The sequence below is a fragment of the Amia ocellicauda genome, chromosome 2 (assembly GCF_036373705.1).
Source record: "Amia ocellicauda isolate fAmiCal2 chromosome 2, fAmiCal2.hap1, whole genome shotgun sequence".
In the NCBI taxonomy this organism is placed as follows: Eukaryota; Metazoa; Chordata; class Actinopteri; order Amiiformes; family Amiidae; genus Amia; species Amia ocellicauda.
The window spans coordinates 3,406,812-3,467,759 of NC_089851.1; the positions used below are offsets into that span (position 1 = coordinate 3,406,812).

General features: G+C 41.5%; 2 protein-coding genes across 3 annotated transcripts; one reads left to right on the forward strand and one right to left on the reverse strand.

Annotated features, from left to right (window-relative positions):
* Positions 1 to 26,328: 26,328 nt before the first annotated feature.
* On the reverse strand, positions 26,329 to 42,584 carry snap47 (synaptosome associated protein 47). The gene is made up of 5 exons (XM_066716272.1): positions 41,716 to 42,584; positions 40,762 to 41,293; positions 39,483 to 39,991; positions 37,504 to 37,622; positions 26,329 to 30,463 (listed from the first exon to the last, which is right to left on the reverse strand). The coding sequence occupies exons 2-5, from the start codon at positions 41,259 to 41,261 to the stop codon at positions 30,317 to 30,319; spliced, it is 1,275 nt and encodes a 424-aa protein (XP_066572369.1). The 5' UTR covers positions 41,262 to 41,293; positions 41,716 to 42,584; the 3' UTR covers positions 26,329 to 30,316.
* A 181-nt stretch (positions 42,585 to 42,765) lies between these two features.
* jmjd4 (jumonji domain containing 4) lies at positions 42,766 to 47,967 on the forward strand. 2 transcript variants are annotated; one of them, XM_066716282.1, is made up of 6 exons: positions 42,767 to 43,454; positions 44,070 to 44,235; positions 44,609 to 44,734; positions 45,016 to 45,283; positions 45,358 to 45,504; positions 47,293 to 47,967. In XM_066716282.1, the coding sequence occupies exons 1-6, from the start codon at positions 43,208 to 43,210 to the stop codon at positions 47,602 to 47,604; spliced, it is 1,266 nt and encodes a 421-aa protein (XP_066572379.1). In that variant the 5' UTR covers positions 42,767 to 43,207; the 3' UTR covers positions 47,605 to 47,967. The 2 variants fall into 2 exon arrangements, with proteins under 2 accessions (XP_066572385.1, XP_066572379.1); XM_066716288.1 differs by lacking the exon at positions 45,358 to 45,504 and having other exon boundaries at positions 42,766 to 43,454.
* The last annotated feature ends 12,981 nt before the right edge of the window (positions 47,968 to 60,948 follow it).

Sequence of the window (60,948 nt, forward strand, 5' to 3'; positions counted from 1 at the left end):
CATTACGAAACCTAATGAAATTCTGCTCGAGTCAATGTTGCGTTTCTTTCTTCTCTTGCTGCCACAGTGTGGAAAATCCAACGCGCTGTAAAATGTCTCGTTACACATTTCAAAGTGCCTGACTTTCGCGCTGCAGCAGGGAATTCACGAGTGTTGCGGATGAATGCATTTTTGAAGTATCAATTTTTTTTTTTTTAAGTGCATACTTATAGCTTCAGTACTTAAAATAGATCAATAGTTCCATGTTTACAAGCTTAACCCATAAGGTAGTCCAATGTGTGCTTGTTTGAATGAAGGATTGAGAAGGAGCTTTGAAAATATCTTTGAGAAGGGGGGATATATTATATTTGTATTTATGTATTTAAGATATGGCTTTTAAGCATGAACATAGACATATGTATTTGAGATCCTGTTTTCTGAAAATAAACATCCACTACTATGTTTAATTTATCCATTTGTCTCAATGCTATAGTTTCCCATTTCCCATGAGCTTCTTTGCAAAGACAAAGTCAATCAAATACATTTTAAAAAGTGTAGGTTTCATGCCACAACTCCACAGTACCTGTCTGTATATCCTTAGTGTGTGTGTGTGTGTTGTGTGTATCTCACACTACAGATGGTATACTCCTATAAGCAGCTGTGATTTATGCTATGAGCTCTTTCATGCATCTCCACTGTGTGTCGTGAAACCATTCCTTCATCAATGTCTAAAATGGCTTCAGCAGAAGTTGCAGTCCGTCCCAATAAATCGTATTTCCAGTCAGAACAATAGCTCTACAGATAATATATATCCCATATATAACAAAAAGAGTTTAGCCAAGGTTTTTTTTTTAATTGTTTTTCAAGTGAACTCCTACTAATCTGAACGATTCATTGAATCAAACAGTTTCTTGTCATTACTGCCCCAATCTCTGAGAGACTCATGTCACAGCATAATGAAACAAAATCCAGTCATTTTCTGACAGATATTAAATCTTTCCAAATTGATATTTTCGTCAGACATGTGATAGCAGTGTGTAGGAGTGGTTTAGACTCTGCACTTGTAACTGGAGGGTCATGGGTTCAAATTCTGTGATGTAAGATCACAAATCAATAAACCAAAGTATTTATCTTTAATACGATCATTGTTTTTTCCCCAGTGGTTTGATAAAGTATCTTTGAAACATGATGCAGTTCACTCAAAGAGGTGGCAGAGAAAGGAGATCGATTTACAATTGGGCGGGAACAGTTCTGTCCTGCTATACATGTAAGTGGTTTACTGATCCAAAAATATTCAATATAACACTTTCCTGTAATACAAAAGACACTACATACTAAAGATTAAGGCCTCATCAGTGATTTTCCCACCTAAACACATTGACCAACACAAACAGCCATCAGACAACCTTGCAGTTGAAAAGCTTTATACAGAGTTGGGCTCGCAGCATTCACATTCATCACAAGAGAACTGCAACATTTACAACTGCATGTCAAGGAACTCAAATGCCTCTGCCACCTTAAAAATTCACAACCCATCTGTCCTTTCCTACACTTCATTTCCACCGTGAGTCCTGTCTGCTGCCTGCTTCAGAGGTTTCCCTGTGGGACAGAATGAAGAACCGTTTTAAACAGCTCTGTGCAAAACATCAAGCTGAGAGCTCCAGTCCAGGGCCTTGGAATAGCTCTCTCTCTCTCTCTCTCTCTCTCTCTCTCTATATATATATATATATATATATATATATATATATATATATATATGAGTGTGTGTGTACGTGTCTGTAGGGAAATGAGTGACTGATGTGCTTCACAGTGCCTCACATCTGTTTGCAGTTATAATTTTCCCTTTTCTGTTGCCGAGCTTTCTCCCTTCCTGCTTTCTCATCTCCACGTTCACTGGTTTGGTGAACACTCACCGTGGGCCCAACCTCGATCGGAGCAGCCACTCGATTCATACCACTGCCAGGAATTGTGTCAACCCCCTCTTGAGCTGAGAGACTGGTGTCCCTCACTGCTCTCCTGCTGTATGTCCTTCCTGCACAGTCAGGTGTTGTGATGGAGAACTAAGTATAAAGCACGCTCTCTTCAGTGGGTATCTTCATATATTTGAGAACAGGTTAGAGGCCATTAAACCTCCAACAGAACATCTCCCAGAGTTTCCTCCCACCAAAACGTCCTGCTAATGTCTCCTTTTCAATCATGACGTCCCATGTGAGACATCGTTCACAGTTGTTGTTTTTTAAGAGCATCGGTTTTGAGTTCCTTAAACCACCACCCAAAAAACTGAGTTTTCAGCTGCTTCACGTCTCGAGTGCAAAAAAATGGTTCTTGCTAAACGAGTTCTTATGGTTTGTGTTTGTGTCCATGGGTGGCCATTACAGAAGATGTGTTCCGTATGTGGAAATTTCTGAACAAACAATGAAAAACTCATCATATGGATAAATAAACTCCAAGACAAATATTTCAGAAAAAAAAATACACTACATCAATAAATAGTGAGCTTTTTCTCGTGTTATGAAGACATACGTTATGAAGGGTGACAGTTGAATAAATGCATTTTTGCTGTACATCAAATCGAGCCGCCCCTACTTGTCACTGCGGTGAGAACGCCCTAGAGAACCTGCCGCCAAGACTGAGAGCCATAAAAGCATCTGTCAACCGGAGGGAAAATACGCAGAAAGCTGGCACAACAAACAGCAAGTTGCCCTGACAACGACGGAGTTAGAGCTCTATACAATTTGTGTCCCATCCAATCAGATCAATCAGAAATCAAGACTTTACTGTCAGATTTCTGTTAGATATATGGATACGGATGTAGTCCTATACACATAGAGAATAACATACAGGAATTTGCAGCAGAAAGAAATTAAGACGTATCTGTAATTAATCTTGATTCCATCTGTATTTTGTGGAGAAACCTTCGATGGACGAGCTTTGGTCTGCGTCCATCAGGGTCGGCCTCCTTTGGCCAGTTGAAATACGGCACAGGAGAACTCGCGTAGGGTGGCAAGATGGCCTTTCTAATCTAGATAGAGCTGTGCCCTGTTATTCATTTGCAATAAAGTCTTTATTAAAGGAATTTATCTCTAGTCATGACTTTATTTATAAAAGGGTGTGTCTGCATACAGTTCTGTAATTTTACCATATTTAACTACATGAAATGCAAAGTGTGTGTTGTGTGTGTGTGTGTGCATAGATGAAGCTCTAATAACTATAGCCCGCCACTATGGAAATGAACTTTCATTTGTTTCTCATTTTCCTCCAAAACACTTTGCCAGTGAGCCATTTCCAAATGCCACAACTGTAGTCCAGGAAAGATTAGATTTTGTATTATTTTGTATTATTATTACAGAAGCTTCTGGGGACAGAGGTAAGGATACACAATCTTTATGATCTCAAACTCATCTCTGAAGTATAAGTGAGAGATGCAAATATGCCAGTCTTTACTCATAACTAATGTGTAATTTGGAATTTGTAAAATGTATTTTGAATTGCTATGTTTGAATTTGTAATGATTACCTTGTACTTACTGTATTTTTGCACTTATGTTGTAAGTCGCCCTGGATAAGGGCATCTGCCAAGAAATAATAATAATAATAATAATAATAATAATAATAATAATAATAATAATAATAATAATAATAATAATAATAATAATAACTAAGTGGTCAAAAACACAATCTGGTCTTCGGCTCTAAAGTTAACTTTTTCCCTCTATGGACTGTCCAGGGATCAAGGGATGTTTTAGATAAAACGGGGATTATTCACAGCTGCTCCATGTAAAAGTCTAGTGGTGTATCTTGTTGACCTAGGCATTTCTCACATACAGACACAGACTTCCAATGTATGATCCGGAGCCCTACACACAAGAGCCGGTACACAGATAGAAAAGGAAATCCCACAGCTTGGAAATCTAAGGTATCTGATCTTGAAAGTCCTTACTGAGGAAGAAGGAATTGGCCTCCCACTGCATGTAGGGCCCGGCCGGCACCACAGCCCCCTCTGAGTGAAGTGTGTCTGTCCTCCAGCTGAGGGTGATGCTGTGTTGAGATTGTCATGGAGGCCCTGAGCAAGAAACAGCACCAGCCAGACAGCGTGTTGTCGAGGAGGCATGCGGAGAGTGATTTGGGCTGATCAGCGATTTATGATCTACAATTGGCCACTTTAACTTGCCGGTCAAAATCAGCACTACACAGCAGGCTTATGGCACTAACATGAACTCTTTCAATGCTTTTTGTTCCAATGAAAATGTTTCCCCCTAATGTTTTATGACACCAAATAAACTCCAGCTAATTAAGAAATACTTATATATATATGGTATTCATTAAATTTCTGATCTCTGTATCTCATTTGTTTTTAAATTGCAAGATCTGTACTCATCACTTAAAATAGGCAGAACGTTTTGTTCCAGAGCCAAAGATTTCAAAATCGACCAGCCATATGTAAGTGTTTAAGTCTATTTTAAACCATGAGGTATTTATTTAAAGCAGTAACATAGAGCACACGTAAACAGAAATGATTTCCCCAGACAAAATAATAAGCTGCAGGTGTTTACTTAAAATCTTATCAATGTACTCCAGACGTGTGTACATTATTTGTGACAGGTAACAGATATCAGGCCGTGGGGAAACGCTGTTACTTCAGAGGATTAATAACTGGCTGCAATACAATGGCGAATGCTGAATTCCATCTCCTCCACATAAAAAATCAAGGCCGTCTGGCAGAGGTTTAAAACCATAGCTTTCCCAAGCCTTGCACAATGTGAAATGTTATCGGAGCAGAAGTCGTATACCTGCCACTGGATACCTCCCTTTAGTGCCCAGACATGAAAGGAAGAGATGTGACCAAAAACAACAACGAGGAGGTTACATTTCTGCTACACTGTTGGCACGTTGGAATATATAACTGGAAATACGGATCAAGTCCGGTGAGTTTAAGACATTTAATGTGATGTGAATGCACAACTTGAATCGTACAAATATATTACTGCACCTCGAACCTTCATCATTGGCATCCACTTAAGGTGTACATTGATCTATGTATCGATCTATCTCTATCTATCTATCTATTTATCTAAGAAACATTCTAGTGCACTTAACCTGCGTAAAGAGTATGCCTGCCAATGTAGCACGATATCGGTGTTGGTGGTGTTTTTCTAGAAGACAAGCACTAGAACCACTTGTGAAGCAATCTCTCTTTAAGTCTCATTATATTCCTGTTTCACAAGAAATATGCAGAGCAGGGTGACCGGCTTTGATGAAGTCTGGTCTGAGGAACCTTAGGTTTTATTACTGCTTTCCTATTGTTTGTCAAAGTTGTTGAGCCTGGCCTGAGCTTGAACTTTGACCCACCTAGTTTTATCTAATCAGAGTCCCATACTTTCACAATATCCAAGAGCACCGCAGTGAAAGGGTCCAGATAAGGCCGCAATAAGCAGGAGGTGAAGAGTGAAAGGGGCTTGAAAATCTGAAGACGCTACTGATGTGGAAACTGCATTTTCACTGCTCTGACTGAGAGGGGTGTTTGTGTGTTTTGTCCATGGATCACATGATGAATTGGACAGGCCATAGCCTGATGAAAGTGATCATTGATGTTTAGGGCTGTGCTTGAATGTCTACAGATACCCTGGAGAGACACTTTGGCACATAACAGCAACAAGGTGGGCAATAAGAATGAGGCAGAGCCTGAAACTGCAACATATCAACATTGTGAAGTTCTGCAGATCCACTAGAGAAAAAGGCAACTGGCACGCTTAAGATGTAGTCATGTTCGTGAAAGGCTTCTCCAATTTATACCCCTGAGTGCCACCCCAGTTAGACAATGCTAGACCAGTTTGGCGTCCAAACACTGATTCAACCAGAGGCCCACTGCTGTATTGCATTGCAAATACCTACCCTGCAGTTTTCTAGTTCCTTGGGCAGCCCTTTTAATCGATCAGTCATTTTCAAATGACATGTGGTATCAATATCTGATTTTAGAATCGCATGCACTTTGCTTCACATGTCCAAAGATATTAAAGGCTTATGAAGCATTTCCTCGTTCCCTTGGAGCCGCTTCCGTGGTCGGGCTGCGGTGTGGTGTGCTGAGGCAGCAAGCTGCTGATTTTGTTTCCAGAGGTGGCTGTACTTCATTGTAACAGTTTGGTTCCACTGCAAACTGGGTTGTGAAGCTTACTGGTCACTTGATCAATAGCAATTTAAATTTGAGTTGCTATTCTTTTTTTTTTACTTTTCTGAAAGCTTTCAGAAAGTCAGAGAAGGAAGGCCCAGGCCTCACAGTTTATTCACTGCATTGATCTTTGGTATTATTTTAACATGCAGGTTAATAAAGAACATCGTCAATGAGGAAAAATAGGAGATAAAACACATCCAGAGCTATTGCTAACCCTTGTCATGGTTTATCACATTTGTTATGCAGGTTGTCCATAGCTTTAAATGCATTTACTTTGATTTGCCTTGATTTCCCATGATTACATTTCTAATAAGGTTCTCATCAGTCAAGTCTCAAAGCCTCGCTGTACTGGAGAAACATTGCCGATGACGGCTCTCTGTGCACTTCTCAGCACATTGTCTTTGGATGGCGCTACTATATTACAACATGATGTGAATAAAAAAGAAAACAACTTTTTCCTTGCAGGTATTTCATGTTTCTGCTTTTCAACTAATTGGCCACATTAGAAAGTTTTCCCTTGGATGTTCCTGCACTGTGCCCTTGACAACTTCACTCAATTAACCGCATGGCAGTAAAGATCCAATTCTGGAGTTTCTGGAAGAAAGCAAAAGCACACAATCCAACCACTCAAGCTCTGTCAAAACCTCCTGACCGTCCCTCTCGTCGCGTCTCAAGTTTATACTGGCTTTGGTCGTAGTTTTAAGTGGTGGTGAATTCATGAATAGGTCCTCAAGTTTCACTCTTGAGTGACACCTGACATTGTATTACATCATTGATTATAAGATCATCTCTTCCATTAATTTTCTAAATATGGCACAACTAATTCGGTTGGAAAAGGAGTATTGTTGCCAAAAACATGAATCTCTTAATCACACTCTTCACTTGTCACATTTTCATACACACCTGCCCTGTCTTGAACCTGATTCTCCACCAACTCTCCCTCTCAACTCTCCCTCTGTCTTTCAACAGTTTCAAACCTAAGGAGATATTCAGCGCACTCCTTCCATGGCAACAGCAGCAGGGCTGAGAAAGACTCTGCACATCAGAAGAAAGGTTTCCAGATGTTTTGACAGTCATGCAAAGTCATTAAACTTGTACCTGAGAGCAACAGGCAAGACATAATCTTGGGTCTCCAGACATTCCCACACATATGGGATTTTGCTCTACTCCAGGCTACAGCCCTAACACCTTCTAGTTTGATGAAAACTACATGCTATACTTTTCTATTTTCTGACACATGTTTTGAATGGTTGTCTTGTCTCTTGGGGTTGTAACTTGAAGCTTCCTTTTGTAGAACCATGGCAGCTGAGATAGATGCTCTAAGAGATAAGATCGCTGGGCCAAAGAATTTAAGGACTGTAAATAAATGTGTTGCATCTCAAACTGCTTCCTGGCTGTAATTAGACCCTAAAGAATTGTGCAGTTCTCCAACTGAGGGAACTTCTGTTTGAACTCCACAGCACTGAAACCCATTGATTTGGTTTTCTTTCCCATGAAAATGATCTCAGACAAAGATGCGCGCATGCGTGCACACACACACACACACACGCACGCGCACACGCACACGCACACACACACACACACACACACACACACACGCACGCGCACACGTGCACACACACACACACACACACACACACATCTCCTTACACAGACAAGCAAAACTGGCTACATTTACTTCATATGTGGTAGGGCTATGTAAACATCTTGAGAACTTCTTATCAGGGTTTCAACAGTTCAGAGTGTCAACGTCCCTGTTTGCTCAGAGAAACGCAATGTGCTCTAATTACACTTACTGGCGGGTCTTCTAAGACTCACATAGTGAGACGATTGGGGTTGTGGCCGGGTAAGGCTGGAAACCGTGTGTTTATCTGTGGAGGGGAGTGGAATATTTTCCGGAGAATGTTCCAAAGCTTCAGTGAGGATTCTTAAAAATTGTAAAAAGAGGAATTTCCCTGGGTCATACAAAGGATCATTTTCTTCACATTTCCAAGCCTCCTAGGTATAAAGATTGACAACTAACACACACTTCTAATATTTATTTAGCAAATTGAAATCCCTGGTTTGCTGAATTCAGAGTTAATAGACCCCTGTGAGTTTGTGGAGGGGACACTCCTCAGTGGCGTGCTGCATTGCTTGTATTTCTCCACAGGTGAGTAAGAGGTCTGCTCCAATGCCCCGTCAGTGTAGACAGCCAGTCCTAAGCTTGTTCAGTGGAGACCAGTTTGTCTGTGGAAGCTCGAAACCTGCAGGCTGACAAGAGGGGTTTAGAAATGCCTTGTGATGTCCATTCCCTGACCCAGAGGCAGTCTGCAGATTAAATAATGGATAATGGGTCAGCAATTATGCCATGGCCCTCATCAGTACCCAGGCCCCCTTGGAGAAGCAGATGATCCAACCAGCAGACTGAACTCCAAGAGAAGTACACCGAACTGACCGCCTGGGTGTTAAGCATCTCTCTGGTTTGTTAGCAACAGGGCCTGTGCTCTGTGCTTCTGGCATCCTTCATCCTCTCCAGGTCAGACTACACAAAAGTCAGGCAGTCTGAGCTGTTTACTAATTCAGTCAGAGCGTAGGGGCTCCTGGAGTCTCACCCCTGCAGGTAATCAGGTGCCCATGTCATCTTTACCCCATTGCTATAGCTGACAAAGATTCTTGCACAACTTTTCTAAACATTGTGCAATTCATTTTTGCCCCTAAGGTTTCTGTTTTAAAACCCTATGCTTCAGCACAGGTTTGTGTGAGGGCAGACTTTGTCGTAGATTTATTTTACCCATCACAGTCCCAGTCTTGGGCATAGGAGAGAGACAAGGAAGGATTCTCTTTCAATTATATCACACATTAACTTTGGACATCTCAGTTAATTCTGGAGAGGTCCCTATCTTGTATGAATTTTCAATATGATCAGAACATGATGGTGATCACTCTGTTTATTTTACTGTACTGTACACTTCATCCCCTTTTAGCATAGTGTGTAGAAATAGTGTTTACTGTGAAAAGGTAGTGTATAATTTTGCATACAAATATTCAATGGAGACTTACAGCTTAAATGTAATGAAAGATAGTTATTCTGAGATTTATCTGAGATCTGAGCTTTAGTTTCGATGTGGGCAAACAGTCCATGCATGCAATGTTGTTCACCTAACAGTAGAATCTGCAATCAAATAGGATATACATATTATTAGCCTGATCTTGCCATCTGTAATTGTCATAAAGCACCCAGCACACGATGTAAGAATCTTACTTTGTGTCTCAGTGGAAAGCAAAAATTTGAAGACGTTAGTTATGTTGGGGCTCACCTGACTTTTTAGGGGTGTTTTGTGTTTGTAATGTTAATCCTCACACAATGTATGAACAATGGTAAAACCATCGCTAACACTTGCGTTCCGGGACCCCGGTACAGGTTGCCAAATCAAGCTCCCTTTAGCTATTATACATTGTGCTGTCTTTCACGTATCAGTGTTTTAAAGTGCATCTGGATAATGACTTCACAGGTCGCGTAGTCAAGGCCACTGCTTACCAAGCCGGCCGCCTGCCAGTGTAGCTGCTGGGCGAAATTACTTTCCCAAGTCCCACCCAACCTCTCTCTGCTTTCTCACAGAGCTGAAATGTAAACTGGAGAGCTGCTCGTGTTTATTATGCTTATTCCAGCTATCATGACATCACTGCTGTGCAGGTCCTGCGCACAGTAACCAATACAGCCTAATAACGGACCATTAGAGGTCGGTGTTATTGCTCTGCAAGCGCATAGTAACTGTACATAAAACACAAAGCCTCATCGCAGTTTGAGTGACTGAGGCCGGGCCCTGCTTTGAAACATCTCCAATTCATTGGCCCTCCAAGGCCTGCAGTAGAAATAAATACAGACCTCACAGTGCAGTGACATCTGATACAAACTGGCTGGCAACCTGAAGAGCATTTATATTTATTAATCCAGCTGAAGGATTTGGTATGCGCAGAGTTAAATAATACCTGTTTTCAATGTAGTGCCATTATGCCCTGAAGACGGTGGAGCGAGACGTTTGTGCCAGTCTTATGGCGCCCTCTATGGGAGATGGGACATTTCCAAAGCAGGCCAGACTTCAGGAGTAATGGGAATTATTCTTCTAATATAGTTCTAAAACAGGAATCATTATGCTATGTTCCTGTCTCTTCAGAGCACACACACTTTCTGACCCTTTCTTCTGTCCATGAAGGCGACGAAGATTGACTTTATGATCTCCGAGGGGAGAAGGCATCTGGATTATAAATATATAAACACATACATGCATAGATACACCCACATGCACACATAAATAGTGCCTCTGGTCGTTGCTAACATAACTGGGAGAAAACATCAGCTGTCTTCTACTGTGAGCTGTAAAGAAAAATAAACCATCACTTTTATGACGGTACTTCTGACCTACTAGGTGGAAAAATTCACACATCTATTCACACTCCAGGGCAATTAGCAGGATGTATCTGAGAGATGAAAAGACTCGTTTATGTAACGGACAAAGCACAGTTCTTTAACTGCCTGGCAGTGGGACTGGTACATAATATCAATTTGTGCTTCCCTATGCCCTGTTTTGACACATGATGACATAGAGTCCATCAGATGCCAGGAGGTGCCCTCAGGGAACATAACTACTGCAATCGTTAATGTTTCATGGTTTTGACAGACGAGTAAGCAAAGGACCGGACTGACAATGACCTCATAGGCAATCTTCCAAAGGTTAAGTGGATTGAGACCTCAGGACACGGCTGTGTTTCTTTATCACACAGATCCATTCACAGCACGGCTTTGTGTGTTGCCCACTGCACCTATGGTACAAGTGATGCTTTGTTCGCGTGGGTCCGATCAGTAGAAGTACCACAGCAAATTGAGTTGTTAGTTTAACTTTGTTAAAGCAAGAAAATATATCTACAGCACTTCAGAGCAAATTTCAAACCAAACAGAGAAGAATTTAAACTCAACTGAATCATGCTCCTTTGATATTGTCTGTATACCAGCGAGTGAGCACAGCACCACAAAAAACAGCTTTGTACCTCACATACTTAAATAATAGCCTGTCAAACCACCCTTGTATATATATATATATATATATATATATATATATAGAGATATATAGAGAGAGAGAGATTGTGTGTGTGTTTTATAGATTGTGTGTGCATCAGGACCTGTATTTTAAGTGCTGCTGTGTTTCAATCTCAAAAGGCTGTGCAATTGTGCTGTGTTTGAGGCTTTCACCATCATATATGATTGAGAAATGTCTGTCTTACTGATGTTTACAGTAATTAATCAATTAAGTAATTGTCAATACCTTCTCGATAAAACACCAGTCTTTATGGTGCCCAAAAGTATCTTAACCAACGAGTCCTGCAGCCAAATCCCAATCCTCAGTCGGGTCAGAGAGATTGCAAAGCATGAAAAGTGTCAGTGGGCCTGCTCTCTGTGTGCTTCAGAGTGGGCTGCCACACCTGCACCACCCCACCATACTGCGTCGCGTCATTCGCAGGCCGAGACTGACCCGAACCTCAACCCAGAAATCACTGTGTGCTGTCGTGAGGACGGAGAGGGGAAAGTATGAGCGTATCCGAGATGTCTTCCAGGGCGTGCAGAGAGACCGGACAGCCCTTTCCAATGAGCTTTAGCCCCGTGAGGTATTTTGCAAACGGATGAATGAAATAAATCTCCTCTATTGGGCCGGAGCGCCGCACAGCACTCCACCCAGCCATGCACTCCACTGAGAACCCTGGGCTGAAACCCTATACGCACATAACCGCTGATAACTGCGTCGAAAACACTCCCAAATTATCCTCAAGAATGTCCTTATGACTCACCGAATAGCCGGACGGAGGGCTAGTACAGTATGGCATCACTCCTTGAGTAATTTATTGTGGGAGCTAAGCGTTTCCATTCACTACAAGAGCCACTAAAAACAGTCTCGCTGAAGGTTTCTGGGGGGCCTGGCTATAAAACCCTGATGCAGTGGTTGCTGGCGCGGTGCCTGACAACCTGTTTTGGGAGCTGTATAGATGTGATTTTAATTAATACATAATCCAGTCATCGCAGGAGAAGATATCATACAAGCCAGGAACACATTCATAACCATTGTGTTATTGTTCAGCTAATAGAAAGCCTAGAACTTTTTTTGTTTTGTTTTTGTGAGCTTTTCTCTCTCCAAGCAATTCTCCAGGAACAGTATCCATTACCCAGATCTTGAATTTCCACGTAAACGAGAAGAAAATGCCTCGTTGAATATTCATTTTAATTTTATACACACATATATAAAAGGAATAGATTTGGAGAGAATAATAAAAGTTAGATTTACAAAGGAACTGCACAATAAATAAAATATTGAAGGCTGTGATGTTTTCTTGGACGCCAGCATTGTGGGATTGGATATTTCACCAGACGGATAGCCATCACTTCCAAAGTACACTACAGCATGCATGCACTGAGTCTTACCCCTTGTGCCTCTGTCTTTACGGCACACTTTTTATGCGGAGAAATCTGTAGCAGTGTACTTTGACAATGTACACTGAGATGCTGGCTCCAACAAAGTGAATCAGGACTTCAAAAGGCTTCGCTGAGAAAAAGACAGCTCTGATACGTCTCCAGTAAACGCTTTTGTTTCATTGAAGCTGTAAGCTAACCTGACCTTGGGTTTTGTCACCATTAGCTAGGACAGGTATTTACTGTATATTCATTTGTTTCAATCTATATATCTGTGGTGAAGACAGTAACACCCATTCCCCATGGACAGTGATCTTGTGTCACCCCAGGCATAACTTGATGCTGCACAATCTCAGGACAAATCAAACTAACCTGGCAAATGTAGATCACTACATTGTGTACACAACTGCGATTACGAAGATTATAAACTGACACTAGAAAGCTCATTTTTACAGGGAGTATCGTCAATTGCATTAATGACCTGATCACGTTCTGGGGGCTGATACGATTGGAAACCTTAGAATTCAGCCTAATGTTGTGATTGAATTATTTCAGCTACAGGAAAATAGTGAGCCCTTGATAAAATTGTATTTTTCTGACACCTTTGTCAACTGTACACACATGTTCTACCAAAGTAAAGACCACAACCTACACTTACAATGCATATATCCAATATTTGCATACACCATTTTATAACAAGAATGAAAGTGTAACTGTTTATCAAGGGTAATTTTAAATCACAACTAGCAGATCATGTGTTCTTATACAAGTGCACTGTAACTGAATGTAAGAGTGATCTCATTTTAACGTATAAGGAGAGATATTGGGCAGACTACCAACTCGTCTACTGTATGTAAATGAAGGCGCTTTCCCTCCTGCTCGCGATGCCGAGCTGTGAGGAACACAGAGAGGACCGGCTGTGGTTTATGTTGGCTGTCAGAGTGGTGCACCTCCTTCTGGGAAGAGATTAAACAAATCTTTTCTGAAAAAAATGAAAAGAAATCAAAAAGAGTGGCGGAGACCAAAGCAATGAAAACAATAACAGTACCATGTGCAACAGGGCAAATTATGTCATGATGAACGTTGTCTTTTAGCTCCTGGGAAAGTATTGGACTAACACACTGAAGCCTCTCTCTGCCGTACGGTGGGCTGCTCTTGGGATCAACACGTGGACTGAAACCCGTCTGACGTCCAGTGGATCAGCGCTGTTCTGCTGCAAGTCATGGGAATGGGCTCATCTGGAGCCTTGTCCACAATAACAGGAATAATAACAAATGAGGGGGAAAAAAGGAGCTGCTGTTGTCTTCACTTCACTCCTGTGTTTTGTCACCATTATTATACATCTTTTAAAAACAATCCTGGAAATCACATGGCTATTACAATTATATATTGTCATTATGCATGTCCGAAGACAGAGAAGAAACACGCAAACAAAATGCACACAGATTCACTCGAATCACAAGAAGAACTGGATTATTTCTATTCTCACATTGTATACAGTTCAAATTCTTACAATAAAATACCTTTATGCTGATGATTGATCATTACTGTACTGAGAATTGCAGTACCACTTACAGAAATGCCCCACAAACACACACACTAAGATGTATGAATTTCAGCCCTTCATCTTATTTGAAACCAAATTTTCTGTCCAAGGAATTTTGCTTGACTCCATACAATATTAAATAGACATTCTTAGAAACAATGTATATTAATAAAGTTTGATTCTGGAGTGCCTGAAAAACAACTAAAGCAATAACAGATGACCAATGACAGATGTTTTAACGTTTCTGAGAAAATCAACAGCCCAGGCACTAACAACAGTATAGGAAGTGGCCCTACTGTTTGTTTGTGTTCTTATATCTGTGGTTTTATGGACAAGACTGTTTGGGTTGTGAACATTTCCATTTTGTTTTGTTTCTTGTATAAAGGACGTCAAGCAATTAATTGTTGCTGCCAATTTGGTCCCAGAGAAGGAGGTTTCTGTAATGGACGCCGAGGCAGACTTCCACACCCCCTCATCCATGGGCTAACTTCATGGTCTACAGACATGAAGTCAGAGTGTGTCCACTCACCACTGATGCAGTAACTTTCCATCAGCGCGAGGACAGCTCTCGGTACGCCTGAGGGTTGTGTGGGGGTGCATAAACTGCTGACTACAAAGGGTTCTTGCCATTATAGAATCAGAAAGGGGTGTTTGAGTGATGCTTTTTTAAAGACACACAAAATATTTCCAATACATAGACTAGACTGCTGACCAGTTCTCTGCTCAGTTCTTGTTGTTGTCCATTTGACACAATAAGGAACTTTCTATACTGTGAAACCTCAAGAGCCACAGTCTCCATCACTGTGTTACTATCAGTCTGGTATTATCACAATAAATACAACTATTATGGTACTTTTTATCTCTAGTGGCAAAGAAGCTTGGTTTCAGTTCTCATCTGAAGGCCTGCTACTCCACTGGCCCAGCTATCCAGTACATCACACTGAGATGTTTGTAGCTATAGCGAGTTCATATCAATCTGAACTAAACCTCCAATCTCTCTGGATCCCTTTCCCAAAAGCACCCCCACTATGACTTTTATGGTTTTGATGTTACAGCACTGTATTCCTGTCTTAGTGGATTATTAGTTCAGCTTTATTGGCTCCAGATCCCACACAAACATTATGACAGCTACACGTCTTTATTTAATAAAGGCAGCAGAGCTTGTGCTGTGGTTTCTGAGCTCTGGTCGAAGGATTGAGTTCTGTCAGTGAATCTAATCAAAAATTTTAAAAAAACAAACCACTTTGTATGCAAGGTCTTTGTGCTAATATGTAGAAATATGAACTCAAAGAAATGCAATTCCCATGTAGAATTATGGATCATGTAGAACTTAACAAAAAAATATATTTATAGATAGATAGATAGATAGACATCACAACATTACAGCAAAATCACAACATAAAATTTGATTTGTTAATTTTATTGCACAATTTCTCTGTAAACCAAAGGTGAAGATAGATAACCCTGTCAGGCAACAGTCTCCATGAATGCTCTCTCTCTCTCTCTCTCTCTCTCTCTCTCTCTCTCTCTCTCTCTCTCTCTCTCTCTCTCTCTCTCTCTCTCTCTCTCTCCGAGGAACAGGGTGCTGCTGTCCAGCTATCCTTTGTAAAAGCTAAATCTCTCCCCGTAATCCCTCCAGCACAGCTCTGTCTCTGTAACCCCAGCTTCCCTCAGCTCCCAGTAGAGAAACAACACCTGCACTCAGGGCTTGTCTGCCAGGCCAGGAGCCGAGGATTTAATATAATAATAAAAACATCAAATCAAAAAATAAAGCTTTGAGGCCTACTGTGTGGCAATGGTGTCCTCAGCCAAAACAGCAAGCAGTGAAATAATAACGTACAATACTTCCATGTTATAAATCAGGCCCTTCCAAGCCATTGATCTTGATGATCAAAGGAATCTGAAAAGTGTATAAAAACAAAGCCACCTGAATATACCAGTGTTTGCCTTTCTTGGGAGACCTGCTGTATAGGGATCAGTGTGTGACACAAACAAGAAAGTCCATAGAAAGTCTAAACAAGAAAGTCCATAGACTGTGTACATGTTGGCGTAGCTGCCATATGTTTTTCAATGACACACCTAGACATTCAGCCATTCGAGAACAAAACATACATTTTAATGATTTCATTAAAACTATAGAGAGAGGGGTGAAAACTTTTTTTAAAATATTTTCACTTACCTAGCTCTGATCATATTAGATCAAAAACAAATCAATAAATGATCCTTTCAAGGAGAGGGTGATTCCTAATCCCACCTGCAACTGAATTTTTATGTATTTATGTATTTAGTTGGGTTATGATTGATGAGGATCCCATTTTAATGAAGTGAACCCCTTTTTCATACATGTGTGTTACATGTGCCACAGTATGCTTCCATGACCCAGGGTTTCCATTGTACTTTGCCACCTTGCTGGGAACACAGATGAAAGCATGTCAGCAACCCTGCAGCCGCCACAGTATAACACATCCAAATCTACAAACAGAAACAGTTCTCTTCAGCTTGCAGTACTTAGACGGATAATTGGGACGTGATTTAGCATTTTCTGCAGTTTAAGGACTTAACTGTGGAAAGATTTTTGTTGGCAATCACATTTCCACACGCACCACAATGAACCGTCTTCCTGGATTCTGAGAACTTGAATTCCAATATTATGCATAAAGAAAAAGTAACTGGGAGACACTGGAAATACACTTAAAGAAACGTAAAGTCTTTGGTTTTAAAATAGAGTTAAGTTACTTAAAATTATGCCAATTAAGAGCGGCTTTCTGAGAGGTTGAGAACATATTCCTTTGTGTGTGCATTCTCCTTACGTCTTCAAAGAAATCATGGGAATTAGAACAATTTTTATTTTTATTTTTTTTAATTATCCAAATCTTATTTATGTGAACTAAAGATTTGACAAATAAAGAATGAAGAATGATTTACTGCACAGATAAAACACGAAAGTCAGTTACATTCAAACCAGGTGGTTTGTGGTGTACCCCAGGGGTCAGTTCTGGGTCCATTGATTGTTTTCTGTACACATTTACCGGACAACAATGATGAATTAAAGCTTGGAGGATAACTGACAGTTAGGTCCCTGTCAATAAAATGCTAAATACCAAAGATAAAGGTAAGATGACAGGTGTCAGGCAATGAAAAAATAATTAAACAAACTTAATTCAAATAAAATGGTTGTCTGGAAGAAAGTATTCACATTGTGATGTCAACAAAACAAACAGACAAAAACGGAATATATTCAATTATAAGATAACATTCTGAGGGACGGGACCAAGTGTTGTTTTAAACTCATCCGCCTTTTCATGTCCTGTTTAAAGAACCAACGTAAAAGAGAGGCACAATAGTAATCTCCCGGTGGTTATCCAGACTCAGCATAACTACCAACGGTCATTTCGTCAAAGATAGCTGTCTCCTGTGATAACACATAATGAAGTGATTGATGAGGAAGTCAATGAAAAGTATAAGTGTAATCCAACACACTTTTGTTATTGTCAGTGAAGCATTACAACTAGTTATTTCCTGATTACAGTATTAAGATGCCGTGTCTCCTGTATCAAATCGCAAAGCCTGTAATGAGCAGTGGGCCTTATCACAAAACCACTCTCAGTGATGTTTTCACAGTGAACGAGTTTTCAGACCGAGACACACAAGCTGGAAAGCGTCCCAGTGTTTCAGTCATCATGTTAAACATACAACTCCTTTTTATCTTACGCGTTTCCAAACGCAAACCCAGACACATTCTCACACCATCCCACAATACCAGCACATTTTCCCAAACATGTTCATAAAAGGGACTCGGTATTATCTTTCTCGGTCATATTTTTAGACTGCGAGCTCAGACTGATTGGTTAATTGTAAATGAAAACGAGCTTCATGTCAGAGCACTTACATATAATTGACCACAGGCCTGGAGCTTTATAAAGGGACTTGCACAACTGAACCAAGTCAAGGCCAGCTAATTTCAGGTTACCCCGCATCATCCATAGAAAGATGTTGCCGGATTTGGATTATCTGTAGTCAGTACAGTACTTCACCGCTTCCCGTCATTGCAAGTCTGCTTCAAACCAGTCTCATATGTGATCATTGCTTTTTTCATTTGCTGGAATCCACACAAACATATGTTATTCCACTGGAACTTATTGTAAATGAGCCTCTCAGAACATCAGTTTACAAGTCGACCATAAGACTGACAAGCTGCACATCATTTTATGAAGATATTGTTTTGATTTTCTCTTTCCTTCTTTAATTTGTTAAAAACAAAATAATTGAGTAATCAGTAGGTTGCTATATAGCTTTGCTATGGCCCCTTACAGTCACAGCAACAAAACCAGAGTGGCCAATCTTAATCTATAAGAGCAGCGCATTATGAAAGAAAGCCAAGGTAGCAAATGAAACTGACCATCATCAAACGCAGTGTGCATATTAGATTTTGTCTAATTGTGTTTAAGTTTGTCACACTTTGCAAGTTATGAAACACTCTGGTCAATAAAAACATAACATGTAATTCAATAACAATACATACACTACAAGACCATATTGTTTGTGGAATAAAAATAGCTTGGTATTCATTATTTAATTGGTTTTGAATGTGCTGGTATTAAATAATAATAATAATAATAATAATAATAATAATAATAATAATAATAATGATATCTAATGCTGACTATTTAAATCTTAAGGGATACAAAATGAACACCACTGTTATTTCTCAGGAAGAATCATGAGGTTGCAAGTGGATAGTTAAATAATACAGATATAGAATTAGGTGCTGGGAAAAACAACATGTTTCTTGTTAACAACTGGATGACATTTAGAAAAGGCCAACTGATCGTGGCAGCCAACGCTGAAGTCTTGGGATCCTGCAGGAAGAGGCTGGATGGTGTTTGGGGATCCGTCTGGCTGGTTTGCAGAGGGAACGTCGTGCTTGGCGGGGGACCAGCTGTCCTTATAGCCTGTGCTGGTGTGAAGTCTGAGCTCTCAGCTGGAGCTCCGTCACGAGCCCAGAGCAGCCGTTATGAGCGGATGCCCGTGAGGGGTCAGTTTATAGTGCGCTTGAACGTCTGAGGAAGGTCCATCAGTCCAGTGATTCCCTGTCTGCTATTCAGAGTGGTGTCTAGATGGGCCAGAAGGATTCCCACTACTGCTGATGCTACTTAATCATGACTAGACCTTCTCACACACAACTGGCCCTGCTACGCATACTGACATTATATATATATTTCAGAATATCCATTTCAGACCCAAAGAAAAACAACACACAGCTCTGGCCGTGCAACGTCCTGCGTCAGTGTGTGTATGTCAGTAAGTCGAGTCCAGGGCTCTGGTCAAGGCCACGGCAATCTGCGGTTCCCCACCTGCCCTGCGGCTGTGAAACTCTCTCCCTGGTTTTTCACAAGCCGTCATTTCTGTGGGCTGCAGGGCGTCAGAGGCGCTTGAAACAGAAATGGAGCTGTGGTTTGGTCAGGCATTCCTGCTTTATAGCACATCTCAGGCAGTCCCCCCCCACCCCCTTCCCTCCCCTATCTCAACCAGTAGTAGACCACTAAAATAGCCCTGATGGAGCCGCTGGTCAGGATGTGAGCAATAAAATGATCCTGTGAAGAAAACACATCTAGCTTTTCCCAATATATATATATATATATATATATATATATATTCCCCTCCTAAACGCTCTGTGACCCCCTCTCTGCAGAGCGTGTTAATACTGTAATTAAGATGATGTTACCACCGAAGAAATACATATTTAAAAAAGTTGGAGCAATGGGAACTGTACTCACTAGCCGACATAAGATACTATGGCTGATCCTTATTGGAAGCAGATCTTCCTGGTTTCTCTTGAACATAATCGAAAGCTTATTCCAGGCTGCCAAGTAAAATTAATCTTCACACTTGCTCACGGTGGTCTTTCTTGTGAAAGTGGCGAGGGTGGTAAGCAGATGCTGTCGTGCTGGTGCCAATGGCGCAGTTTAATAACAGGGTTACCCTGCAAGTATGTGTGCCTGTTTACAAAGGGGCCCTGTTTTTATTCTCAAGGACTGGTAGCAATTTCACCAGTAAATAGCTTCCGATGTCATTCCCGCTCTGTTTTGACAGTCTCCACGCCTGTTCATAATGTTTGAAATAGTTATGGGTGGTTCTCTAGCGCCTTTCTTTAAATATTGAGTTGTTCGTTTCTTTGTTTCACTTTGATTCAGTTTGTAAATCAATCAGTTACATTTTCTAACGACAACATCCTGTCAGACAATGTTTTTATCAGATCTGTTTAATGTGGGAACAATGTAAATGAGATTAAAATCAATCCTTTCACTTTATTACTATTGTTTAAATGTTATCTTATGCACTATGTTATTTATAGGGGAGAATAAAAGCTACACTTGTGGACAGACGTTTGAACACACCACACACAATACTTTTAATCATGCCATTACCATCACTTAGGAAGGGGTATGATGTGTGCAAACATGTCATTTCAAATTTCACTTCTCAAACATGTCCTTCATCAAACAAATGCTGTGCAAAAATAACTGCACTGTGAATGTGTTCCTTCTATAAAACATAACAGCTGATGTTAGCTGACTGCAAGAAACACTACATACACACAGATTCCTGTTTTGCTTTTCCTGATATCTTCTGACACAGAAAAATGTATAAAAAACCCAATAAGAAAGTGCAAGGTCACCTTTACGCAGCTGCATTCATTTCCATATCTGTCTGCCACTTCTACACACTCGGGGGTTCCACACATTGGGTCAAACCTCTAAAATTGCTCTTTCAATATTTATGAAAGTGGGTTTCTAAAAAATAATTAAAAATTAAGGAAAAGTAACCACCTTCTGGTACTATCTTTATTAAGCACATCCTCTTCCACAGTATGAAACAGCAGTGGAGGAATCGTTCAGAGCAGGATGTTCTCGTGTGCGTGGTGGACGTGTGCTCTGTCTTCCTCAATAACGTGTGTTTGTCGCTTAACTCTTTTAGATGATATGATGAAAAAAGGTGTACGCAAACCTTTGACTTGAACGACTGGAGCAGGACACTCCTCCACCTCTTGAAAGATGCCCAGTTGTTTTCTCCTGCCTGATTTGCCATTCCAGTTCATCCCAGAGGTGTTCTAGGGGACATATTTAAATGTGACTTTCATTATTTTCCACCACATAAACAAACAGTCCTAGTCCACAACCCACCACACACTAACACACTTTCACTTCCCATGGAATAAGCAGAATTATGACTGTGGGAACTGCATGGACCAATGCTAATACTTTCCAAATCCGTCCTCCACTGCTGACTTACAAAGCCACATAAAATGTAAGAACTTCAAAGGAAAAAGTGAAGATGTATCATCAAGCCGATGCTGTGAGGGTGAGATTAATAGCTGAAGACCTTTGTTGAGATGGCCTGGTCTCAAGAGCATTGGACAGAGATATTGGCATATGTTGTGTTGTTTTATTACAGTCTTCATTCACAGTCAGGCTAATGACCACACAGGACACTGTTACACAGCCTCTATCAACACCTTTGCAGAATGATTCAAAACATTCCCTTCCCATTGTATTAACTGTACTGCAGATGAACCTGGTAGCAGAAAAGTTTATTTTCCAGAAATGTGTTCATACCCTTTTCAATTCTCAATAGACAGGCAAATTATATGATTTCAGCCAATTATCCTGCATTATATAACCTAATTTGATAATATAACTGCAGTACCTCAGTTTATTTTATTTAAAAACTAAATGCACAGCATATAATTATATCTGAAATATAGCAACTTGTAAAAAGAAGGAAAAAAAACTTCATTTTATTCCGTTGCCACGAGTCATTTCTTTGGCAGGGCAACTGCTGGAGCGGTGAAACCCAATAGAATGGAAGAGGGAAAAAACTTGAATCGTAATGAGGTAGAGACACAGCATCAGGCATCTTAAACAGATGTTGTCTGGTTTGGCCCCAGCAGGCACTTTCTCTGTGTAAATAAGAGGCATGTCCATTTAACATCGATGCATTCTGGATGCACTCGAGTTTTGTTTTATGGGACCTAAAAGCGCACACAGGGCTACTATAATGCTAAATTATGGGGATGTCAAATATGCTTGCAACACAAAACCTTTTGGTCACAAGGAGGGAGTGCATGCTGAGGCCATCAACAAATAATTTTAAAAAGTCCTATGTGTGTATCAATTCAACAAGATCATTTAGCTCAGGTTCTCAATATTACCGGCTAATGATCTCAAGATCATGAGCAAATGGCTGGTGAAATCAAGATCCTGAGATTGAACGCAAAGACAACAAAGACCCTTTAAAAATAATAAGACCTGTTAATATTCTTTTTTTAAGTAGAAAATTAAATTAAACACATACAAAACTAAAACAATCCCTATTCCCTTTGCTGTTTGACCCAACCTTGTGAAGTCTTACATGATTGCCAAACGCCTATAATGCAGTTACCCAACCCAGGGATATTTACAATTATTGTAGACTATTTGGCACATGGTATTATTTAAATTAGTTTTTAACTTCAGTTTCAGTGGTAATTTCCCAAAGCCCTAGGTGGGGATGTTGAGGAACTTCGACACATTATCTTCAAACCTTAATGTAACTTTCCATGTATAAATTGCATGAACGTATAATCTCGTATAAAAAAGGATTATTGGCTTTCTTCAGAGAACAGAAATGAGAAATGTATAGACTTTCTGGAAAGCAATCAGACTCTGTATTTCTACGTTGTATTACAGCACACAATATCTGGGAAGAATCGTCTCCATAGAGAGTACATGAAATAACTGAATGCTTTTTGGACAAGTGTTAAAAGTGGAAAGAAACAAATAAACATGTCCAGGCAGCCACGGGTTTTATGGGGCCAACGAGACCGAGGACTGTATCCAGCACACAGAACCATGTTTATTTCGAGGACATTTGTCCTGGTTGTCAGTTTTGCATATCACACCATGTTTCTCCCATTTTAATGCAGTCGAGTGGAAAGGTCGGTCTGAATTCAAGTTTGTGGTATCAATTATGTCCAGCGGCTGGTGTCAACTGACTGTTTCACATTTCGAAAGAAAGGGAGGAAATAAATTCTCTTAAGTATTTTTTTTTCCATCCCTTCGTAATTTATAGAAATCATTGCATAATTTGCTGGGCCAGTTTTGTCCTTGGTGCTGAACAATGTGCAGAGTTGACTTATACTTTCAACAGAAAACATAAAGAAATAAAAATAAGACCATGCGTTTCCTCGGTCTTCTCTGTGCAAGATTGTGGTGATGTTTGTGAATATGAGAGGACAAACTGGTAGTTGTTAAGTGTTGCTTTTTCACCATTAATTCTGTGGTTTATAGGTGTGTGTTTATACTCATATAGTGACACACAAAGCTATAGTAAATAAACAGCACCACCTTATTTCAATGAAGATAATGGAAACACCTCTGCAATGACCTTGGCACAGTGTTTTGCGAGGCATGTTAAGGAATGCTTCTCTTTCATACTCCAACAGTGAAAGCAGTGTAGATAGATAGACGGGCCAAACTCCTGAAACAGGATGTCTATATATGTGGGCCATGGCTGTTTCCCAATCCTCAGGGTCAGTCCTGCGATCTCCTGTGACTGACTGGTTGGGTGCCGTAGTCCCGTATGTCTCTAGTCCTGTATCTGCATGGCCTGGGCTCCGGTGGGCCTTCTTTGCAAGAACACGGAGCTCCGTAGAAGAAAACGAAACACAACAAAACTGAACACAAAAACGAGAACTGTACATAAAGATATCAGCAACTCTTAGGGCTTGTCAAGCTATGCTACAACTTGCTTTGTTAGGAAGTCACACTTCAAATGAAATCAGGAAGGTGGATATAGCCCTTGCTCTCCCTTACTGTTAGTGAGACTTACCCTGTCAATCAAAGAAGAAGCTCCTGACAGTGAAGTCATACAGCTAGGGTTTGAGGGGAGGCCTAAGGGCCTATTCCACTCTGTGTAACCAGTTCCACCACTTTCTGAGATCCCCGTGCTGTTGAGACACATTTTCTGAGAGCAGATGTCTTAGCAAGCTGAGCAGTGCAAAGAGTCCCATTTGTTTTTTAATCTAGACCTCTTAAAAGGTCTCTCTCTCAGGTCTACGCATGTATTTTCCATCTTATTAGTAACACCTGCTCGGTATGGCCTCCTGCCAACTGGACCGGAGCCTGCGCCGTGGCAGTCCTGACCCCAGAGTGCAGCCCAGCTGGACCGACCATTGTTTTCATCGGCGCTCCCAAAGTCAACACGGATCACTGCGTCCCGGAGGGCAGACGCACCGAGCACCGGCTTAAAGGCGCAGTGGAGCGTTGAAATTAAGACAAATAAATAGGAGGATTATCCAAAGCCCACCACGTCCATCCTATTAAAGTGTTACCAAAAACACCTCTTAATTTATCTGACAGCATTCCTGTGAAGATTTCTAGAGTATCAAACTGATTCTTAGCATCGCCCAGCTATTTTTGTTGGCATCACCTGGGTCTGAAAGCAACTAGAGATTAATCCAGTCATAGGTTTTTTACGTTTTTTATTTTTCAATGGAAGAAAGTCATGTAATGGCTGTGGAAACCCTACAGATTATCCCCAGAATCCATCCGTCCTCCAGTCTTTAAAGAGGGGAAAGCTGCCTGTTTACAGCCCATATGTTTCTGCACGGTTTGTGTTCACTCGCTTCACATCATCACACTCTGTAATTGCAATGGGAGCTGCACTTACGAATCAATGGGTCTGTGCAGCTACTGCAGAAACAGACATCTTAACAATGACTTTAACACACACCTGCCTAGCTGAAAATGACTGAGAAAAGGTCTATGGAAAAAGGAGCTTTTAGTCACCCTGTTACGATTCATAATGCACCAGTTGCTAGCCATTCAAAATACAGTTAATTAAGTCTTAATTCAAATGTTGATCGGTGTCGAGGGACAGAGTACCAGGAATCGAGTGTCCAGCTCAGATCCCTCTTGGTTCTCAGTATTGCTAATCAGCAGTGTTACTACACAACCTTGACATACCTTAGCATGTCTGCAAAGCATTCGCAGTCTCTCTGTAGACTGGGGAGTAATCTCTCCTCTCACAGTAGTCAGACTCTCTATTGCATGGGTTCGGTAAAACAAGCTGCTGAAGGGGGACGACGCAGTGGTGTGTCAAGTATGCAGTCGGAGTGGAGAAAGTATTGCCTATATTGGACTGTCCAACTCAGATCCCATTTACAGTGTTTTAAGATATTTTGAATGAAAGAAAGACATAAAAAAGCAGCATAAAGAATCACCAAGATGCAATGTGTTCCAAAACGTATTATTGTCCCTCAACCGGAAAAACAAAAAAGGAAGTAAATAAAAATAATAATTTAATGGTTTAAAGCTATTAACACCATGTGCTGCATTATAGATTACTTACACATTGGTGCCAGACCACTTCCAGTTTTTATATTTGGTAGATGAATGGCTTTTCTTTTCTTTAGGCTGTGCTAGTTAATATATATTACAGAGAACGAGACGGGCGTCCCAAGAGAACAGACAGGAACTACCAGGGAATTCCACAAACCTGGAAATATCCTGCATGAAATAATAACAATATTAATAATAATAACATATTGCATTTGTCGCAGTCGTATGCTAATGCAGAAGAGGTAACATATATCAAGGTTCACAGGGAGCGCAGTTATTTACTTAATATTTAATAACTGTGCCAATAATGCTGAATTTCCAAAAGGTGTGTCAAATACACTGCTAGACAAATAGGAATAGATTAGGCAAGGAAAAGATAAAAGGTTAACATTGCTTCGCATGTGTTTCCCATTATATCTGATTACACGTTGTTCCTCTAAGGTTGTTTTTCATTTTGTTCGGCTGGCTCACTTTGAACAGCTTTCCCATTCGATTCAGGGGACGTTTTCAGAAGTGATATCTCTGTAACTTTGTTAATTTATGGTAAGGTCACAGAGAACAAGGACAACCATGATAATAATAACACAAGGAAGAGGAAATTGATAAATTCTGAAATAAATAAAACACTTAGAACAGCATCTGCAGAAAAAAAAAAAAAAGACAATTATATCAAAGCCAACGTCTCACGGAGATGAAAAGACCATTTTGTCACAGTTTGTTCTTCAATACTAAGTATCCATTGTACCTCTCTACCTGCTCCTTGAGTTTCCAGACCTAATCAAGCTTAACCAATTAACAAACAGAACAAAACAAGCTTAGCTCTTCATGGTAATGTTTAATTACAGTCACATTAATAGTCAACTTCATTTACATGTGGCGTACGAAGCCAATACATAGTACAAGCATGTGTAAAGTGCATTACAGGACAATCCGTTGTGTATGCAATAATAACAACAATGCCAGCACTGCACTTTGAGCAGCTGAGCCAGGCGTGTGCGTCTGCGTTAGTCACAGCATTTCCACCTCCTAAATATGAGGAATCATAGCTCCATGATGCAGTAAATATGCGAGTCAACGGTGGAGAGAAAGAGACATAACAATTAAAAATGTCAGCCCAGGGAGGAGCAGGAGCTGACAGTAGGAGTAACACTAGAGTTACAACAGAGTGTAGAGAGGAGCACATGAAGGGGACAGCTTTAGCAAACAAACTGCGTTGGATACTATAAGCTATTATTAAGAGAAACCACTGCAGTCTTAATCTCAGTTTTCTTCATTATCGGTAGAAAGTTGAGAGTGGAGTGTGAGATGGCCCTCTGAAACGCACAAACTCCTGGACAAATCAGGATCTATACATTCTCTCAAAAGTCCTTTATCCACCATACATAAGAAGCAGGGGAAACTAAACATGACATCCAGGAAAGCACAGCACAATGCCACACTACAGCGTATACAGATTACTATTCAGTTCTTTAGCAGACACCTTTATCTAGGGCGTCTTACAGGGGTAACAATCACAACCACGCAACGTTATACACACACAATACCAGGTAAAAATAAATAGCACTATACAAATAATCTACACAGTTTAGTGAGTACAACTAAGGTAGAAGAGAAGAACAGAAGAACATCTAAATGCTTCTTAAGGAGACATTTAAGGAGGTCTGACGCTGTGCAGGGCCAATATTGTGGCTGACTGATACGATCAACACATGGGATGAGAGGGGACAGGCGGACATCTGGAGATGATAGGACAGGATGAAGACAGTGTTGCATAAGGACGGGGCTCTGGTATTCGGTATGGGCAGCCGTTTGGGGTACAGTGCAGGGACGCAGCATGAGGGACGCACGTGAGAACTGAAGTCAGGGGAGTGGCTGGATATCGAATGATCTGAAGTGTTCAAATATTTAGCTCACTGATCCTCTCCACTCTTGCTCAAGGCCAAGAAACCGGGTCTTTCATTGTATGCAGGCATTTAAAGTCCCTTTTAAACCTCGCCTGCCTAAGACCTGTTAAAAGGTTTAAATTGGGGCTTTTGAGGGAATAATTAACCCAATTACCGAACTGAGATGTGAGGTGAAGTGAAAAGCAGCAGGCCCCGCGGCTCCCCCAGGCAGGGAGCGCACAAACACCGGGCTGGAGCAATGCCGGTCATGCGCCTGCTGCTCCTCTTTAGGCCGCTGCGATTGGCTCCTGGACATGGACGGCCACGGGGTTTCCTGCCTCTCAATCCACCTGAGGTTTAATCACTCATTCGAATCCATTACTGGCTTAACCGCTCATAACCACTACTGTTTCCAGGACTTCTGCCATTGAGGCACAAGATTTAGACAAAGAGCTGGGTTAGCAACGTCACACTTGTTTCGCTGACTGTTTACTCTTCCAATATTGCCAACTGCAGACGCTTGAACTTGAACGCTGAACGCATGCATTAAAGTAGCCAATCAGAGCGTTTCCTCAGTATTGGGGGTCCACATGGGGACTTTAATAAACGTTCAAAAAGTATTACACTGAGCAGTTTGAAGTACACGGAAGAGGACCAGCTGTTATTAAGCAATTTAGAGAACATACTGATGCAGAGACCAAATTATTTCACATCCTTCTGTCTGATCTGATACAAAAGCTTTTCAAAACAAATCAGGATGATATTTTAATTTGTACTGTACACTATATATAATCTTAGACAAAACCAACTAAACTCCAAACAAGTTAATTTAAAATCCTGCAAGTGCAAGCAATCCTGTATCCTCCACTCTCTCTCAAAAACATCGCTGCTTTCTGCACATATCGCTGAACATTGTGAGCATGGAATATAAACATTTTCAATTGAAAACAAGACGACGCATTGAACTAATCACCTCGGCCGCCCGCGCACATTCCAGTTCAGGAACAGTTCTGGAACTTCAAGTGTGTCCTATTTTAAAAAACTCCCTGATTGTGCGTTTTGTTAGTTTAGTTTTTTTGGGGCAAAGAAACAAAAATATAGATCAAGTCAGTGAAAGTCATAATAACCTGACCACTTAACATTTGTTTTCGATTTGCTGAAGCAATCTCTTCAAAACTCTTTAACAATTTACAACAAAAAGGAAAAAGAAGAAACCCTGTAATGTAAACACAGTGCAGCGAACATGTAAAAGCAGGTAAACGCCTGCCTCTCTGAGAAACACCGTTAGTAACCAGGCAACCTTGCTGAAACACAGATCCAGCCTGCTGGGGGGATTTGCCCGACTTTTATGCAGCATTACCACTCCTCGCTCAGGCCCGGCCCCTCAGTCCAAATTCCACACCATGACAGCACGGCCTCCCACCCGCTGTCAGTGTCTGGATTAGCGGTAATCACGGCTCGTAATTATCTATGACAAGGGGTATTATTTCTCTCTTTTTGTTGTTTTGTTTTCCTATCATGGGTAAGAATGGGAGCGTTTCTTTCCAGGATGTTAGTCTGCTGGACGACTCTTCTCTCCGTAAATTATATGTTATATTGTACTAAAAAGAAAAATATATATATCTGTACGCATTGTATGTCAGTCTGCTATTCACCATAAACGATGTTTTTATCTTTATAGAATTTTCCCACATGCCTTTTGCTCAATTTGCACCCCCATTACAACCAACTTTGTGCCAGATCTCTCGACTACACAACTCTCTCCATTAAACATCAGCTGGAAAAGTTACTGAAATTAGCTGTAAACTGTTTACTGTCAATACTTATTAAAGAACTATAGGTGCAGTGCATGCTGGGTCTATATAAGCAACGAGCGACATTCAACCACCTGTATTCACGACACTGGAGGAAGTCAGTAATCGAAAGGCGAAAGGGATTGAGTCCTGACAATATAGGTCATGCAACCCGCTCGCCTAATCAAACTAAAACTAAGTTCTACAATTGTCCGTCATGCACCTGCAAGTGTTGGACAAGCAGGAGTAACTTGTCGAGTGCAGGGACAGATCAGACTGCCTGCTGCAGAGAAGAGAAGTGAACTTACACTAAAAACGGTGTGCATCACATCATTACAAGCCCCACATCAAACATCAAGCATGCTGGACAGTAGCTCTGCTTCTGAGGCTCATGCATAATCTGAATACTCCTCGTCTGTTTAAATACCTTTACAAATTAAGATCCATACTATTAAAAACGACACACAACAACAACAACAATTACAATACACTACAACCATGAAGAAAGCCTCTGCATCCCTGTTTAAAGGACTTAGTGTAAAGGAAAGTGCTCCAGTTTGGGGTGTACGATGATTGCTTAGGGCAGCTGTGCAGAAACATGGAAAGGATTGTCTTGTCTGCAAACTGAAGAAGGCTGCCCTACAAGTCACGCACACCTGTGCAACGCAGCGTAGGCTACCTGTTTATGTACACTTATCATCCTGTTAACGCCCACGCACACGTACGTCTAGCGATCAAAGCTCTGGGGTTAGTGTTCCTGACTGTCAACCGTCTTCACGTCAGAAACAAACAATTGTTTTATTTTTGTATCTGATCCACCTTTTATGGTCACTTAAAACAAATTAGTAAAAAAGTCAACAAACCGAGGATCAAGGAGAACATCAGAGAGTTCCTTCTCTGTGGTTGTAAAACAGCACCCTTGTCATGCTCAACGTAAATCACTATCAGTGCAAGGGACGACAGTTTAAGTCTATAATCCCACGGCTTCCTTGCCCTTTTTTTCTTTTCTCAACCTCCCTCCTAACACCTTTCATCTCAGACTCTTCCGTAGGGAAAAGTGCTGGGTGAGTCCGCACCCTCTGGCGCCTTGTGCCGGCGGCCGTTCCTCCGCGCAAACCCCTGTCCCTTCACAGCAGCTTCCTCATGCGGCGTGTGTGTTTGTCGATGTGCGTGGTCGCCTGGTCGGTGGAGGAAGTGATGATGTCCAGAGCCTCGTCCTGGCGCTCCAGCTCCGTCTCAGCCTCCAGGGCCAGGTTCTTGAGTTTCATCAGCATCTGATCGAGGAGAAAGAAAGAAAAGGCAGAATGTGATTATTTGTCCATAGAAAAGGGTGCATATAAATACTTTTTCTTTTGAATATTACAGATTTTATTCCCCTCTCCATGCAACAAAATGTGCCTGGGCCTTTCCTGTGAGCCGCCCCTGTGTGGGCACCTGAAGGTCATCCCAGCAGAGGCACTAGACTTCAACAGGAGATAAACTTAAGTCGACTGGTGCAAGTGTGATTAAAAACAGCAATTAATAACACGGGCCGCTCTGACAATTGCACAATTGCTGGCTGACAGCGGAGGTGTTTGCCAGGGCTTGATTAATACTCGCACGGGCGTTTAAAATCTGCTCTTGCTAAACGGTGCGCAGTCAGAGGGCAAACTCGAGCAGACGACAGAGGCGTGCGTTATTTGTCCTGCAGTTCATTCTGTGAGCCCTGTGCTCTTGTATAACCAATAACAAAGCCACGTGGGGGACCTTGCACCAGCTAACATTAATCTAACCATTAATCTGCCTGTCTGTCTTATCTGCTCACTATTTTCTTTCTAGGGAAGAAAAACAAACAGACGAGAGTGTGCAGCTGGTACCTCTGCACGGCCCCCTGCTTGTCGCTCTTGGAGGAAAGTTAACCGGAATTCCAGGCCAGTGAAACAGGTTGAAAGTCATCGGCTTTAAAACAGACCGAGATATAGTCGTGATAACGTCGGCTGCATTTGAAAACCTCATTTCCTCGAGTACTGGAGGGTTGTGGGAATTGAGCACCGGCGATAAATACTCGAGGTGCTCAATGCAACAAAAATATGACCAGAAACAACTGATTTGTTTGACACCTTTCAATTTCAGCAGTGACGTCCGCGATTAATAAATAATACTGAAATGCTGCCATTTCGAACAACAATATCACACCATTATTATTGTTCAGGACTATAGCTCTTTATATAATAAAATGTTGGGGCGAACAAAAGGCAATGGTGCTTCAGTGGGTGGAGAAGAGAGATGAGAGCTGAGCCTGCATCAGTGAATGACCGAACTCGACCCAGACTGAGGGAATGGGGGATGCGGAACACGTTTACAGAGGCTCCAATGGGATCCGTTGATTTTATTTTCCACAAGTCTAGGGATTTGCCCAACTCCTTCTGCATCTCAAAAATAATTTTAAATAAAAACTGCAGGCCTTAAAACCATGGTATGATCCAGTTAATGGAACAACTTAAACAAACCAGTGATACACTGAGCCAAATCTAATAAACACTCACCCCAAATCCCACCACACGACCACAGTTACTAAACTAATATTATGATATCCTGACACATACACACACCCAGTGACATGATGTCAGTCTTCACCAGCCAGTAGACATGGGCATAGCGACAGACCACAGGAACCCTGCCAGACAAGCCCGGGCAAACGGCTGCTCCTTCAACACAGATCAGCCGACCACGGGCTTAACTAAAACCAAGTCGCAGTTTAGAATTAAAAATAAAAATAGGATCTCTGAATTCTGAAGATCATACTTCATCCAAACATGTGTACCGGTATAAATGGATTATTGTACCAAGAGTTCTCAATGTCTTCACTCAGCCGGACTGAAGTCATATCCTACAGCGGCAGTGGAAATTGGGCACCACAGTGTTTAATTTATAGTACTTCAGTTGAAACCACCTCCACTGTTATCTGGTTCTCATAAATCACACCAAACCGCAATAAACAACATGCATCAAAACACTGTGGCAAGTCTCTAGCCCACTGAAGAGGATGTTCAGTGGCTTGTCTTATTTTAGTTGACCTTTCAAAACAGGCTGATTATACACATAGATACTGTTAAAAGCAAACATTTAGGTTACATAGTAAGGAATTTTGATGAGGTATTTATACTCTACATAAGTCTTTACAGTATTAATTTCAGGTATTAAAAGCAATTGAGCAAAACTTCAATTAGCCAATCGAAACACTTGTTCCAATTCAAAATTGAACTACTAACAAAGCTTTTACTTTGATGTTCAAAGCTTTACACACGTTGACACGTGGTATCATATTACAATAAGTTAACAACACAAGATCGAGAACCAGCGCCAAGACCGTAGGAAGGCAGAGCTCAGACATGGCGAAAAGAAAACAAGACGATTATTGCCCTTTGTCTGTTGTCTTTTCAATATTGCTCAACTCATTTGCAGAAGCCACAAGCTAATGGGATAATCCTGCATAACTGAATGAATGCCAGGAGCCAAAACTGTTTTAATCATCACTAATGCAATTTTATATGTTTGGAGAAATATGCGCTGTGTTTACCGAAGTCAAAACGGGCCACCTACATTGAAAGAGTGGCTCCGACTGGTGTTGTGCTTATTCATGCAAGGTGATTACTTTACCACTTACTTTAAGGATGCTTTGCAACCACCAGAAACTGAAGTACGCAATAATACAGCGTACTCGTCCCTTTGCAAAATCCATTAATGGGATTGGTGCAACTGGGATTCTGATGCAATTACATTTATGATCGCCTATGAAAATGGGGCTGAACTAAAACCAAGGTTACACTGTCCGAGATCAAAGGTAAGAAGCTAAACGGAAATTAAATGTGCAATATGGCTTGGTGTCGCAAGCTCACAACTGTGGACAAAATGAAGAGCCATCTTTCCATTCATAAACTGAGCTGAATTGGACAAACCAAAGAATGTAAAACCCTTGTCTGTGCTCGAGAAAGTAAAGGACAACGCCAACACTTTTCTTGGTCCTAGCAGGACCTTGAGAGCATCTGCTTGTCCCAAGTCTCCATTGAGAATGCACTGAATGCAAACGCACCAGGAAACTCTGACCAAGATCACTTCCACAGTTTCTACGTCTCTGCGAAAGGCTCTCGTCTCAATATCTGTGTAGTTTGGTCATTCAACAAGAGATGACACCCTGGACTATTTATTCAGAGTGCGAACAGGTAATAGGTAATAGGTAATATCATTGCAAACCCCAGAAAACCGTTAATATGCTAAATAATTAAACCCACTCGTTCATTTTAAATCTACAATTATCTTCCCCTCTCATGATCCACATAAGGAATCACCAATTCCCCGGGGCTGAAAGTGCTTGCATGGGATTACCAGCCATTATTCACACAGATATTAGTCAGGACCTGCTTAGCAGAAACACCTTAACATGCGTGTGTTTCCACAGCTGCACATTTTACTCAACCTACAAAAACACTGTGTTTCTAAACTATTATATAAATAGCATATTTGAATTTGAAACATCACATACATTTACTGGAGTCTATCCAAGTAAAAACCTGCTTAAACAAAGACAAAACACTTCACACATATATCATTATTATATTCACAGACACACATTTAACATGACTTAAAACTCTTCTGTCAGTTGAGTACATATTTTCGCTGTTGCGCACTCCAGACTGTGGTACAACCGGAGCAGAGACATCCCACTAGGTCATCTCAATGTTGGCCGAGCTCCACCACAGCAGGCTAATGACTTGATTATTCTGTATGAGAATTCGGCAGCTTATAGGGACTCTGGAAAGTTAACTATTTGTCTGCTAGTACAGATGTGTTAAAAGCTTTGCACCCGTGCCACTGAAACATGCACGTCCTTGCCGGGCCCAGGGTTACGGGCGTTATCCCCAGTAACAATGACCACCTGTACTGTCATTTATCAATAAATGACGCCAAAACTGAGAAAACTGAGTGACCTGTATTTTTCGTTTTTTTCACATTGTGTTGCGTAAGTGAGAATCTCTAAAACTTATGACAGCTTACTTACTTCAAATAAAATAAAGATACATATAAATATTTAAGCTTGAGTTTTAAAATATGAAATGAACGCATATTTTCCAGTCTGCAGCTCAACTAGATCTAATGCAGGTTGTATTTTAAGACTATGTGCTCCTGTCGAGTGAAGTTAATCATGATCAGTGCATGTTTTCATGTTGATGTTGGTAATGCACATCTGTATCTCTTGTTCTAGGGTTCTAGACTGTTCCTGTTGCACAGCTGCCTGTTTGAATGAATGCCATGCGAGTAGCGGAAAGTCACGGCTTCGTTGTCCATCAAAACCAACCCCTTCCATGTGTCTCTACTTCCAACACCAATGTGACACATATAGCCCTACGCAACATTTGTTGTCTTCATTGTTTAATAAAGTACAGACACTGTGCCCCGTATTTACAAGCCTTCGGCAATGCTCTTCCATATGTTTGCCATCCAGAGGATTTCTCGTGCACATGGGGGAACGTTTAGGACACTATTAATCCTCACAGTGTCAAAAGCTTTTCAGCACTCAGGAAAGTCGTGACTCCCCCCCGGTTCTGTGCAGCCTATGTGGTCTTACGAGTTATTAATCAACTCGCATGCACTGTACACATCACAGATTCAACAGAAACACATATCCTTGAGACAGAGGCAAGCTAGTGAGGTTCCCAAGCGTGAAGGATGATAAATGGTCCACACAAGAAAAATGAAAAACTAGTTTATGTATAATAGATATACGAGACAGAGAGAGAGGGGGGGGGATCTTTGAACTTAACCAAAATGCTTTCTGAAATTACCCTATCAATTGAAACACCGACAAACCCAGGGCCTCTACTGTAACCAAAGCATCGCAGGTGCTCACCAGTACAACCACACGAGTTTCACACTAACCGTGACCCCCAGCTGATATAGCAAAGGGCCAGTCTGCCAAGGAGACAGTCAACACAGTGAACAAAACGGCAATGTATATCCCCCCAATCTGTATTAAAAATTAAACACAGTGATATCTGTGGGCAAGTGCTGGCATTTTTAATCAACTTTCTTGTAAATAATGGGACTGGACTGGGTCAAAGGTCAGCCACTTATATCTTAACTAGTCAAGGCCACTGACGGCAGCCTCATAATTGTTTTATAAATGGTGTTTGAATTGGATATACCAGCGGGTGACAGCAGTATCTAAAGATTTGTTTGACTAATGTTAATAGGAGTTCATTCAGATATATCAACACACACAGCTCCGCTCTCCCACTGCAATGACTCACTGTATTGTAGAGTTGTGCAGCCTTGATTTACTCCAACTTTATAACATTAATCGGCAAGTCAATTATTTATCCTTCCGTATATAAACATACCAATAATGTGGTGGAAATAGGAGATTAAAGAAACATATTAGTGAGAATGAAAACATGATTGGAAGACAAGAAGTGCATTTTTAACGTCCAATGAAGAATTCATTTTTGTTTTTCTCCTCACTCTAGCACTGCCAATATATCCTTAATACAAATGATCCTTCCTACTAGGCACACAAACACAAACAGGCAGCAGAGCAAGAAGAGCTATAATAGAGATTTTTCATCAGCAGCACATTGCCTACAGTTACATTCACTGAACTACTCCAAATTATAATCAAATTAACGTTTTCCTTTCAGTAACAGCACACAGCAATCCATCAGACTGCCGAGAACAGAAATACTGCACACTGCCATGTAAAATAAACACACATCTTCATTAACACGGCACGAGTGGTTGTGAGGCTCTCGGTGTCTTGTCCAGTTCTACTCGGTGATGCATGGGTTAGTGGCTGAAACGCCCACTCCTGGTCTGCCCATCTGCAGCCGTCTGACGGACTCAACAACCCATCATTTAACGTGTCTTTTTTCAAATGTTTTTTCCACCCACTGAAACATGATTAATCAAACCTTGGCGTGAACGCTGTGGGACGACTCCTAATTTAGTGAAGGTGCCAGGAGACAGTTGACTGCAAATAGGATTCTCCGTCTGAAATAAATACAGAACCCAGGAGACTCGGAAAAAAACATGTCAAAAACATTCTCAGTTCTCCCCCTCACGTAAGAAACTGCTGGTGTTGCAGCGAGGAACCGAAACCCTCCTCCAGCTCCGTGCAACATCTGTTTACAGTTCAGAGGAGTACCGGTTATTAGTCAATAGGGACCGTCAAAGCTTGCTGTGCCGTACTGTCAGCACGGCACATTATGCAGACGCAGTAGATGAAAACCCCCCAAAAAACAACAGAATTAATGTTGTGGAAACGATGATCGTTTAAACACAGTGCAACTGTACTGGTGGACAGAAGATGTGTCTAAAAGTGACGTCCGCAGTCCACCTAAGGGCCCCCGAATCAGCCAGTGCTCAAACATGTTGGGGAGGATATAGTTGGGGTCCAACTTCCATGAAGTACCTGTGGAGGCACTTCTCGAACATTACGAGAGCCGGATAAACAATTCCTCAGCACCTGCCTCGCACTGCCTTGCAGCTCACCAACGCAATGGCAGAAAACTTTTAGAGTCGCAGGCAGGATGGCACCGGGGAGCGCTGTGTCTAAATCGTGCAGACTCTGAAACAGGAAGCATCTTGGACCAGGAAAGGAAAGCTGGTCTCTCTAGACAGGTAGTGTTTATGCTCATTCAGCTCCAAGACGCACATTGCATTAATGAAATGATGTGCCATTTCGCTAGACTGCTCTTTGTTGAGCACATGCTTGCTTACAAACGTTTACTATTTTTGATATAAAAAATCTAGAAAATCACTTTGTTACCCAGATTAAACCCTAAGGATACAGACTATATGCAAGTCTTCTTTTTACGCTGCATAAATACATAACATTTAGGTATCCTTATGAGACCAGTCATTTAGAAATAAAAAAACATATTAATTAAGAAGCATATAAAGCGATCTAGAGGTAATATTTATTTCAGCTCATGCACTTTATTGCCTATGATCTGGTGAGGTCAAAAGCATACACTTACACACATTATAGCAACTGCGCTGAAGTGTTGTTTTCTCCGTCTTGACAAAGGAAGTAGGAAAAAGCCAGAACACTGAAGTAGTATACATGTTTTTAAACGGTGTGGTGAGGTCCTGATTGAAGATGTATGTCTTCAAGGTCCAGTGAATAAACCAAACTATTCTGTGAGCTGTGGGCTTAATGAGCATGAAAGAAACAGTAAACCAATATGTGTACCCATATTACAGTCCTCAAAGTCGAGTGCAGTGTGTTGGACAGTACCGATAATCAAACAAGTGCCTCCCGGCCCCCCAGCCCTCTCACCTGCTTCAGCTCCTGGGCCTCGGACTCAGACACTGGAGGCTGTTGGACCTGCACCTGCAGCTGGACCAGCTCACCTGGAGGCAGCTCCTTCAGACACACGCGGTCGATGAAGCCTGTGGCTGGACCAGGAGAAACGAGACAATGGCCTGAGTGTGCGTTTGTGTTCGTCATCTTTTCTCTCTACAGCTCTTTCATTCAATAACGCGAGTACAGAGGGACCAGAAGATGACGTATTAATAATTACAAGAAGAAGAGTGAAATCACCCAGTTAGAATTTTAAATGACGTTTGAGTTGTATTATTATTTGTGTCATGATGTCAAAGATTTGCCTTGGATTGAGATTGAGATTTCAATGAGCCCATGCCATGTCATTCCTTTCTGTCCTTATGCTAATCCAGTTTTTAAATCACTTTCAGTATATGTACCCCAAAAACAAGCACACACTTAAGGGTGACACTGTAAACTGCACTAAGGAAAATATGTACTGTACAGCAGGAGTTAATTATAGTTAAATCACAAAGAAAGGCTGATTCTCACTGAAAATTAACTTCATGGCATCTCTAGCCTGTCGGCTGCAGATATCCTTTGGGCAAAAAGCTTGAGGGACTAAATTGCTCTGACGGCTCAGCAGTGCCATCACATGGTGTATCTGTGGAATGACAGGGCGGCCGTAACCCTGTGTGTTTAGGGTTGTGGGTTTAAGACAACTGTGGACACCCACTGGACTTGCAGAGCAATAAACATCAATGTGTCAATAAATAATTGAATTTAAATGCTAAGCTTTCACAAGTATCCTTGACCTATTTTAAGTGAAGAGCTTCAAAACATCTTGGAACATCCTACCGACCCATCACGCCTCGTCAGTTTCTCTATTCGGTGCAAATATGTGTCCCTACCTGTCCGGGTTCAGAAATCTCTGTGCGCGCCAAGAGCTTACGGCGGGCTCTGCGCTCCCCGTGCGAGGTGGCGGATCCTGTCTTGCACGGATTGCCCAAATTGCAGGAGAGGCAGTGTGTAGGCGGATGCTTAAGCACCGTGTGTGTTATTATTTTACGCAGCCACATGTCAGAGTGCACGCAGCTTTCTGCAGCATGTGGGATATGTGCCAAGGTCGTGAGCTGTTTGTCCGCAGGTAGGAAAGTAAGTACATTAGCATCATGCGCTAAACGTGTTCAAAATAACCACAAACACCTGGCAGCTTTGTAATCAATTCATATTGAACTGCTAGTGAGATTCCCTGCACCCTGCCTGTTTTATCACAGCAGTCTCTTCCCCGACTGCTACACTAGTTCATTTCATCCCAACTGAAGCACAAGGGCAAGCTCTTCAAAGCACTTTGGTAGATATCTACTGCTGTAGCCTGCTATTGTTGTGTTCTACCTTTTTCTTTGTGTTGAGCTTTAAGAAGTTAAACCTACTGAACCATGTAATGGTCTGTCCCTCATCTGAAAATATAGGACTGCTTTGTACTACTGCCCGATTCCATTGTCATTTCTACTTATTAAACTGACTAGCTGGTGAAGGGTCAGCCTAGCAGGTTAGGAATATGAAAAGATCAAGAAAATTATGTTTTTAACATGCTGATTGACTTTGTAATGATTCATTAATGAACAGTATCTCAATACACAGCTGCAGGTGGTATTAAATTAAAACAGAACAGTCTCAAAGGCAACACAACAGCGCCATCTGTCGTGATCGGTGTGACCTGCAGCTTGTTTTCCTTCTTCAGCTGCACACTGTTGTACTGAGCTGTATCTGTTCAAAAGGAATCAGCTTTACAGACAGAAAATGTATTTTACAGAAAATGTCAGCATGTGTTTGTATATTTATCTTTCTCTGCGTGGCACATGATACATTTTTAGTGAATTCCAGCAGTTTTATAAGGCAACAATTCTATCCTCGATCTAGAGGCAAGACAATGTCTGTGTTGCATGCTCTGAAGTGTGTGTGTGTGTTTATAGTGCAAAGGTTTGAATTACCTGTGTTCCATATAGAGCCTTCTGAACCAGATGGGGACGTGTCGGGTGTCGACTTAAAAGCCGCGTAGTCAGGCATGAACTCCACCTTCTTCTTGTACTGCATCTCCAGCACAGACAGGGCTTCAGGCATCTTGGCGGAGAGGAGCCTGTAGCTGATGTCTGGCTTCCCGATGAAGCGCTGCCGGACACTCAGCTCGTAGGGGCTGTGGACCCGGATGTCATCCACCTCTGTCCTCTCAAAGCGGTGCATCAGCTGGGAGCTGCTGTCGCTGACCTCCAGGGCAGACACCTGCACTGTGAGCCTCCCCGGCTTCACGTTGGAATCCCCTCCTTTGGAGAAGATCACAGGGATGGTGGTTATCACCCCCTGCTTCCCAGGGCCCCTGGCAGCCGCGCCAGATGCCGGGCTCTGAGTCTTCGCTGCCTGCTGGCTTTTGGCTTCCTGTTGGCTCCTCCAGGGGAGTTTAGCAAAGGGCCACCAAGGGGGGGACTCCAGTTCTGACAGCAACCTGGGGTGTGGGGAGAAAAGAGAGGGAGAGGCCAATCAACATAGAAATCAATATATTTTTCCCAAACCGTGCCCTTGTACACAGTCCAGAGTTTGAGCTCCTTAATCCGCAGGTCTGTTTTGTCTGAGGTGATTTCTTTCATGAACAATCTGATGGAATAGAAACAATCATGCACTGACGATTTCTGGCAAGAAAAAACTTTTTTTTGTAAGGAACAAAAATCCTGAGGCATTTTAACAATGAATACCTTTGTAAATGGTTTTCTCCTAATGCTCGTTAAGATTTTTTGTTTTTAGCTGGAAATTCTGAGTGTACAAGTGTTTCCAATCTACCAAAAATGTGCAAATGTATCATTTATTTTCAGTTACACAGAAAGGCCAACGCTGTACCATGCCTTCGCTATGTGATGAAGACTTTCTCTCCACCTAAGCTCTCTGGTTTTCCAGACATTGTAAAGCACAGTGTAGGAAAGGACAGATAAAGGAAACAGAGGCTTAAAGCAAAAATGTGCACCACCACAAAATATGGCTTGTCCTACTATTTGCACTATGGAGAGCTACAGAAAAAAAGCACTTTCAATATCTATGCACTTAAACATTGTCTTGTCTATTTAAGCTGTCTTATAATGTGACATTGTGTTGTGGCTTCGATATTTCTCTGTCATTCTAGTAGGGATATACTGTACAGCACTTTGAATTAATTTCCACCATAAGAAAAGTGCTGTAAAATCTATACTGTAGTACAGCATATAAAGTCCCAGCTTCACATACTTGTCAGCCACGTCTAGATCGGACTCAATCTTGTCCAGCCCTGAGATGATGTTGTCAAACTGCTCCCCCTGATGCTGCAGCACCTTCCCAGTGTCCTCCAGTCTCCGCTGGGCACCCGACACCAGCCCGATCAGCTCCTTGCCTTTGCTGACCTCCGGGTCAACGGCCGTGGCTCCCGGGGGGGAGAGCAGCTGCTCCCTCCAGAAGTGCTCGAGTACGTTGAACACGGCGGCCCGGCTGGGATGCAGTGAGCTGAACCAGTGCTTGACGTTGCCCTCCTCCAAGATGGTGAGAGCACTGAAGATGAAGCTGGACGACTCTTTCTTGATCTCCATGATGCGGGAGAGCTTGAAGCTGGCCAGGCTCTCGCCCTCCTCCGCCTTAGCGGCTGTGAATCTCACGGAAGAGCTTGTCAAGGAGAGCGTGCCACTGACCCAGCGCTTCTCACTGTTGATGTAGTAGGAGCCTGGCCAGCTGTGAATGGGCACGTTCCTGCTCATCTTGGTGCCACCGGTCTGCACAACCACTGCTTCTGCAAAATAAACAAGGGCCCGGTGTCATTATATGATGGTTCTGTTGATTCTCAGTGACTTGCAAAATCACAAGTCCACTTCTCTCTCTGCAGAAAATCACGTGTAAAAAGATGATCAGGGAAGCGGTGGTAGTCATTTATGAAGTCAAGATGATAGACCGCAATGGGGCAATGGGGCATCTCTGTTATTTTAATAAATTTTACATCCCCTGTCTATTCAGTATTGCACAGTGTATGATGCCACATTTTAAGACAGTTATAGCTTTACCCAATTTGTTGTACATCAGCAACCCCGTGTGCAACAGGAAGACAAAGCTTTAAGAACTGTCCTGATATAATCTCACCAATCAATGCAACAGTGACAGTATGGAGCAATAGTCTTGACTTATAAGTTATTTTAGCTGCAGAAGGCGTAACTTTACCTGATGGTGTAGAGAACTGTTATTTCTTAATGTGTCTTTGTTGAACTTATTTCCAAACGTCCATATTCTTTAAATTAAAAAACAGACCCCCACCCCCCAAAACAGTCCACACTTGTTTATGTCAAATGTTCGCATGAAGTCCATAGAACAATTTTCTGTAGTGCTTTGATTTTTAAAGCCTTGCTTAATAATATAAATAACACATACAAGCTTATACAACAGTCGACAGTACAGTTCCCTACATATCCCAAATAACTCAAATGTTTAGGTGTTTCTCAAGACAGGTTGATGATACCTGAAAACTGATAACCCCCCAAATGTGAAACCCAGACCCTCAACCATCACACGTCACTACGGCGGCACCGTGTTTGTTTGTCCGTCTGTATGTGTTGACGTCATCGGCGCTACTGAAACCGATACTTATTATCTGTTTTGCTTTTATTTCACGGCTTAGTTTCGTTACACTGATCACACACTTTTAACTTTAGTATAAATGCAATTATTACATCATAGATTACCGATGTCGTCGTTGTTTTACATGAGACACACAACCCAAATCATGATGTTTATTTTCTAACGCGACGATTCCTGCCGGAGCCCATTACCCCCTTTTCTGTACAGATGCGCAGTTATTGTTCATCATTATCACTGTCGTTACTACTTTACTGTCATTGTTAAAAGGCATTAAACGTTATGTTTTCAGTAAACTAAATGCACGGTTAAAACATCCCCCTTGCTGCTGCTGATATAGGACAACACAGCTTCCCTGTGCAGCATCTGTTCTGCCTTTCGATCCAATGTGTCATGGCGGTGCGACACTATTTACAGTCCGACGGTGCAACAGGGTGTTTTGTTGCGTCACTGCGAGTGTGTTGTATTTTACGTTAGTTGTGCTGTAAATAATTAAAAAGCTAACTATATATTCAGGATATCCAGATGATTATAACTATCAAGAAAGAGTGGAAGGAATATGCTTCCCATGGGACCAGGAAGGGGAGATATACCTTTAATACAGACGGTGCATCGCTATAATGTGTCCCCTTCGCATTGCAGTTCCGCGTTAGCCAGAGTCTCGTAGATATCTAATGAATTAGAGGTTTAAATGAAGAAAACACAACACACTAGTCCGGTACAAGCCTGCGTGGTGTCTGTATGTCAGCTGCTCATGATAATAGTAGATCAATTGATAGATTTAAAAAAACGAAACGATTTCAGTAACTTTATATGGTAAAGCAACTGACACATACGAGGTTATTTATATTTATAAACACGTGGATGTCATCAGCAGGGTGCAGATGCAGTTTCCTAGTCAATATGTTTCTGTTATTGTTTAATACAAACACAGATCAACTGTAAGCGGGTGGCACTCATGCAGTAAAAGGCGCTGCATTGTGCATTATGATCTTGAGCACTTTATGACATTTGAGTTCACTTGCATGTATTCGCATCGTGTCCAGCGCTTGACTTGTTCAGATGAGCTTTTCACATCATAATGGACAAGGAGACATTTCTCGCGGTTTGCAGTGCAGTCCGGGTCCCCAGACCATCATACGACCAGGCCTGTGTTGCTGACTACATGGAGGCGGACGGTCTCAGCTACTCCAGCTTCTTCAGGAGATACCTGCTGCCAAACTGCCCGTGTGTGTTGGCGGGGAGCCTGACGCAGGAGTGGCCCTGCAGGAAGCTCTGGGTCACCGGGGAGGGGAAGCCTGACTTTCAGCGCCTGCTGCATGATTTTGGTAAATCTTGCTTTCCTGCTTCGTATAGGCATAGTTTCTTGCTTTGTTTCAGTTATCTGTCTGGTAACTTAAAACACAGCGTTTGTGAAATGATAGCAACATGATGTATCACATTTTTTGTAGCATCCACTAGGTGGAGTCTGAATCAACCAGCCTAGCCTCCTGTTCACTGGCCCCAATCACAATTAAAGAGGATTATTAGTATTATTATTTATGGAGTGCTCTGTTTTCATGATGTGAACCAACCCCTTGCAATTCTCCAGTCTTGTTAGAACAGGACAAAGTGAGAAGTTGAAAATACAAATGATCAACCATTAGTAAAGACTTACTCACGGTAACACCGCACAAGTTCTTGTCTTGCCTTTATGTTAATCTTGTTTGTGTTGGTTGCTTGGGCTCTGGCACTGGGGGACGGGTAAACTTTAATATTGCCAACTGGGGAAGCTGCTCCAGAACTGCAGGAGGAACCACAAACTGTTGCTGATGCCATGATGATTATGATATATACATTGTAAATATGTTGGCTACAGTATAATTTATATCTGTAAATCGTCCTGGGTCAAGTTGTCTGCTAATTTACAAACAAATAACATACATTTTGACCCCTTACCTCAGGAGACGCACAGGTCCCAGTGGCAGACTGCAGTGTGAAGGAGTACAATGCCAATCCAAAGCAGATCCTCCCTTTTAGAGACTACATTGCCTATTGGAAAGAGTACATTCAGCTTGGACACTCATCTCCCAAGGGATGCTTGTATCTCAAGGACTGGCATATGCACAGGTAAGAACTGGAGTGAAGCCTTTGGGACTCGAGGCCCTGGTGGTGCCCTGTATTCTCCACTGCCCACTGACCTCACAAGACTGTCTGCACTCTAGGTTTCTCCAGGTTTACTTAAAGTCTTCTAGCAAAAGAAGTTAAACTGCTCGGCCTGCTGTCATGATATTTAATCTTACACATGAGGACAGGTATCTATAACCAGCTGCTAGGGGTGTTTTATTTATTGGTAGGAGCATTACAAACATTGGTATAAAGCACACAATTGTAAGTGTTTAATATTATAGCCTTTCAAAATGTAGCCTAAAGTTTACAATATAATCAACACTTTCTTCGAATGTACTACAAGGTACTGAGGCTGTCTTGTGTTTTCTGACAGGCAGTTTCCTGAGCACAGTGTTTACAGAACTCCTGTGTATTTCTCCTCTGATTGGTTGAATGAATACTGGGACAGCATTGAGGTCGATGACTATCGCTTTGTCTACATGGGACCTAAAGGCTCTTGGTATGAAATGTCATCGAAATAAATGCATTACACTTCCAGGTCTGCTATATATTAAAACAAACAGACATCTCTTTGTTGGCAGCATGAACACTTTATGTGTAGTTGGTTAGGGACTTATTTTTTCTCTTTCTCTGGTGATTTAGTCATGTAGAAGTACCCTGGCACTGATTATTTTTCTTTTATCTTTCTGTTTTACATTTTAACTGTGCGGAGATGTGTATTGGTGTGCTGTTATAACAGAGAGCCTCTGCTGTCTGTCGTTCATTCTTCCATTGAAACAGGACTCCCTTCCACGCCGATGTCTTCCGCTCCTACAGCTGGTCAGCTAACGTCTGTGGGAGGAAGAAGTGGCTCCTCTACCCTCCAGGTCAGGAGGAATACCTCAAAGACTGCCACGGCAACCTCACTTTTGACGTCACCTCACCCGTCCTCCAGGACGAGAAGCTGTACCCCCAATACCACAAGGCCTGCCAGCCTCTGGAAGTCATCCAGGAAGCAGGCGAGGTCATCTTTGTGCCCAGTGGGTGGCATCACCAGGTCTATAACTTGGTAAGTATGGGCCTGGTTACCTGACTGAACACATGGCGTACGCCATCAGTTTTGATAAGGCTCTGTTGCTTTAGGAGGACACCATCTCCATCAATCACAACTGGCTGAACGCCTGTAACCTGGACATCGTGTGGCAGTTCCTGCAAGGGGAGCTGTCGGCAGTGCAGAGCGAGATTGAGGAGTGGAGGAGCACCATGGAGAACTGGCACCAGCACTGCCAGGTACGGAGGCCTTCCCCACGGGGGCTGTTGAGATGAACGTGCTCTGATGGAAGTTAAAAGCTTCAGGGTATCATCTGAGGTTCCATCATACCTTCGAAGCACTTTGAGGTCCTCGGTTTGTCTCAGAAAATGTTTGACGATTCAGTTTGAAATATAGGAAGGATAATCCTTTGCATGTAAGTACTGCAGCTGTCAGATGTATTATAAAATGATTATCTGAATAGTGAACTTATGATCAAACTAGAGGACTATGATCATATACACTCACCTAAAGGATTATTAGGAACACCATACTAATACTGTGTTTGGCCCCCTTTTGCCTTCAGAACTGCCTTAATTCTACGTGGCATTGATTCAACAAGGTGCTGAAAGCATTCTTTAGAAATGTTGGCCCATAATAATAGGATAGCATCTTGCAGTTGATGGAGATTTGTGGGATGCATATCCAGGGCACGAAGCTCCCGTTCCACCACATCCCAAAGATGCTCTATTGGGTTGAGATCTGGTGACTGTGGGGGCCAGTTTAGTACAGTGAACTCATTGTCATGTTCAAGAAACCAATTTGAAATGATTGGACCTTTGTGACATGGTGCATTATCCTGCTGGAAGTAGCCATCAGAGGATGGGTACATGGTGGTCATAAAGGGATGGACATGGTCAGAAACAATGCTCAGGTAGGCCGTGGCATTTAAACGATGCCCAATTGGCACTAAGGGGCCTAAAGTGTGCCAAGAAAACATCCCCCACACCATTACACCACCACCACCAGCCTGCACAGTGGTAACAAGGCATGATGGATCCATGTTCTCATTCTGTTTACGCCAAATTCTGACTCTACCATCTGAATGTCTCAATCGAGACTCATCAGACCAGGCAACATTTTTCCAGTCTTCAACTGTCCAATTTTGGTGAGCTTGTGCAAATTGTAGCCTCTTTTTCCTATTTGTAGTGGAGATGAGTGGTACCCGGTGGGGTCTTCTGCTGTTGTAGCCCATCCGCCTCAAGGCTGTACGTGTTGTGGCTTCACAAATGCTTTGCTGCATACCTCGGTTGTAACGAGTGGTTATTTCAGTCAAAGTTGCTCTTCTATCAGCTTGAATCAGTCGGCCCATTCTCCTCTGACCTCTAGCATCAACAAGGCATTTTCGCCCACAGGACTGCCGCATACTGGATGTTTTTCCCTTTTCACACCATTCTTTGTAAACCCTAGAAATGGTTGTGCGTGAAAATCCCAGTAACTGAGCAGATTGTGAAATACTCAGACCGGCCCGTCTGGCACCAACAACCATGCCACGCTCAAAATTGCTTAAATCACCTTTCTTTCCCATTCAGACATTCAGTTTGGAGTTCAGGAGATTGTCTTGACCAGGACCACACCCCTAAATGCATTGAAGCAACTGCCATGTGATTGGTTGGTTAGATAATTGCATTAATGAGAAATTGAACAGGTGTTCCTAATAATCCTTTAGTGTACTCTCGCTCCAGTTCGAACGCCGGCCGGAATATTCTGTTTACACTGTAACCTTTTGATCGCATTTTCTTTTCAGTTGTGCAGTTTGTGTTGTGAAGTTCTCTGCTGTGTCTTACTCCAGGGAACAATGGCAGACACCTTTGCAAAACACAACAGTGAAGAAATAGTTTTGGTTCTTCCAGTTCTGTCCTGGTGTCCATTAGCTACACCTTGTGATCTCTGCACTGCAAGATGACTGGATGTTGGTGGGTCACAGCAACCCATATATATATTTGTGTACAAAATAAATCCTTACACACATCTTGTATGTGTTACAGGTGATCATGAAGTCATGCACTGGTATTGATTATGGGGAATTTTACACATTTCTGAAGATCATCGCTGAGAACCGTCTGTCAGTCCTGGGCATCCACGCAGACTGCACATCCTCTGGCTCCTGCAGGAGAACACCAGACACTGTGGCAGCTCTGGGTCCCCACCACGCGACCTTTGACCTGCAGAGAGTGGCACACATCTTAGAGTGCCTGCTCAGCGACCAGGACTTTCAGAGGCTGGACACCGATTCCCTGCCTTCGGAGCCAGCCAGCCTGCTGGGGCAGATCACAGAGGCCGTGGCGTTGGCACTGTGACGATACCGACTGCAATTTGGGAACCAAGATGCTGAAGTACTGATGATGGAGTACTTTGTGCCACACATTATATTCTTTTAATCTCTGCCTCTTGCAGTCCAGGACTATATCGCATGTAAAGCCTGCAGCAGACATCAGTCTTCAGGGTGATCTTTTTTTTCTTGTCCTGGTTTTGATTTTTTTCTGTTTATGCCAATGATTAGGCAAATGTGGACTGACCAAACTGTCCGTGCTGTTTTATTTATTTTTAGAAGGGAGGATTGCAAATCCTTGGGTTTGTTCATCTTGTATGATTGCTCTTGTTATATATAAATATTCAGCCTTGGTTTAATAAGTGCAGATTAAAGATATTACAAAACTTTACACTCGATACACAACTTAAATGTTATTCATGTGCAGGGGGTTTGATCAGAACTAACACACAATCGTGATTATGTGATGGCAATGCCCCCACACCTCTCTCTCTGTAGTGGACACATAGTCTCAAAACTAAACCTCTTTTTTGAGGATATTATGATGTTACTTCCATCAGTAACAGAACAACAACATAATGTGCCGTCCCCCCTCTAAAATATTAAACAAACAACACACGATACGATGAATGAGGAAACTGAGACACAAGTAATGAAAGCTTTTTGGTGAGAGGTGCCTTTTAGACCTCGAACTTCACAGTTTGTCATAATAAAAGTCAGACTTACTGTATGTAGAGAACATATATGGTACAAGAAACTAATTGTCAACTAATCTCTTCGGTATCCATAGAGACTGAATTTCTCTCTTTTCCTTCCTGCTTTTTTTGCTGTTTGGTTTTTCTCTAGATTGATCTGAAATTGTAGCTGGAGGCACTTCAATTTCTTCATCATCTAATTTTGCTTTATACTACTATTCAACGAGCTTAGTAAATACACTGCGGATGATCATATTTGTTATTAAATATAAAAGTCAATAAAAAGCACTTAGGAACTGCTAGTTCATAAGTGGAAAACACTGAGAGGTTAGGAGTTCATTCAATTATTCATTAAAATATCCGTAGGCCCCATAGACTTAGTTTAAAATATTTTAAGTATTTTACTATGAATATTTCTGTTCCATTAAATGCTGCTGCTCATAATTCTGCAGTGAACATGATTTTAAGGAGCATAAAGTGATATTTGTACAAAAGAGGTTAGTTATTTTTGTAATGTTTGATGTTTCTAATCATTAGAATTTGGTCTGGAGCAAAATATTGTGAAATATTCTCTCTGTGAAATTGGAGGAATCGGATTGTCCTTGAGACACATTGTGTACTTAGGTTCAGGCTGCCTTGAATAAACAGAGCCGGAATACTTTCCAAATTGTAGAAATCCAAAACGCTATGAAATAGTGAGTGTTAATATCCAGAGACTAGTCATACGTGAATGTAAATAATTGTTTATTCTGGACTCATACATAGATAAGATAAAAGCAGGGTCAATGTTCTGTGATTCTGACCTTTCCCCTATTCAAGGTAGCAAGCAATTTGATTGGCCAGACCACAGCAGAGTTGTTTTGATGTCTAGACTTCATGTTTGGATGTGAGGGCGGTAGCAGTTAGTGCCTTCAATACAAATACTACCCTGTCTGATCTATAACCATGAAGTCACAATTCCTTCACAAACGATCAGCTGTGCACTCATACAAATCAATACAACATTCTATTTAAACATTACTCAAGTTCAGTAGTACAATTAAGATAAAATACAAAGCAATTTCATATGCACTAATGTAATTTTCAATTTGTAATTTATACTGTGTTTAATACTACTACTACTACTAATAATAATAATAATAATAATAATAATAATAATAATAATAAAAAGCATACATCCTAGTTCAAAAAGGTACCAAGTGCAGACATGATGCAGTGATAGGGATGAGCTACAGGGGTGGGGGGCATAGGAGAAATCACAGTAAAACAGTAGGAGTTATAACAATGTAGACGTAAGCATTCCTGCTCTGGTTTACGTGCCATTTCAAAGCTATAGTGGCTCTCAAAAGTATTCACCCCCACTTTTAATGAAATCAGAATGGATTTAATCAGGAGTTTGTGTCACTGATCAACACAGAAAAAGTCCATAATGTCAAAGTGAAAAATATAATCTGCAAATTGTTCTAAATGAATTACAAATACAAAACAGAAAATACTTGAATGCATAAGTAATCACCCCTTCAGTCAATATTTGGTATAGGCACCTTTGCCAGCAATTACAGCCATGAGTCTGTGTGGATAAGTCTCCACAAGCTGTGCACATCTGAACACAGCAATTTATTACCTTTGGTGAACAGCAGTGTTCAACTCTTTAAACATATTCTCAATTGGATTTGGATTGGATTGGATTGGATTTCTTAATAATGGACTTTACTGTGCTCCGGGGGATATTCAATGCCTTGGAAATGTTCTTATATCCAACCCCTGATTGGTGCTTTTGAAGAACCTTATTCCGGATATGATTTGAATGTTCCTTTGTCTTCATGATGCAGTTTTTGATCCTGGGTCTCCATTGTCCAGCAGGTTTGAGTGACGGTTCCTCCTAGCCCAATCAGTGAGCAGGTGGGCTGGTCTGACAGTCTCCACTCTGCAATACATCTGACGTCACCGCTGACTGACCCATAGAGTGGAGCAACTACATGCAATTTAATTATGAACAAAGCATGCTTTTAATAAAAGTTGTGGACAATCACTTTCTACATATTACATGTGTTTATTTCATACAGCCTTTATTCGCATCTTTATCAATGGAGCTAGTCATTTTGTTTTGTAGGTGACTATATATATATATATATATATATATATATATATATATATATATATATACACTCACCTAAAGGATTATTAGGAACACCTGTTCAATTTCTCATTAATGCAATTATCTAACCAACCAATCACATGACAGTTGCTTCAATGCATTTAGGGGTGTGGTCCTGGTCTAGACAATCTCCTGAACTCCAAACTGAATGTCTGAATGGGAAAGAAAGGTGATTTAAGCAATTTTGAGCGTGGCATGGTTGTTGGTGCCAGACGGGCCGGTCTGAGTATTTCACAATCTGCTCAGTTACTGGGATTTTCACGCACAACCATTTCTAGGGTTTACAAAGAATGGTGTGAAAAGGGAAAAACATCCAGTATGCGGCAGTCCTGTGGGCGAAAATGCCTTGTTGATGCTAGAGGTCAGAGGAGAATGGGCCGACTGATTCAAGCTGATAGAAGAGCAACTTTGACTGAAATAACCACTCGTTACAACCGAGGTATGCAGCAAAGCATTTGTGAAGCCACAACACGTACAACCTTGAGGCGGATGGGCTACAACAGCAGAAGACCCCACCGGGTACCACTCATCTCCACTACAAATAGGAAAAAGAGGCTACAATTTGCACAAGCTCACCAAAATTGGACAGTTGAAGACTGGAAAAATGTTGCCTGGTCTGATGAGTCTCGATTTCTGTTGAGACATTCAGATGGTAGAGTCAGAATTTGGCGTAAACAGAATGAGAACATGGATCCATCATGCCTTGTTACCACTGTGCAGGCTGGTGGTGGTGGTGTAATGGTGTGGGGGATGTTTTCTTGGCACACTTTAGGCCCCTTAGTGCCAATTGGGCATCGTTTAAATGCCACGGCCTACCTGAGCATTGTTTCTGACCATGTCCATCCCTTTATGACCACCATGTACCCATCCTCTGATGGCTACTTCCAGCAGGATAATGCACCATGTCACAAAGGTCGAATCATTTCAAATTGGTTTCTTGAACATGACAATGAGTTCACTGTAGTAAACTGGCCCCCACAGTCACCAGATCTCAACCCAATAGAGCATCTTTGGGATGTGGTGGAACGGGAGCTTCGTGCCCTGGATGTGCATCCCACAAATCTCCATCAACTGCAAGATGCTATCCTATCAATATGGGCCAACATTTCTAAAGAATGCTTTCAGCACCTTGTTGAATCAATGCCACGTAGAATTAAGGCAGTTCTGAAGGCGAAAGGGGGTCAAACACAGTATTAGTATGGTGTTCCTAATAATCCTTTAGGTGAGTGTATATATATATATATATATATAGATAGATAGATAGATAGATAGATAGATAGATAGATAGATAGATAGATTGATATGTGTGTGTGTGTGTTTCTTACCTAAACATAAACTGGGACATCACATGCTCTTAATGAATACGATGCCCCTCCATTTGCCTCTTGCAAAATGACGTGATCTACATCAGTCTGGCGCTGTTACCTGAGCAGTTGAATGAAAGTGCTCTGCAGGTGACATTAATATGAACATGATATTAAACATGTTACTGTGCACGGAGCAGGTGAGTTCTGTGTTGTGTGTCAGTGCTGTGTGTATGGGCTCTAATGGCGGTGGGATCCAGTGATTGTCCAGCTCTTGACTGCAGGTCTCTGCACACACATGGTGTTTAATGAGTCGCTGAATCGGCACTGCTGTTGAAACTGAGACAATCGATACCATCAGAGATCACCAGAGCAGCCCACCTGCTCACTGATAAGGTCAGGAAGAACCGTCGCTCAGATCCTTACGCTTGCCCATTTTTCCTGCTTCTAACACATCAACTTTGAGGACAAAATGTTCACTTGCTGCCTAATATATCCCACCCACTGACAGGTGCCATGATAATGAGATTATCAGTGTTATTCACTTCACCTGTCAGTGGTCATAATGTTATGGCTGATCGGTGTATGTTTGTATTTGTTTATCCGCATAGTCAAGTATCAAATCATTTAGGCTATCGAAATTAATTTTCTCACTATTAGCCACGTTTAATGTGATACCCTTTAGCTTGATACAAGCTTTCCCTCCTGAGAGCTTATATCCATAGGATGTAGGTCCTGTAGCAACAAACTCGGTAATGTGCTGATCTGGAGGCAGCTCACTTGTCAATTGCCCCAATTGCCTAATTCAGGGTCCCACTGTCCTGGCCTGCTTACATAAATGATTGAATCAGTGTCATAATACAAACAGCGATCTTGTAATGCATGCAGAAGAGAGTACAGTTCTAACCTAGCATAGGCGGTAGTGAAACTGGCGAAAAAAATATTTACATTTGAAAGGTGTGTGTAGTGCTCTTTTGCCCATTTCCAGGTGACACAGGCGCAGTCATCGTCAATAAAATCACAAGACGAGACCTCGTGGTATGGGGCAAACACGTATTGAAATAATTCGTTGGGGTCTCTCACAATACTGGTGTTTTGTAAATCGGGTCGTTGTCCAAATTTTCCCCATAAAGAATTCAAAAACAGTTTTGAAATCTGTCTTTTGGCCGGATTCTTAGTAATATTGTAATGGTCCAAGTGTACCCCCTCTCGGTCATAATATTCTCTGATGTAGCATTCACGGTCTGTGTAATTTTTGCACCACTCTGGATAGCCTGAAGCTTCTTGTTTGCCTTTGAGATGCATTTTAATATAGTCAGAGAACAGAGTGTTGGTCGAGTGCTTAATGAATACGATGACCCATGGCATTTCATAGCATTTGGAAAACAATAAATAATAATAAAAACACATCAGTAACCCAATGAATGTTACATACCGCCATTAAAGAGACTTGGACAGGGTGGGGCCGTGCATAGTTATGTGGGTTAAAGGTTGCCTCGCCGGTCTCCCTCTCTGAAAATACGTGTTGTTTATTCCCAATGTGTTTATCCCCCACAACTGTCAACATGAAAAGTGAAAACAGAGATTGATACCTTTACACATTATTTGTCATTATGTTTTAGAAGATACAATGTATAATTATTTCATAATATGAAACACCTTGCTCTATGTCATACCATAAAGTCTGTATTAAGTGTGGCGTTGAACGCATTGCTCAGCCCTACCTTCAGCACTCGCGCTTCCTGCGGTTTGGAAGGTGTTGTTGGTGCCGGACGCGTGGGGGGCTGTGAGCTCCACTCTCCGGGTCAAGCAGCCGGCTGTTTGGTCCAGCAGTGATGGCTCTGTTAATCTACGCTGCAGTATCTCGGCTCTTTGCAAGTCAAATACAAATATATATATACATTAACTATGCAACATATACTAATACTTTTGAACCAGACTCTATTACTATACATACCCAGCCCCAATACCCCTGTTTCAGAACTATACTTACCATCAATACATGATACTAGTTCCAGTAGTTCTGTCTCGTCGAAGAGGTCCCAGTCAGTTGACATGATGAACACGGTGGTGGTTAAAATATTGTTGAAAATGTGCCGTGGTATAGCATAGTATATGGTATAGTCTGACGTGTAAATGGGATGAACAGTGATGCTTATTTATTGGGCCAGAATGTGTGTGCATTCTACATTACATTATCTTCACTTAGCAAGGGTGACTTACATTTGTACCCATTCATCCAGCTGGGACCCTACTGGAGGCATCTAAGTGAAGCACCTTGCTCAAGGTTACAGCAGCATTGCTACACCTAGGGTTTAAACTTACCACCTTCCACTTATGAGTCCAGAGCCCTAACCGCTACTCCACAGTGCTACCTATTTAAAAAAAAACTATTTCACAACATTCCGAGCAACCGCCAAAAATGTTTTTCTCCCAAACCCAACAGTTTGAGAAAAAAAATACATACACACAACTCCGCCAACCCCCCCGCCTCCTCAAAAGAACCATCCGCCCCCCTTTTACTGTATAAAACATGCACGTGCAGACATTGAAAACATGTCATCAGGTCGGATTGGCCAGCTCTCAGCTAACACCTGGAAGGATCACTGCTCGCTATGGCAACACCGACCAAGAAGAGCCCCCCTAACAGACACTCTGCTGATGACGATACTGGGGCCCCGAGCACAAAACTTAAAGGACTGAAGGTGCAGACACGAAAGAGGTAAAACTTTATTTTTACTTAGCAAAAATGTATTTAGAATATTATTATTATTTTTGAACTTATGCCGGTATTTACTTGCTTTTAGGTTGTGTGTGTGTGTGTGTATACATTTCAGAGAAAAGTGAATTTAAATACATTTTTTTCTTATTTGTTTGTTTAACAAAAGACTGGTGTAGGAATCCCTCCCCTGAGCCCCAGTGAAGCTGCCCAGATGTCTGATGAATATGAAGGCATCAGCACTACTGATGAGTCTGACGATGATGACGAGGACCCTGACCATGGCAGTGAGGATGAAAACAGCACCTCTGACACTGACGAGGGAGTTGGGCAATCAGCAGAAAGAGAGGTAACTATAAAGGCCCTAGAACCTTCTATAGTCATGTGCTTATTTACTTAGAGACTCATTTCAGTTTTATAAGTGTTATTTTATTTTCTCTTCATTAGAGAGTTGTCACAATCTGGAATAAACTACCCACCGATGTGGTAGAAGCTGAAAATTTGGGAACATTTTAAAATAGACTGGATAGGATCATTGGATCACTTAGATATTAATGGACACCAAACGAGCACGATGGGTCGAATGGCCTCCTCTCCTTTGTAAACTTTCTTATGTTCTTATGTTCTTAATAATGGAGGCCCTGACACCAGTGATATTGCTTCCTCTGTCAGCTCTTTAAGACCCCAAACAAGACTGAACATTGCATGCTTCTGTTCTTGCCTTGCTAGAAACAACAAGAGTTTTGATTCAGACAGTGAAGGTGTGAGATATAATTGTAAAAACCAGGATGAGCATGTTAGACTGGTGATGACACACACTGTAAAGGCCAGTGCCGCCCTTGTGTTAAAACATTGTATAGGCCATGAATTAGTTGATAAATATGAAGCCTGTATGACAGGACACCCCAGCCAACTACATCACATCCGTCTAACTTTAGATCATGAGCAAGGGAGTGTCTGGAGTAGTGTAGCTCTTATATGAGACAAAATAAGTGTCACACGTTTGCTAAACATTGTGTTATGTGTTGCTCGTACCCTACGTGGAATGAGTATCAACAAGCAGACTGAGAAAGAAGTGAAAACTCTTTTGCATAGCCTAGAAACATGCACTCTACCTTCAAGATGGTTTAGTGACTTGATAGAAAGTGTGGATGAGAAAGTAATGCAAATAGTTGAGAAGGTTATAAACAACAAGGCTTATCATGTGTTTTACAAACATAAATAAAATACTGTTTGTGTCTGCTCTGCTTTTCTGGACAATAAGACATTACATTTGAATTCCTATATTTTTTCAGAGAAAGAAACCCCTGGGGACCTTGGAATTACGTTTATGTATGTTTGAGGAATCTCTGTTTGAAGATGTCATCCTCACTCTAATAGCTCACAAGTTTGGTGATTTGTATGATACTGGTAATTCTGATGTGAAATCTCTAGTTGAGGATGTTGAGAAAACAGTGAAGGCCCTCCCCAATGTGCTCAAGAGAATGCTGTATAAAGAGTCACAGCCTGGTGCATCTGCTTTTACAGCTGTCCAAAAAGTTCTGCAGAGTTCTTTTGGAAATACTATTCCTATCATGACCAAACCCAATTTCTACACTGTGCTAGACAGAATGTCACAGCCCTGGCCAATAAACAAGTAGAGGGAGTTGCTAGTGCAGTACAGTTCAGTTGTGTCTTCCTGGCTGCTGTAGGTGTTCGGGAGGCAGGGTCATTGGTCACCCATGTCAGTATCTAATCTCACTGTCTACATCTGACCTGATGCCTTGTTGTCATTTTTTAGAGCTGTCACAATAAAAGACTGACATTTTACCGAGTCTCATTTTTTGAATGTCTATTATTTTATTTTTATTTTATTTTGCTAACACTGTACCATCCCAAACCTAATCATAAAATATATAACATAAAAAACATCACACTCACATCACTAAACAGTTTAAAATACTTTTTATTAAAACTTTATTTTGTTGTTCTCTTTTTTATTTTAATGTATTTTATTTTGCTAACACCGTATCATACCAAACCTAATCATAAAACATATAACCTAAAACAAATAATAATAAGTTTAACCTCTTAAACATTACACAGACACACACCCACACATCATCAGGGTGAGGTGGCGGTGACCTGTTGTCAAGATGACCTGTGCCCTTTCCAAAATGACTGTCAGCCTAACAAGATGGCGGTCATCCTAACAAGAGGCTGTCATCCTAACAAGATGGCTGACTGGAGAGGGTCAAAGGGTTAACCCAGGGGGTGGTGGGAAGGTGGAGAGTGTTCTGGTTCAAAGGGCCACCGGGGGTAAGAAGGGGCTTCCAGGCATATGGGGCATCTGGGTAAGGTGGGACTTCCTGGCCCATGGGGCTTCTGGGTAAGGCGGGACTTCCAGCTGTCACTTTGACATAAGCTGCCATCTTCACTTCTAGGGCTGTTAAAAATCACATTTAATTATTTATCAGCATACACCAAACGCTCAACACCATACGTAACAAAATTACTATTGTTCAGGCTGTTCAACTTCCGTGTTTATGCCAGAGAGATGAGATACCAGACAGATTGTACACCGTAGGGAATTACAGAAGAAATGTACACAATTACTACAACTGAGGGACATTTCGTATATGCTCTGTATTTAACAATCCTGCTGAAATATTTACATATAGTGTAAAGACTATTCATAAACATTGAGCTTAACTCACATTAAACAATTTTGTTCCCACTCCCAGGCCTCCACTCTCCCTGTATGTGATGTGATGTACTCCGCAGTTTCCTTCCAGAAGAAAGCCTTGCAGCAGGAACAAATACTTTTGATTTTATTTTGCAGTGAAAAGTACTTTAAATTGAAGTGAAATTAAAATGAAATCAATAGCAATTTTGTGCCAAAATGAGAAAACAATCAGATAGGGTTAGATGCTATAACTGTTCTGCTACCGCACACCCTCTTGCAGGGAACTGATAGGAGAAACACTGTGCTGTGGAAGCAGGCGTTGTGCATCAGGGTGCCTGTGACACTGTGTGCTCTATTGCAGGTGGCACCCGACCCCGACTCCGGTGTGACCTACAGCTCCCTGTGCTTCCTGGACAACACCGCAGCGCCGAGCCGCCCTGGGGGAGTGGGCCGGGCCGAGCCCTCTGACTTGGACACTACTGCGTACTCAGCTGTGTCTCAAAGGCTCAGATAGAGGAGCTCCTGCACAGTATGATTTAATAGGCGCTTTTACACTGCCATTTCTGATCTGGATTAAATGCATCGGTATGTTTGATCAGGATCTGTGGTGTTGCATCTACACTGCCATTTGATCAGGATCAACTTTCAGCCGGGTCCTCGCATGCGCACCAGCACACAAGTCCAAACTTCATCATATGCATATATTAAATTAGTCCTCTATAACACGGCAATATCAAAAACTGTCATTTTATCTCGTTGTGAATTATTCTAACAAGTAAAACCACCACACTTCCATATTTTTTCGTAACCAAAGCATTTAAAATAATTATACAAATTTTTTTTGTTACTTTTCGCAGCCGAAGCATTTTAAATTAAAATACAAGTCTATATTTTTTGCTAAGATAAAGTAACAAGCCATTTAGCATTAATTTTAACAATAGTTTATTTGTAATATGGGAATTAGGGAAGTGTTCACTTATCTGCTCCACTGATGCACGTCTGCCACCTGCCTTTAAAACGCTGCCTCATTAGCCCATATGTCCAAACTCAATTATATGTATATATTACATTAGTCTTAGAACACAGAGCTATATAGAAAACTGTTTTTATCTCATTACAAATTATTATAACAAGTACCAAGGCACTTGCATATTTTTTTCACAACTGAAGCATTTTAAAATTAAAATTATACATTTTTGAGAAAATAAAATCAGTCATTTAGTGTTCATTTTAATAGTATTAACAAATATGATATGAAGGCTGTTTGTCTGCTCCCGTGTCTCTAATACCTGGCTGTGGTCATTATTATTGAATGATATTAAATAAAAGCTAATTGCTCAGTGGAAACATGATGCCAGTACAGTGGTTATTAAAAGTTCCTTTGTACATAAAACAATAATAAGAGTTTCTGGTGTATATTGTGATAACTTGCCAATAAGGATAATAGCTTCACTGTTTAATTGTTTTAAGTTGGATTGGACAAAACTGATTTTCTATTCTGTGTTTATTTGAAGTCTTGCTGCATTTTCACATTTGTTGAAGGTTTTTCATATCTTGCAAAGGGGATAAATAAAGCATGAAAATTGCATTTTGTAACTTTGTTTATTGTTTTTTTATTTGCTAATACATTTTTGTTCTTACTGCCAACCTGGTTATTAATTTGGTCTTTGGTCTGAAATTATTTTTTTTCTTAACTGGTGGCTAATTGTCATGTTCCATATAGTTCGTTCTGAATTTTGTTATTTTTTGCCTCTACACAAATGCAATTTTTGATGAAATATCTACTGGTGTAATGCAAGTAATTGTTTTGAAATGCAAACATACACTCACCTAAAGGATTATTAGGAACACCATACTAATACTGTGTTTGACCCCCTTTCACCTTCAGAACTGCCTTAATTCTACGTGACATTGATTCAACAAGGTGCTGAAAGCATTCTTTAGAAATGTTGGCCCATATTGATAGGATAGCATCTTGCAGTTGATGGAGATTTGTGGGATGCACATCCAGGGCACGAAGCTCCCGTTCCACCACATCCCAAAGATGCTCTATTGGGTTGAGATCTGGTGACTGTGGGGGCCAGTTTAGTACAGTGAACTCATTGTCATGTTCAAGAAACCAATTTGAAATGATTGGACCTTTGTGACATGGTGCATTATCCTGCTGGAAGTAGCCATCAGAGGATGGGTACATGGTGGTCATAAAGGGATGGACATGGTCAGAAACAATGCTCAGGTAGGCATTTAAACGATGCCCAATTGGCACTAAGAGGCCTAAAGTGTGCCAAGAAAACATCCCCCACACCATTACACCACCACCACCAGCCTGCACAGTGGTAACAAGGCATGATGGATCCATGTTCTCATTCTGTTTACGCCAAATTCTGACTCTACCATCTGAATGTCTCAACAGAAATCGAGACTCATCAGACCAGGCAACATTTTTCCAGTCTTCAACTGTCCAATTTTGGTGAGCTTGTGCAAATTGTAGCCTCTTTTTCCTATTTGTAGTGGAGATGAGTGGTACCCGGTGGGGTCTTCTGCTGTTGTAGCCCATCCGCCTCAAGGTTGTACGTGTTGTGGCTTCACAAATGCTTTGCTGCATACCTCGGTTGTAACGAGTGGTTATTTCAGTCAAAGTTGCTCTTCTATCAGCTTGAATCAGTCGGCCCATTCTCCTCTGACCTCTAGCATCAACAAGGCATTTTCGCCCACAGGACTGCCGCACACTGGATGTTTTTCCCTTTTCACACCATTCTTTGTAAACCCTAGAAATGGTTGTGCGTGAAAATCCCAGTAACTGAGCAGATTGTGAAATACTCAGACAGGCCCGTCTGGCACCAACAACCATGCCACGCTCAAAATTGCTTAAATCACCTTTCTTTCCCATTCAGACATTCAGTTTGGAGTTCAGGAGATTGTCTTGACCAGGACCACACCCCTAAATGCGTTGAAGCAACTGCCATGTGATTGGTTGGTTAGATAATTGCATTAATGAGAAATTGAACAGGTGTTCCTAATAATCCTTTAGGTGAGTGTATATATATATATATATATGAGGCTGTGTAATTCTAAAAACAGTATTTAGCTGAACAGATGGATCTACAGAACAGATACAGAAAGGATAACTTTAAGCTATACATGCACATGGGTTGGAGCTGCTAAAAACACAGCGACAGCATTTGAGAGGGTCTATGTCTGACTTTAGCTACTCTGAACAGCAGTCTGTAAAAAGGAAAGAGGTGTCTGCTTGTTTCAATTAGCAGGATGGATGGATGGATCCCAGGTGGGGCAGTGCTGCTGTACCCTTGAGCAGGTACTTCACTTAGATTTCTCCAGTAAAATGCCCAGCTGTATAAATGGGTACAAATGTAAGTCGCCCTGGATAAGAGCGTCTGCTAAATGACAAATAATACAGTATATACATTACCAGTCAAAAGTTTTAGAACACCTCATTTTTTCCAGTTTTTATTGAAATTATGCAGTTTAGTGTCTCAATGTACTCTGAAATTAAAGCATAGAACAAATAAACAACTGGAGATAAAAAATAAATAATGGAATCGTTTTGTTTAACAAAATGTAACCCCTATAGCTGACAAACCCCTTTGGTACCCTTAAAAGGTCACCAAATCCGTGCACTTTAATCCAATGTGTACTCTTCACTGTTGTTTGCCAAGTGTTTGGTATCCCATGAAAGCAGATAGTCTCAGCTTTCTAACGATGTCAAGCATTCTCTGATGTGAAAAAACAGTTTTTTATACCCCAACCCCGCAATTACGCCCCCCTCCTCCGCAATCTGAAATGGGGTGGTGGTGGGGGAATACTTGGTCT

Excerpts from the sequence above, each read along its gene's own strand:
- snap47 (XM_066716272.1), bottom strand. The coding sequence starts at position 41,261 with ATGAGCAGGAACGTGCCCATTCACAGCTGGCCAGGCTCCTACTACATC. Across the intron at positions 37,623-39,482 it reads AGGCTCTATATGGAACACAG|CCACAGGCTTCATCGACCGC; the intron begins GTAATTCAAACC and ends CTCCTGGTCCAG. Across the intron at positions 30,464-37,503 it reads AGGCCCAGGAGCTGAAGCAG|ATGCTGATGAAACTCAAGAA; the intron begins GTGAGAGGGCTG and ends CTCCTCGATCAG.
- jmjd4 (XM_066716282.1), top strand. The coding sequence starts at position 43,208 with ATGGACAAGGAGACATTTCTCGCGGTTTGCAGTGCAGTCCGGGTCCCC. Across the intron at positions 45,284-45,357 it reads ATCACCAGGTCTATAACTTG|GAGGACACCATCTCCATCAA; the intron begins GTAAGTATGGGC and ends CTGTTGCTTTAG. Across the intron at positions 45,505-47,292 it reads ACTGGCACCAGCACTGCCAG|GTGATCATGAAGTCATGCAC; the intron begins GTACGGAGGCCT and ends TATGTGTTACAG.